We start from the raw sequence: 72,089 nt of genomic DNA on the forward strand, positions 1-72,089 counted from the left end.
TCCCCTAATCCTGGACCCCCGAGAAGGGTCATGCCGAGAGAGCGGGTTGCGCCATAGGTTCCAATGGCGGCGTCAGAAACAGCTCAGGATTTCGACTAAGTGTGAAAAGCTGAAAACCATGAGTCCATATCTCCGGTTCCGGAGGGTACAGAGGGTCAGGGTTTGGGGTACCTGGAGGCACTGCTCCGGCATGGCTGTAGAACAATCCTTGCCTCTCTTGGACCAACCCGACGGAGTATGGACCCCCTTGAAAGTTCGGGACTTTTGCCATTGATTCCAATGGGGGAAAAGCCACGTGGCGGAAAAATGACTAAGTGTAAAATGTTGAAAAGTGTAAGTCCATAGCTCCGGTTCTGGAATGCCCAGAGGGATGGAATTTGGGTGGCATGTAGCCAAGGTTCCGGCTTTACTGCATGCCCCTTCCCAGCCCCCTCAGACCAACCAGACGGAGTGTGGACGAATGTAAAGATTTGTGGATTTTCTCATAGACTTCAATGGCGGCGGTTCGCCATTGAAAGTCTATGGCAGGAAACACCATTGACTACAAGGGCGGAGTTTCTCCATTGAAACCCACGGCGGCGGAGCCCGTTGTTTTCAATGGGGATTTAGTGAAACGCTGAGATTTCTTTTTAGCGGAGATTTTTATAATAAAATATGAAACGGTTTATGTGATATTTGTGTAACTCCGGTTCCCAAGGTCCTAGCGGGCTGAAACTCGGACCATATGGTGTCCCAGTTCCGGCATTAAGGTCTGGAAAGTTTGGACCCGCTGGACCTACCAGAATCGGGTATTTTAATATGTGTATGTATTAAAATGTATATGGGGTTTGGGTCTGTTCTGGAAACTGCAGACTCCATCTGTTATGTTAATAGGCAGGAAGAGCATCCTGCAGGAATTAACATAGCCCGGTGATCAAAGGCTAACTGCCTAATTGTTTATGCTGGGCCCAGGAACCAAGGAACTGAGTGGTTTTTAAGTGTGATACTTCACACTAACAATGGAAGTCAAAAATCTGCTTCAAAGAGCTTCAAAGGGATTTTTTGCTAGACAGCTCGGCGCCATGAGGGTAAGAGAAGGGTTAAAATGGTATATAAACCAGAGTCATCTCTTACACAAATGTCTTCATGTCTTCATGTCTTCATGTGTCTTCATTTATGATCTGCATGTATTGCTGTGATGTCAACTGAATTATGGAAGAAATGGCCCATCCTGTATCCTGATGGCTTTCTTGTCCTAACCTTTAAGTAAGTGTCCATATTTTGCCTGTTATTTGTATATCTCGTGTGTTCACCTTTATCATGGAATAAATTATATTTGATCATATCTAAGTCTCGTACCAGTTCATCCCAGTTATTTGGTGTAAATTACAACCTGTCATAAGTTACCGTGACAGGTGTATTACTCACATTCGAACAAATTCAAAACAGCGTATTCCAAATTGTAACAATTCCAATGTGTCCAATTCCAGGTCTAGTCAATGGTATATCCCAAGGGAATAGAGAGAGGATGCAATAGCACAGATGTTATAGATAATATTTATAGCACATTCAACAGAATGTGCACTTACAAAGTGGATAGTCTTTCAAATCAAACAGCAAATATAGTGTAGCCAGGGCTGGTTTCCGGCTACCAGTCTGCCCTTCTCCTGGCAGTAACCCCTGTTAATAGCAGGCCTGTCAGGACTAATCCTTGGGTTTCCGCACCCCTAGCAGCTTCAGTGAGTCACAGGGGAGGTGGTACAACTAGGCCTGGTGTCCAATCAGGGACTCAGACCTGGTTCCTGCTTTTCCTGTACTTAAGGGGCTTCACTACAAGATTCAGCAGTTGTTGCCTCTACCCTTGAGAGAGGCTGGTCTACCTGAATAACTGTGCAGGACTCTGCTAGTTTGTACTCCCTCCCCTAGGGGAGTGGAGTGGGAGACTTTTCCTCTTACTTCAGCAGGGAGTAAGGGAGGAGCTAGAACTGCTTCAAGTGCCCTTGGCTTGGAGTGAAGGTCCAGGGTACATTCTGAGGGTGAAGGCCCTAAGAACTGTCTGCTGCTGTGTATGCTGTAAGATCTGACGTGTGCAATAAAGTGTGTTCCACTGTTTTACTATACCTTCCGACATGAGACTGCAATCTATCAGGGGAAGGGTTAAGAAGTTATCCTGCAGGGATTGTCCCCCACATCCCTGGGGCCTGCAAGAGATGGAGGCTCTGTCACCATGAGTACGAATCAGTTATTACCCCAGAAGCCTGTTCTGACATCCCCTACCAACCACCATGCGGGAGACTCAGATCTACTCTTAGCCAGCAGGTATGCACCTCCACACCCCATGTAACAGCAAAATTGCCCTGGGGGGGATATGTGTTACATAGTATGTAAACCTGGGTCTCCAAAGCTGTGAGCAAGCTACAGTCTCACCACCTCCTTAGTATAGCAGTGTCCTACGTGATGTTTCTGCCAAAAATTCTGTGAATTCTCACGGAGTAGAGAGGACTTCAGAGCATCTCACTCACGTTTCCCAGACTCAATGTGTTTCACTTTGAACAGCTTCCTCAGGAGTCAATCCTGTACCCTGTGATGTGTTTGATTTCCCACCTGCCTGACTACACTCCTGATTTCTGCCTGCTCTGACCTGCATGACTACTCTACTAATCTCTGCCTGCTCTGACCCCGGCCTGCTTGACTACTCTATTGCTTTTCACCTGCTCTTACTGTAGCCTTCCTGAACTTCTCATCTGTCTTGTTTTTTTGCATTGTGTTTACTTATCCTGCGCTTCAACTACTCTAAGACTCAGCCCGTCTTTACGTCCATGCTCGGGATCAGGCCAGTCTTACCTGCTCCAGCTTTCGGTATCTACCATAGTTCCTTAAGTTCACCGTCTTCAGTGCCTTATCACTATTAACTGTGAGTAGGAATTAATTGAACTCTTTCCTATGGCTATTGTTTACTATAGAGTTCCTATTCTGTAAGAAAACAGTCAGTAGCACGGAGAGTTTGTCTGAGGCAAGAGGTGCTATACTGGAAGACCACATGTTGAGTTGCCATTCCATGGAGTATGAGCAATTCCTGCAAATGTGAGAGAGGGACATACATCTTCCTTGTCAACATCAGTCTCTTCTCCTGCTGCTCCTTCCCCCAGGGTTGTACATGCACACACTAGGGTTGATTGTGGTCATCCCAAGTAAACGTTACATTGTGGCACTGGTATCCATTTGAGCTGTATTAGGCAATCAAACACTGTACCAACAACCCAAACTAAATGTTACATTTGTGGTTGGTAAATGTGAAATCTGACCAGTGGCATAGCTAGACATGAATGGGCCCCTGGGGAAAAAAAAAATTCAGGGCCCCATTAATATTAATACAGACTGCAATTTTTTCTCCCTCCCCATTGTCTCTCTGATCCTCTCTCTCATCGTCCCTTCTCATCTCTCCCCATCATCATCTCTCCCCCTCATCATCTCTCCCCTGTTCCTCCTACTCCTCCTGATCTCTCCCCCTTCTCATCTCTCTCCCTCCTTTTCATCATCTCTTCTCCTCATAATCTCTCCCCCTACTCCTCCTAGTCATCCCTCCCCCTCATCATCCTCATCATCATCTCTTCCACTCCTCCTCCTCATCTCTCCCCTTTCTCCTCCCTCTCATCATCCCTCGCTCTCCTCTTCATCATCATCATCATCATCATCATCTCTCCCCCCCTCCTCCTCATCTCTCCCCCTCCTCCTCCTCTTCTCTCCCCCACCTCATCAACATCTCTCTCCTCCTCATCATCTCTTTCCTTCATCATCAGCTCTCTCCCTTGCTTCATCAGCTCCTCCCCCTCATCATCATCAGCTCTCTCCTCCATCATCATAAGCTCTCTACCCCTCATCTCATTTCCACAAAGCAGGGGAACAGGAGAATGCGACCCAGGGAGAAAGAGAAAAAACGTGCACAGAGCAGTATTGCAGGGAAAACTGAATTCTCAGATTATATGAGACCATCAAATATTACACTCACAAACCAACGAGGTTTAAATTGTACATCCAATACAGTGGCAGGTGTGGATGATGGTGGTGATGTTAATACACACTCAATCCGGTGATCTCATAGAGAAAAAGGCATCATGGTGCAGATAGTACTGAAAGGGCTACTTTATGATGTAATGTGACAACCCATAAAAATCAAGACGTACATCAATAAAAGAAGTTTAAAACATTGTACGAACGTAAGTTGTGACGCCCGCGGGTCGAGCTCTCACTGCACTCCACGGGACTGTCTCTTCCGGTGATGTCACTTCCTGGCTCCGGTCATGGCCGCTAGTAACCTGGAGGACGCTTTCCCCGACACTAGACCTATCCTCTGAGTCCCCGACAGGATGGGCAGTTGACTCTACACATTTCGTTACGGTGCACCACAACGAAACACATTCCAATAAATATTGGGATTTGATGACTGACACCAAAAGAACAAAATATTTAGTTATTTAGGTGCCGTTCCCAATTTTTGTTTGTGTCATTTTTTGCGGTACAATATGATAACTTAAAAATTGTTTGGCTGTCATACCCCATTGTTGGCCTAATGAACTTTGACTCAAGGCTCCTGTGTCCTCAAACTCCTCATCTACACAATCTTCATTAGCTACAGTAGTAGCTTCTCCATCTCTACCTAAATCTCTATCTCAGACATTCCTTCTTCTTGAACCTCCTCAACCTCCTCAGAGGCAGTTTTGAAGGAGAAGAGCCGGGGCCGTAGCATTCAGCTCCCTATCTCTTGCATGCACAGAGGTTGAGGACAAGGAAGCTAGTGGTGACTGTCCACAATCTGGAAAAGAATCCTCCTCTTTCTCCCAGTCCTCTACTCTCTTTCAGAACATGCTAAGTTTGGCATAGATGGTTACTCTCAGTAAGCCACTTCTAATCTTACCAACAACATCTAGTTTTATATTGACAACACCCTGGTGGTGGTTGGTTGTTTGTTCTCCTAACCTAGTGATGAGAAAAATGATGGTGTTTGCAAAACATGCCTTTCTGTTTTATTTCCAGGAGGAGGCTGCTGCTGCTGCTGCTGCTATTGCTATTGCTACACGTACTATTGCTGCATGGGGTCAATTACAACTGCTGCTGATTGCGTTGGACCTACAGTAGATTACTTTTTGTAGGGTTCCACACATTAGTCTTTTTCAGATGTCTGCACCATGGTGGCTGTGGTCACGAAAATTACGCCAGTATCCTTTTTTTTTACCAAAATAACTAATCATTCTTTTAAGCGTGATTCAGCACAGGTCACTGCAGTATATACACAGTATTCACTACCTTTCCCAACCATAGTTCCCTCTCAAATGCCAAAGCACATGGTCTGTGAATTGCAACTTTGCAAAAACTGGAGATTTTGGGCATCTAAAGTTGCTATTGGCTAAAACTATTCACTCTATAAATGAGAAATCAAAAACTGTGTGTAACAGGTGCTCACCACAAACAGGACGCGACCGCGAGGCTGAGGTGGGGATGTTGGTATACACCGACCTACAACCGCGAAACGCGTCCGGAGTGGAGAGTGGTAGTCGTGTAGCTGGGTCCGGGTAGGAAAGGTCAGAATGGTCGTGATACTCGCCATGGTCTGGGATTAGAGAAGTCGGATGTTCATTGTGCGTAGCCGGGGTGCAGGAGTAGAGAAGGTGGGAGTCCAAATACAAGCCGACGTGAAGGGTCAGAGAAGCAGTGGTCCAGGTACAGTTCGACGTCAGGGTACTACGAGAAGGCAACAGGCAAAATGCACAAGACAAAGGAAAGGCAGCTGGGTGCTTGAGGCAAGCACTACGTCACAAGAAGTTTATGTGGAGCCAACATGCAGCAGAGATGGCTGAGCATATAAGGGCTGATAGCCAATGGGAAGGCTGGACTAAAGCTGAGAACAATGCTAATCAGACATATTCTGTCCACTGGTAAGGAGGGGAGGAGTGTACTGCAGGTGTTGGATAATTGGAGATGGCATTAACCCCATGGGTCTCCCTGGTAATGCGACACCGGCGCGTAGTCAGCTGAGCGCTGGGAACTTCCTTCGTGGCATCAAGAGACGTGTCACGGGGCAGGGCCTAAGCCAGATCCTGGTAGGGATAGCGCAGCTCTTGCGCATAGCTTATGTGTGAGGCGCGTTACCTGAGACATCATGTGATGCATCTTGAGGGAGGAGCCTAAGCCCAATCCATGCAGTGTCTTCAGCATGGCAGCAAGGCGCCTGCGAGCAACCTCAGTGTGAAGCGCATCACCCGTCTCATCACGAGACGCGTCACGGAGGTGGGACCGAAGCCCAATCCTCACACTGCGGCTTTTTTTAATTAAGAAAACATCAGATTTAACATTTTTCACAACCTCATGCATCCCCCACCCACATCTCCTTCTCTTTTCCATGTTCTCCTCCTCAGTATGGGTGTCTTACCCGCTGCCCTACATGTTCAATGTTAGATCATCAAAGCCAAATTTCAAACTCAAAAAATCTTTATTTTTGTTACCAATTTGCTGCCTACGCAAAACACGCTGTAATTAATGTTTTCCTTGTTATGGAAAATACACCAAATACAAGGTTCCTGCAAACAGTTTGCTTTATACAGGCAGGACTCTAATCCCCATCTATAGACACCACCACATCATTAGTATAACCCTCCCAGTCACTTCCAACTCTTTACTCTTTATATATCCTAATGATACAAACAAGAAATGTTGCACATTTATATCTTACAATCTTTAATTTCTTTTGTGGACAAAGTCTGGACATGTGCTGCAAGTGATCATTTTATCAAAATGTGTTAGTCAAGGAAAGATTATCATTGGTAATCCTAGATCTAAAGATGCAAACAATGATTCTCAATGTAATAATACATACTGTACGTTTTTGCTGCATTTCATCTCATAACTAAAATTAACCAATTGCAGTAGATTTTTGAGGATTTAAATCTGGTTTATTTATAAATAGAAATGAAATATCCATATCAGTTTTATTGAGGCGCAATTTACCTGTGTATGTAAATTAAGGGGGTACGTGTGATCTTGTAGTGCAGAAGTACGTGAGCTATCATGCAATTTAGTAGGTGAAAAAATAGGTGTACAATCAGCGCTTATGCAAACAACAAAAATAAAGATGACCTTTGATACAATTGTCCAAGTGGTAGTCCTGGAGCTGCCTGAGGAGATTGTTCTGGTATCTTTCACCCAGAATTGGATTCGTGGAGCAAGGCAATCTCTTCTGGCGCTGAGGCAAGGATGTACTGTTCCCCGACGAAGAAAGACACTAATAGAGCTTTCGAAACGCGTTGGAAGGTTTTTTGGCAACGTTGGGACACCGTAGCAGTGGACTAACACTGGTGACGTCATTGCGCGAGCGGATCGAGTGTTTCCAGGAAGAGATTTATGTTGGATCACATAACCTGATCCCCGGCAGCAGCAGACGAATACACCACCAGGCTAGAGGCGATCCCGGCGGCAAAGACCATTAAAACCAGTGCTTATTACCTATTCACATCTGGTGAGTAGGTTTTCAATTTTAACCAGGCAGAGCAAACGAAGATATCTTGGACTAAGCTTCAAGTTCAAAGTTTGGGTAGTGCTTAGGCACTTATCCTTACCACCATCCAGTGCTTATGCACTGATTCATTTAATTCATTTATTAAATTCAATGCATTTTAATCATGTTTGTTTAACCTTGCATATCCATGGTCACATTTAATATTATATTTTATAATAAATTGCTCCTTATAATTACTCTATTGTTATCCCTTGGGTAATACACTATTGCAGGCTTCCTGCATGTTTTTTCTTTTCCTCCTTTTTTCCTGAGGTTCTAGTCTAACAGAAGAAGTTTCAAGCAAATACCTCTACATCCTTGCCTCAGCGCCAGAAGAGATTATCATGCAATTTACTTTGAATATAGAAGTTGTTTTCTGTTCTTATTCTTATTTAGTTTCTTGTTGACTCAGAGGATCATGCCATCAGCTGATGTACTGTATGTGGTGCATGTCACGGGAGACCAGGTTTATTAACACCATTTATACCGGGATCATATGATTGAGCAAAACAAGGGGGTAAAATAAATTGTAATTTATTCCAGGAAAAGACATACAAACAATGGTTCACAATATGAAAACACACATACTGGGGATCTGGGCTAACGAACTAAACTTTCCTAGTCCAAATGGCTACAAAATGATGTCTGCATCAGTCCTTTACAATGACCGGGAGATACTCACATGTATATATATTGGGGGAAAAGGAAAAGAGAAGGGTGAAAAAAAGGAGGGAAAGGGATAAGGGGGGAAGGAGAATAGAGGGAAGAGGAGAATAGGGAAAGGGGGAGGGGGCAGAGGGGGAAGGAATGGGAAAAAAAGAAGGGGAGAGGGGAAGGGAAAGGGGAAGTGAAGGAAGGGGAGGGAAACGGGGGATGGCAAAAAGGGGGGGAAAGGGAAAGGAGAGGGGAGGGAAAGAAAAGGGACAGAAGGGAATGGGGAACTGAAGGGCAGAGGGAAGAACCTCCCTACAGTAGAGCGTGGAGGGTCCAGGAAGGGAAGAAGTCAAACCAGTGTACTGGCATCCAAACACTCATTGAGTCCACCAGGGGTGAGAGACCCCAACTAGTGGTCGTCATTGATTCTATGGTTGACCTAGGTGTCATTTGTATGTCTATTGGTTTATAGAATCATTTACATAATCTATATCAGTAATTCTAATATTATGGTGTTTCTTTGTCATTTTTATGGCTTTATTTTAGTAGTTTGATCAATCCTATAATCTGTTCTTTGTTACACATTTATCTGTATATTTGTGCCAGTGACTATTCCATGTATTTAGTATGGGATTCTCGGTTTTAGCAAGAATCTAACAAGTTAAACATTTCCCTTGTTAATTACGGGTTGCTAGGCAACCCACTGGCTATAAATATACAGATCTTTGTTCATTCATTATCAGCCCTCTGAGAAAGTCGCCCTCTGGTGACGAAACGCGTCAGGGAATTCGATCGCGCCATTACGTCATCACGACGCTGCGCACGCGCATGAGACCGCACTGAGCGCGAGACTACATTGCGGCCATTCAAGTTTGAGAGGCGATCTCTGGGACTTCCATAGACTGATTTCTGTCGGCGTATTACACCTCTAGCCTACTGTGAGCAGCTACTATTTCCACGCAGCCCTGAGGGAGCATCCATGTGCGGACGTTTGCAGCTCAGAGACCGGATGGTGGTGATTTATTCACAAATTGCTTGATTGATTTTTTACTCTTGTGAGTGCATTTCTTCCCCCCTCACCCCTTCCCCCCTCCCTTCCCTTCCTTTTAATATTAAATGTACCATTTTACGCTATGGGGCGTGCGCTCTCTCTTGTTTTTCACCTCTAGGTACCCTTTGGATGTGATTCATCCAATTTGAGAGCAGCCGGAGACCCCTATACCAGCACTAATTATCTAGTATATTCATGGACTGATTCAAAAGGACTGGTTGGACTTTTTACTTCTTCTTTCACATTTTTTGCACATATACACATTTCATTTATTTTTGTGAAGTTCATTGTGTTAAAATTTTATTGTTAATATTGATTGTGTATCATAGATATAGATAAATTTCCTATATTTAACACACTTTAGTTCACTATTAGACTTTAGTCACTATTAGGGTTTATAATAATCAATACCCTGGCGCTACTATATTTGTTCTTTATATATATATATATATATATATATATATATATATATATATATATATATATATAAAAAAACATAAAAAAAGAGAGAGCGCACGCCCCATAGCATAACACTGTATGTTTATTGTAAAAGAAGGGAAGGGGGGTGGGGGGTAGGGGGGATTGGAATCGCACTCACAAGGTTAAAATGAATAAAATGCAGTTTGTGAATTCATATCACCACCATCCGGTTCTGTATATAGGAAAACGTCTCTGTGGACTCCTCCAGGACTGCCGAACGAGATCACCGTGAACCAGGTATCAGGGGCTCCGTTTGCCGTCTGTATGCTGTCCGGAAATCAGCTCTCCACTTGCAATGGCCGCTCGTTGTATTCCCACGCTAGGTTTGGCCTCGTGCGCGTGCGCAGCGTCGTCGTGACGTAATTGCACTGTCAGTTTCCCTGACGCGTTTCGTCACCAACGGGCGACTTTTTCAAAGGGCTGATGATGTATGGAATCTAGTCCTGCCCCTTTATAGCCAGTCCATTGCTAGGCAACCAATAACAGGGTAATTGTTTAACCTATCTCCTGCTGATAAGCTGGTATTAATTAAGGTACCAAATATATACATGACTAGCTATATAAAGGCAGAATAAGGACAAATATAAAAGGGGAATGGACATAAAATACATGAAGGATCTCAAAAACAAGATTTTTGTAATATGAAGAACATACTTAAAGCTCAAATAAACTGTAATTACATATAACAAATAAATACCTATAATTCATTAATACCAAAAATTCATTATATTACAATGTATAACATATACATTGGTTTCTATTTGATTTCCTGATTGGAGGGCTAACATAAAAATTAAAAAAAGGAATACATACACTCCTAATGATTATCAATTATTCTACTATGCCTTGTATCAGAGATTATATATACATTTAATAAAGAAACATTACATAAAAATAAAAATAAAAATAAATGTAAAAATGAAAATAGATATATAATAACAAATACAAATTGCACATAGAATAAGATAACCCCTAAATCCTAATTCAAACATCAATTATATATATATATGTGTATATCATAATACAATGATTAAAATATCACAATTTCATATATTGAGCTGTTAGGGATTAAACATTAGTTCAACCGGAACAAGAAGCTATACCAATGAATGTTGCTCATATGTTAAATGTATATAATATTTCTCTATGTTTATTGAAGCCACAAATAGGCTGAAAAGCTACCTCATAATTCTAAGGGGCTATTTATACTACCCAGATGATGTATCCTAGAATGGCTACTTAAACAACAAAACAGGTAGCGCTAACCGCAATGTGTGTGGTGTAGTAACTATTACCTTATATATTAAATAAAACTATACATAAGGGGCTGCCTAGGACACAAAGCCTGACCCCCTGGTCAGGAAAACAGTATGGACAGGGAATAGTTCCGTGGGCGCCTATAAAATTTTACCACTATAAAGGATATACGAAAACCAAGCCTGTTGGTTGTGAAGATTGTTGATCCTCACGGTGGGCTTGAAAACAAAGAGAAAGCACAACACATAGCATAATACTGTTGAAACATTAAACAAACAACATATAAGACAACATATAACAGCTGAATACTGAAATGGTATTTTTAGGACAATAAAATCATTTAATAACAATTAATATTTAATATAATGCACAATTTGCATGGACATATAGATTTAAGCAATTAAAAATCTGAATAGGTGGTTCAACTGCTCCGTAGCACCAATGTTGATGATAGCAATGCCTACTCACCAGATGGAATAGGTTTGCAGGCAGTGGATATTTTAGAGAGTATCCCCTCTCATCTGTGTGCTGCTCTCTGCTTAGCTGGCGTCTCTGTCGGCTCGTGGGTGCAGCTCATCAGCGGGGACTCCTGCAGCTCCAGGAAGCACGTCTGAGCAGATGGAACTCAGCTGCAGCTGATTCAGCACGATGTCAGCCACGGACCACCGTGAGCTCGTCTATCTGCTGCTCACTGCTAGCTGGCGTCTCTATCCGCTCGTGGACGCAACTTGTCAGCAGGTACTCCTGCAGGGCGCCAAGCAGGGCGCTTGAATAATGGGAAACCGCAACAGCTGGTTCAACTCGTCGGCGGCTATAAGAGATGGTTAGCTGGCAGCTCACGTTGATTCACCGATGTACGGTGGGTACTACACCAATGTGTGCGGGGCTTGAACCTCCACCCTACGCGTTTCAAGAGCGATCTGCTCTCTTCCTCAGGGGTATACCGGCTGACAAGTTGCGTCCACGAGCGGATAGAGACGCCAGCTAGCAGTGAGCAGCAGATAGACGAGCTCACGGTGGTCCGTGGCTGACATCGTGCTGAATCAGCTGCAGCTGAGTTCCATCTGCTCAGACGTGCTTCCTGGAGCTGCAGGAGTCCCCGCTGATGAGCTGCACCCACGAGCCGACAGAGACGCCAGCTAAGCAGAGAGCAGCACACAGATGAGAGGGGATACTCTCTAAAATATCCACTGCCTGCAAACCTATTCCATCTGGTGAGTAGGCATTGCTATCATCAACATTGGTGCTACGGAGCAGTTGAACCACCTATTCAGATTTTTAATTGCTTAAATCTATATGTCCATGCAAATTGTGCATTATATTAAATATTAATTGTTATTAAATGATTTTATTGTCCTAAAAATACCATTTCAGTATTCAGCTGTTATATGTTGTCTTATATGTTGTTTGTTTAATGTTTCAACAGTATTATGCTATGTGTTGTGCTTTCTCTTTGTTTTCAAGCCCACCGTGAGGATCAACAATCTTCACAACCAACAGGCTTGGTTTTCGTATATCCTTTATTGTACCTAGAATGGCTACTTAACACATATCAAACAATGTTTATAAAGTGGTTATTTAAATATAAACTATACTCATTTCTATACAAATAAAAATAAAAATAGAAAAAAAAATAAAATAACAAATAAAGCTGTAGTAAAAAATTCGTAAAAAACAAAATATATTGAAAATATATTAAAAATGTACTTGAAAAGGAGAGAGGAAGGGTTCAAGAATATGCTGAATGTGGATGACTATAGTCATTCCTTTCTAAAATGTATATATGTCTCAATCGTAATATTAAATGGGTAAGAATAGTATAAACCCATTGTAGACACTCTTGTCTATCAGTCAAATGGTGTATTCCTTCAATGGAAAATGATGCGGAAAGAAAAACTAAGGGTGGGATGGGGATTTGGGGGGGGGGGGGTAAAAAAGGGGAAGGGGTGGGGAGGGGAATTACTGCTTATTAGTTTATATTGTAATATTTATATGTTATTCAATTTTGTATTCTGTCACTTTATGCACTTTTAGCACTATATACACAATCTATTCATATTAATAGAACTATAGTTCATTTATCAATAATATATCACAGTACTATCTTGGCGCTACAATTTTTTGCTTTTGTATATGTGTCTTAGACACAAACCGTTTAGTGGCAGCCTAAATAGCACGTTTTATTTAGATTATATTTATTTCATTCCTATTAAAGTCCAGCATCAAGAACTATAGTTAGAATCATGATGCAAACTGCTAAGGAGAGGAATATGAGACGTAGTGGCTTAGTCTCATTTCCAGAGGTAACAAATGATATGATTGTAGATAATGATATCGATATAAAGGAGAATTTTTATAAGTTAGAGAAACTCATGAAGGATGAGATGCGCCACTGGTGGGACGCATACTCCCTTCAGGACTATATAGATAGGAAAATCATTCCCAGGGGACTTAGAATAACAAAAGCTCCCACTTTTGAGACTAATATGGAATTCACTAAGGAATGGAATGACACTATGGATAAATGCTCCTTCTCTTTAATGAGACTCTTAATACAATTTAGAGATACCAAAGTGAAGGAACTCGAACTAGAAATTGATACCATCCAAGAGGTTCTGAAACCATTCTCAGACACGAGGGATTTCAAAGAGTTCAATGAAATCACTGAGAAAAGAGTTCTCACTTTTGAGAAGGAGGTTACAGAAAGGAAGGATCTCAAACTTAGTAGGGATAAAGAAGATTATGCGACTGATAAAATCAGAGTTTGGAAACGTAATTACAGTTATAATAGGCGAGGTGGGCGATTCCACTCTGGGTCCAGACGGGGTGGGGGGGGACATCACCCCTATACCCCTAGAGGAAGGGAGGGGCAACATCATGCCCCCAGGGACAACAGGATAAATTCCCCCCACACCTCAGAAGGATCCAGATTGTCCTCAGCTCCTGGCAGTCGTTTCTCGGCCCTTGAGGTAGAGCCACTGCCATCAGAAGAGGTCATTAGTGGACTACCGAATGGACAGTCCCATTTCCCTCCAAACACTGATACAGCAAAGGCTACTGGACCAAAAGAAGTTAAGGTAACTAACACATCTCCTCATTTTTTAGACAAATCACAGAGACAAGAAAAGAAGCCCAGGGAGAAGGAGAGAGAAAGAGACAAGGAGAAACAGTATCCGTTATGGGACCGCGAGGCTCCCAACAAATCTCAGAGTCTAGGAAAAAGAGGAGCAGAGGAGTTAGAGCGGGGAGAGTCCAACAGGGGAAGAAGGAGAACAGAAGACGATTAATATCCCCCAGTGAGGGTAACAGTTCTATATTCAATTTATCTTCGAAACTATTATCCATTTATGATATATCTCTATTGGAGAGGGGTCTGTCATTTGCTCCGAATACAGGCCCCAATGCCTTTCAACTGTTTGTAGACCTTAACAGTTTCATTTGGAAAATGACTTTAAAAAGACACTTCAGTATTCAAGAAACTAATATTAGATATAATAAGGAGGCTGAGTTAATGAACACACAGGATCATGCCCACTTAGAAGACCTCACTTCATTGAAGAATCATGGGGAGTCTTGAATGCATCACAGGACTGTACTGATTTTTTGGATTTATCTATACATCCCACTCAAAATAATTGTTATCTAGAGGAAGATTTAAACATTGTACACTCACCCTTTAGACCTAAATCAGTTTTTTCCCCTACAAGTCTAAGGGAGGATTTATTGAAACCTTCTATAGTTTGGTATTGCAGGATTTTGAGGCATTATGCTGTAAAAAAACAAAAATCAATAAAAATCTTAGTCAGGGTGAACTGGACGCATTAAAACAATTGAAAGAGAATCCCTCAATCATCATCAGGCAGGCTGACAAGGGGGGTGGTGTGGTCATCCAGGACACTTCTGCGTATCTCCAGGAGGTACGCAGACTCCTGGGTGACCAGGCCTCCTATATTACCCTTGAGTCTGACCCGGTTTTAGGATATCAAAATGAATTGAAAGAGCTTCTTCTTATAGCACTCACTCAGGATATCATCTCCAAAACGGAGTTTAAATTTTTATTTAATCCTCATCCACGAACACCTATTTTTTATCATTTGCCTAAGGTGCACAAGTCTTTGACAAACCCCCCTGGCAGGCCCATTGTGTCTGGGGTGGAGTCGATGATGTCGAGTTTATCCCAATATGTGGATTACCATCTTCAACCGTTTGTGGCAAAGCTCAGGTCACATATTAGGGATACGCTCCATGTCATCGAAACCACCTCAGACATTAAGTGGAAGTCCACCTATTTATGGGCCACATGTGATGTGGCCTCGTTATATACTTGTATTGACCATGCCAGGGGTATTGAAGCATTAAAATACTGGCTTGACAAGGACTTGTGCATCCCAAAGAAACATAAGATATTTATTTTAGATTGTGTTAAATTTATTTTAAATCATAATTATTTTTTGTTTGAGGAGATTTTTCATTTGCAGATCTGTGGAATGGCTATGGGCACGAGGTTCGCTCCCAGCTATGCAAATCTCTTCATGGATTTTTGGGAGGAGAGATTTGTGTGGCAAAATGAACATCTTGGAGCGGGCCTCGTGTACTATGGTCGTTTCATAGATGATATGATTTTCATCTGGGACGGAGAGGAGGCAGAACTATTTGAGATCCTCAAATCATTGGATGAGAATCCTTTAGGATTAAAATTTACATTCAACATAGATGCCACCTCCATAGTCTTTTTGCATTTATTACTTACATTTGATGAAAATCTAAATATTATCACATCTACTCACTTTAAAGAAGTCTCTGTAAATAACTATGTACATGCGTCCAGCAACCATCATAAGCAGTGGTTACAAAATATTCCTGTCGGGCAGTTTCACCGAATCAGGAGAAACTGCTCCAGAGATATTGATTTTGTCCAGCAGTCAGATCAACTTAGCCTAAAATTCATACATAAGGGTTATGATAACCAATTAATTTCTGAATCCTTCAAGAAAGTCAGTTCCTTTGATAGATCCACAATGTTACAGACATCTAAAAATAGGCAGGTCACATCGCATCTGGGATATAACTCACCAGTGATTGTAGACAAAACTGTTAAATCTAGTTTAAGATTTATTACCACCTATAATCAATCTCATAAAGCTATTCAAAAAATTGTGAGCAATCACTAGGGAGTTCTCAGATGTGATCCTCATTTGAAGGTCATTCTTCCGGATCGGGCATCAATTGTCTATAGAAAGGCCAGAAGTATGAAGAGCATTATAGCTCCAACTAAATTGAAATCAGAGAATATCTCCAATAAATTGGCTCTCAATGGCCTTAAAGGAAATCATAAATGTGGACGAGGTAGATGCATTACCTGTAGACATTTGAAGGTCCGGTCCGATTTCAGTTCTCTCAATAGAGATAATATCTATCAGGTTAGGAATTATATAAACTGTCTCAGTTCATTTGTGGTCTACTGCATCCAGTGTGGTTGCGGACTACGCTATATTGGACGCACGACTAGATCCCTCTGCACTCGTTTCCTAGAGCACAGAAGGAGTGTCATAAAGGGATTAATTGTCAATAGTATTTCCCGACACTATAAAGCTATACACAATCAGGACCCTAAATGTATGACAATAATGGGCCTGGAATATATCTCACCCTGTGCTCTGGGAGGCGATCGTTATAAGATCTTGTGCAGACAGGAGACTTATTGGATCCACCAGTTAGGGACTCTTACCCCTGGAGGACTCAATGAGTGTCTGGATGCTAGTACACTTGTCTGATCTCCTGACCTCTTGGATTCTCGTCGCTCTAATCAAGGTAACACAGTCATCAGCTCTCTTCCCTCAGTCCTCTTTTTCCTACACTCCCACATCCAAAGCAGTAATTCCCCTCCCCACCCCTTCCCCTTTTTTACCCCCCCAAATCCCCATCCCACCCTTAGTTTTTCTTTCCGCATCATTTTCCATTGAAGGAATACACCATTTGACTGATAGACAAGAGTGTCTACAATGGGTTTATACTATTCTTACCCATTTAATATTACGATTGATACATATATACATTTTAGAAAGGAATGACTATAGTCATCCACATTCAGCATATTCTTGAACCCTTCCTCTCTCCTTTTCAAGTACATTTTTAATATATTTTCAATATATTTTGTTTTTTACGAATTTTTTACTACAGCTTTATTTGTTATTTTATTTTTTTTCCTATTTTTATTTTTATTTGTATAGAAATGAGTATAGTTTATATTTAAACAACCACTTTATAAACATTGTTTGATATGTGTTAAGTAGCCATTCTAGGATACATCATCTGGGTAGTATAAATAGCCCCTTAGAATTATGAGGTAGCTTTTCAGCCTATTTGTGGCTTCAATAAACATAGAGTAATATTATATACATTTAACATATGAGCAACATTCATTGGTATAGTTTCTTGTTCCGATTGAACTAATGTTTAATCCCTAACAGCTCAATATATGAAATTGTGATATTGTAATCATTGTATTATGATATACACATATATATATATATATATATATATATATATATATATATATATATATATATATATATGGAACACACAATAGATGCCGCAATCAAATCACCCTTGTGTGATTAAATAATCAGTTAACCAGAGGTCAGGGTAAAAGGTAACCCTCTGGTGGTGCTACCGACCCAAAGGAATAATATGACTAAAAAGGAGGGAGAGTAGGGTCAAAAAGGTGCACTCAAATGCTGAATTATGAAAAATAGAAATGGACTTTATTAACAAAGAGTATAAAAAACACAAAAGACAGACCCACACAAATCACATGTCAGATCGCTATGCGACACAACGTAAAAACATCAAAGAGGTACAATTGGTCTGATAAGAGCCAAAGCAGGGTAACAATATATCATTACAAATATAACATAACAGAACTAGGGGAAAAATATTTCTCCCCAAGTAATGTTTACTGAGATCGGCCGATCCAGAACAAGAGTAGCAATGAATATAAATGGTAAGTAGATACAGACCACAAGGAAAAGATTGGATATATATTGTAGTAAATATACATAAACCTCTTAATGATGATGAGAGATAGTTAGGCATATAGCTAGAAATACATAAAGTTGTGACCCTTAAATGTGCTGTAAATCAGCTGAATAAAGTGATGCCCAAATTGAGCTGCACATGTAAGATAAGTAGCAGCAGTGGTAGATCTATAAAGTGCACTGGTAGCGCTCATATAAAGTCCCCTGAGATACAGAACTCAAAAATAATGAGCAGTGGTGGTGTGTGAATAACACAGGGACATAGAGCACTGCTGTGTGTGGTGTGCACAAAGCACTGAGGAAATCCAGTGATAAATACCAGCGTTACTCAGTCAGGCAGCAGGAGAATCAGATGATAAAGACCAAGGTCTTGCAGTGGGACATCAGCAGTAAAACGAAGCAAAGTCTCACGCAGTATGGTAAGGCACACGGGTCACAGGATGGAGGGGTGCTGTCACAGCTCTGCTCCTACGGCCGTTTCGCCAAAAAGGCTTCTTCCGGGAGCATACAGTGTCAGCATAAACAAACACTCTTAAAGGGCTCCGTTTTCCCGCCAAAAGTTCACTCGTGACCAACAGCCAATAAGAAATTCTGAAAAATAGAACCGTGTCAGCTGTTGCTATGTGGAAATGAGCAGAACTTTGGAGGCAGTAATCCTTAAAGAGACAGACATAAAAAGACACAGGAAGTGGCATAATGTGATTAAAAATCAGCATAATTGCTAAGCAGAGTGTTGTAAAGCAAGGAGGCATGAATAAAAATATAAGTAAAGCTAATTTGAAGAGTGATTAAATTGACAGTATCTTGAAGAATGTCCAATGAAATGGCATTATACTAAGTTAGATACCAAGTATTGACAATACTACACAGAGACATAAAATATGGAGGATCAAAGGAGAGATGAACCATAAGCTGTGATTGAGACTTAATAAAAGATTTCTAGGGAAAGCAGGGTAAGTTCCATAAAACAAGACAGAAAACAAGACAGAGTCTCTAAATGAGTGAAAAGCTAAAGGAACATTGCAAAACTGAGGTAATCATTTAATCCAGTTGGAATCATGGTCCCTAATTGAACTATCCATCTGCATTCTTTTTGCAGTAGGAGCTGCTCCACATTACCGCAGCGGATGCCTATGTTGATTTTATCAATGGCAAAGGCCACCAGGGATGAGGGGTCAGAGTTGTGCACATCACGAAAATGGCGTGCCACACTGGTGATTTTTTTGAAGCACGCCAGGTCTTTAGTTGCATTTTTAATGTTACGTGTGTGCTCCAAAACCCTTACACGAAATTCCCTGGTGGTCATGCCAATGTAAATCAGACCGCAGGGACAGTTCAGATGGTAGATGACATTCTTGGATTTACAGTTTAGAAAATAAAAGATTCTGAAGTTTCTGGTGCCTTTAGAGTTATGAAAGACATCAGTCTGATTCATGTGTCTACACGCGGAACAATGTCCACATTTGTAGAAACCTTTTAAGCTTACTTGGTTGAGGAAAGTAACTTTTGGAGGGGTAGTGTAATGACTCCTGACCAGCAGGTTCTTTAGGTTAGGTGCTCTCCTACTAGTGAGGCTAACTCTGTCACCCAGAATAGCCTGGAGATCTTGATCTGCCAAAAGTATGTCCCAGTGTTTTTGAAGGATGTTTTTGAGACTGTTCCATTTATTATTGTAAGTTCCAATGAACCTTATTGTTTTAGTTGGTGTTGGTTTAGGTTTAGGTTGCAGTAGAGTTTGTCTGTTTAGTTTTTGACTGTTGTTAAGACCCCGTTTTATGGCCGATTGGCTATAACCCCTTGCCTTAAATCTTTTGCTCATATCTATGGATTGGGTATTAAATGTCTCCATAGTTGAGCAATTACGGCGAAGTCTGATAAATTCGCCATTGGGGATGCCCCTTATCTGATGAGCAGGATGAAAGATGCTGGCGTGCAGTAAGGTGTTACAAGATGTCGTTTTACGGAAAATGTCAGTCACTACACGACCATCAGAGGCGATGCTAATACTGAGGTCAAGATATTTAACATTAGTAGTACTCGAGGTGTAGGTGAGCCTGATGTTAATGCTGTTGTGATTGAGAACATCGATGAACTGTTGCAACATTAATGCAGTGCCCTGCCATAGAATGAAAATATCATCGATGTATCTCAACCACAACAGCAGATGGGACGTGTACTCACTATTGGCTTCAGAAAAGACCTCTTCACGTTCCCACCACCCCAGGAAAAGATTCGCATAGGAGGGCGCACATGTTGCACCCATAGCCGTTCCTCTGATCTGTAAATAATAAGTATTTTTAAATAAAAAATAATTATGTCTTAGTACAAAATCCAGGAGATGTATTAATGTATTCGTTAAATTTGTACTCAGGTTCAGCATGGATATAAAGAATTTTGTGGCAAAGATGCCATCTTCATGGCGGATACAAGTATATAACGTTTCAACGTCACAGGTGGCTATGAAGATGGCATCTTTGCCACAAAATTCTTTATATCCATGCTGAACCTGAGTACAAATTTAACGAATACATTAATACATCTCCTGGATTTTGTACTAAGACATAATTATTTTTTATTTAAAAATACTTATTATTTACAGATCAGAGGAACGGCTATGGGTGCAACATGTGCGCCCTCCTATGCGAATCTTTTCCTGGGGTGGTGGGAACGTGAAGAGGTCTTTTCTGAAGCCAATAGTGAGTACACGTCCCATCTGCTGTTGTGGTTGAGATACATCGATGATATTTTCATTCTATGGCAGGGCACTGCATTAATGTTGCAACAGTTCATCGATGTTCTCAATCACAACAGCATTAACATCAGGCTCACCTACACCTCGAGTACTACTAATGTTAAATATCTTGACCTCAGTATTAGCATCGCCTCTGATGGTCGTGTAGTGACTGACATTTTCCGTAAAACGACATCTTGTAACACCTTACTGCACGCCAGCATCTTTCATCCTGCTCATCAGATAAGGGGCATCCCCAATGGCGAATTTATCAGACTTCGCCGTAATTGCTCAACTATGGAGACATTTAATACCCAATCCATAGATATGAGCAAAAGATTTAAGGCAAGGGGTTATAGCCAATCGGCCATAAAACGGGGTCTTAACAACAGTCAAAAACTAAACAGACAAACTCTACTGCAACCTAAACCTAAACCAACACCAACTAAAACAATAAGGTTCATTGGAACTTACAATAATAAATGGAACAGTCTCAAAAACATCCTTCAAAAACACTGGGACATACTTTTGGCAGATCAAGATCTCCGGGCTATTCTGGGTGACAGAGTTAGCCTGACTAGTACTGTAGGAGAGCACCTAACCTAAAGAACCTGCTGGTCAGGAGTCATTACACTACCCCTCCAAAAGTTACTTTCCTCAACCAAGTAAGCTTAAAAGGTTTCTACAAATGTGGACATTGTTCCGCGTGTAGACACATGAAGCAGACTGATGTCTTTCATAACTCTAAAGGCACCAGAAACTTCAGAATCTTTTATTTTCTAAACTGTAAATCCAAGAATGTCATCTACCATCTGAACTGTCCCTGCGGTCTGATTTACATTGGCATGACCACCAGGGAATTTCGTGTAAGGGTTTTGGAGCACACACGTAACATTAAAAATGCAACTAAAGACCTGGCGTGCTTCAAAAAAATCACCAGTGTGGCACGCCATTTTCGTGATGTGCACAACTCTGACCCCTCATCCCTGGTGGCCTTTGCCATTGATAAAATCAACATAGGCATCCGCTGCGGTAATGTGGAGCAGCTCCTACTGCAAAAAGAATGCAGATGGATAGTTCAATTAGGGACCATGATTCCAACTGGATTAAATGATTACCTCAGTTTTGCAATGTTCCTTTAGCTTTTCACTCATTTAGAGACTCTGTCTTGTTTTCTGTCTTGTTTTATGGAACTTACCCTGCTTTCCCTAGAAATCTTTTATTAAGTCTCAATCACAGCTTATGGTTCATCTCTCCTTTGATCCTCCATATTTTATGTCTCTGTGTAGTATTGTCAATACTTGGTATCTAACTTAGTATAATGCCATTTCATTGGACATTCTTCAAGATACTGTCAATTTAATCACTCTTCAAATTAGCTTTACTTATATTTTTATTCATGCCTCCTTGCTTTACAACACTCTGCTTAGCAATTATGCTGATTTTTAATCACATTATGCCACTTCCTGTGTCTTTTTATGTCTGTCTCTTTAAGGATTACTGCCTCCAAAGTTCTGCTCATTTCCACATAGCAACAGCTGACACGGTTCTATTTTTCAGAATTTCTTATTGGCTGTTGGTCACGAGTGAACTTTTGGCGGGAAAACGGAGCCCTTTAAGAGTGTTTGTTTATGCTGACACTGTATGCTCCCGGAAGAAGCCTTTTTGGCGAAACGGCCGTAGGAGCAGAGCTGTGACAGCACCCCTCCATCCTGTGACCCGTGTGCCTTACCATACTGCGTGAGACTTTGCTCCATTTTACTGCTGATGTCCCACTGCAAGACTTTGGTCTTTATCATCTGATTCTCCTGCTGCCTGACTGAGTAACGCTGGTATTTATCACTGGATTTCCTCAGTGCTTTGTGCACACCACACACAGCAGTGCTCTATGTCCCTGTGTTATTCACACACCACCACTGCTCATTATTTTTGAGCTCTGTATCTCAGGGGACTTTATATGAGCGCTACCAGTGCACTTTATAGATCTACCACTGCTGCTACTTATCTTACATGTGCAGCTCAATTTGGGCATCACTTTATTCAGCTGATTTACAGCACATTTAAGGGTCACAACTTTATGTATTTCTTGCTATGTGCCTAACTATCTCTCATCATCATTAAGAGGTTTATGTATATTTACTACAATATATATCCAATCTTTTCCTTGTGGTCTGTATCTACGTACCATTTATATTCATTACTACTCTTGTTCTGGATCGGCCGATCTCAGTAAACATTACTTGGGGAGAAATATTTTTCCCCTAGTTCTGTTATGTTATATTTGTAATGATATATTGTTACCCTGCTTTGGCTCTTATCAGACCAATTGTACCTCTTTGATGTTTTTACGTTGTGTCGCATAGCGATCTGACATGTGATTTGTGTGGGTCTGTCTTTTGTGTTTTTTATACTCTTTGTTAATAAAGTCCATTTCTATTTTTCATAATTCAGCATTTGAGTGCACCTTTTTGACCCTACTCTCCCTCCTTTTTAGTCATAATATATATATATATGTTTGAATTAGGATTTAGGGGTTATCTTATTCTATGTGCAATTTGTATTTGTTATTATATACCTATTTTCATTTTTAAATTTATTTTTATTTTTATTTTTATGTAATGTTTTTTTATTAAATGTATATATAATCTCTGATACAAGGCATAGTAGAATAATTGATAATCATTAGGAGTGTATGTATTCCTTTTTTTAATTTTTATGTTAGCCCTCCAATCAGGAAATCAAATAGAAACCAATTTATATGTTATACATTGTAATATAATGAATTTTTGGTATTAATGAATTATAGGTATTTATGTGTTATATGTAATTACAGTTTATTTGAGCTTTAAGTATGTTCTTCATATTACAAGAATCTTGTTTTTGAGATCCTTCATGTATTTTATGTCCATTCCCCTTTTATATTTGTCCTTATTCTGCCTTTATATAGCTAGTCATGTATATATTTGGTGCCTTAATTAATACCAGCTTATCAGCAGGAGATAGGTTAAACAATTACCCTGTTATTGGTTGCCTAGCAATGGACTGGCTATAAATGGGCAGGACTAGATTCCATACATCATCAGCCCTTTGAGAAAGTCGCCCGTTGGTGACGAAACGCGTCAGGGAAACTGACAGCGCAATTACGTCACGACGACGCTGCGCACGCGCACGAGGCCAAACCTAGCGTGGGAATACAACGAGCGGCCATTGCAAGTGGAGAGCTGATTTCCGGACAGCATACAGACGGCAAACGGAGCCCCTGATACCTGGTTCACTGTGATCTCGTTCGGCAGTCCTGGAGGAGTCCACAGAGACGTTTTCCTATATACAGAACCGGATGGTGGTGATATGAATTCACAAACTGCCTTTTATTCATTTTAACCTTGTGAGTGCGATTCCAATCCCCCCTTCCCTTCTTTTACAATAAACAACAGTGTTATGCTATGGGGCGTGCGCTCTCTCTTTTTTTCTGTTTTTAGATATCCGTGGAGGTGGTTTACCCCGTGTGAGAGCAGCCGAAGACCCCTTTATCTACATCCAATACCTACCATTATGGACTAAACTGTTGAAGGACTGGTTGGACTTTATATATATTTTTTTCTTTTTCTTCAGCACTTTTTGCACTTTTTTTCATATTAACTTGGTTGTGTTTTAGTATAGCTTATTAGTTTCTATTGTAATATTTATATGTTATTCAATTTTGTATTCTGTCACTTTATGCACTTTTAGCACTATATACACAATCCATTCATATTAATAGAACCATAGTTCATTTATCAATAATATATCACAGGTTCCTGTTCAGGACAAGTCCACTGAGGCCATTCTCCCTCCTGCAGAGGTAAGTGAGAATTTTCACAGGTAGTGCTAGGACCTGCATACTGGTCATGATGTGAAGTGGCTGCAGGCTTATGACGCCTTGGCCAAAGGGTTAAACTAAATGACCCTTACTCATGAGAATACTAACATTGAAGTATGTAACTACTGTATGTATTTTGACACATTGGATGTAGCATTGGGTATTTATGTATTTTGTTGTATACATTTGGCCACGCTCAGGAGCACTCCTTTTGACACACACACGCACACGCACACGCACACGCACACGCACACACACGCACACAGCCACACACACACACACACACACACAGGACCCCTGGATTATACAGTCACGTAACTATGCTACCGAACATTGCTGAGATCATTTTTCTGGACATTGAATGCTTTTGATATTTATGTGTGAAATATACAGGCTATTTAACTCTGCACTCGTTTGAGAGCACGTATTTTTCATGTTACATGCGTGTTATTCTTTGTATAGACTGATCCTCAGAGCTCAACAACCAGTTTTCCACAGAGACATAAATAGCTGTGGATCTGGATTTTATATCTGCTTTTAAGAGGCAGAATTTATGCTTGATGAGGAAGTATTTTAGATACTGGCTAATCACTCCATGTCCTTGGGGACCTATTCCATCAGATGCATGTCTCATTAATTTGGAATTTGAAATAGCCTGTCAAAGAGTTTTTTGCATATCAAAGTGATTCTTACCTTCTTGTCTACACTAGGCATTGGGGTTCACACTAATAGTTTACCCCTTCTTAATGCAACAGTGTTTCTTTTGGGTAGTATTCGTGTCAGGGGTCCTAGCCTATTTTAAAAATATTTTTGTACTGTTACCTATTTCTCTTTGTGTCAATTAATAAATTGTTATTTCTTATACGGTATACCTGAGTGCTCCCAAGCGGGTTTCTTTCCTCTTCTTGCCATTTAACTATGACTGACCCGTGAGCAGCGCCTGTTATGGAAACTTTTCCATTATACACTGGCTTATGGTGACCAATATATTGTTGGAGTGGATGCGAGGTTATATCCTTTTTCTTTGTGTATATATGTGTATGTGTGTGTGTGTGTGTGTGTGTATATATATATATATATGATGTGGTGGGTTCTGGGGTTAGAGCTTGCTGGGATTGTGTGTTTATTGAATTTGAAGCATGTAGCCAGCCATCTTGATGAAAGATATCAGAGGCGTGCTTCAGGTTTAGGAATAGATTAGCTAAATAGTAAAATGTAATATTTGCATACTGTATGTAAGGGACATTTCCGATTTATTGCATCGATAGTTCCCTCAAACCATGAGGGAAATCTAGTTACATTAAATGTCAGTGTTATTGCATATCATTGTGACTAGAGATTTGAAAAACTGTCCAAAATGCATTCACAACATTTGTCCACAAATTCAATTCCGTGTGAAATGAGCTAATAGTTTTGCCAAATTAGTGAGCTTTCATATCAGACAGAACTTTGACTGAGCCACGGCTTTATAAAAAATGAATAAAAAGTACATTTCTCGTAGTTTGCGACCTCCTGTAAAAAGATTTGCATGTCTCTTCTGGTTAGCGTCACAAAGTAGTGGAAATATCTGGCATGGATTTTGAGCATTAGGCTGCGCTTATAGCGCTGTCGCCGCGACAGTGACACACTGCGGTCGCTGCAAAAATCAAATTGACGTGACTTCCAGCAATTGCAGCCAAGCCGTCGCTCCGTCGCGTCACTTATACAATAAGCGCAGCCTTAGAATCTCATTCCTGAAGCTCTGTTAATATGCTCTCTCATATTGTAAATATCTACTGTATACTGATAAATAAAATATGGGTGGCATGCAGCACGGTGAATGGTTAACGAACACATTTACTTTTGTTACTTGTGACCAAAATGTTTACTGGAGGCATCTCTTTAGCAAACAGCAGTCATCATGCCCTTACTTTAATAACTATTTGAAAAAGCAAATAGACGCTCAGCAGACTTAAATTAGCTCATATCTGTACATATACCAGCTCAGCTGATAACTAAACTATTTCAGAAAGGCTACAGCTTCTACTCAGCAAGACAACATGGACCCCAGTGGCCATAAAGACTACCATGATGAAGAATATGATCCAGGATTGGTAACAGAAACATATTTTTCAGAAACAAGTGTTAAAGCAGAGGACATGCAAGACTTTGTTGTAAGAACATTTTATAAAATATTCAGTTCAGGTATGTACAGTATATTCCATTTTTATTAAGGGTATACAAAATACAAAGGGACATACCTAGGATCTTCTTAAGTGACATTAATATGTGGTGTTGCTTATAAAACATAGAACTAAAATGTGCTGACAAATGCCAGTTATTTTGTGTCTGTCTTCTCCTGATGATGTTCACCCGGTCCACGTTGGCTTAGTGGATAGGAGCAGTGAAGGGGAAGCATAGTGAGGAGACTCTCTGGGGAACCACCTTTGTTGTGACTTGGGTGTTATCATCTCCAAGGGAGTCTAAGTAGAGTAAGTAAAGTACCTTATATCAATGTATCAAGTAGTTTGCTCCAGTTTAGTGCCCCCTGGCTATCAGCATGCGGCTAGAGAATGTGTCCAAGTTTGGTTCGTCAACATTTCGCCAAGATGTTCACCTGTTTGTGAAACTTTTTGTATGCATTAACATACCTAAGGAATTCTACTCTTTACTTGCAAAATGTATATATATGACATTTCCAAAAATAACTTAAACATTTTTTTTTGGTGAATTCTTGGGAATGTTGCCTTTGTTGCATAATGTTTTGTTGGACTTTGAAATGCGGATAATATTATATTTTCTGCAGGTGAAGTGACAGGAAAAACATTAATGGATATCACCAATAGTCCATGTGTACTTCAACTCTTGCCGGCCTGTGAGATCTTTAAGGAGATCATTGTGGTAGAATCCAATGAAAATGCCAAGAAAGATTTTGAAAAGTGGCTGAATAAGGAGCCAGGCGCCTTTGATTGGTCTCACACTTCCAAATTACTTTGTGAGTTGGAAGGTAAAAGGTAAGGTGAATAACAGCAATTGCTACAAGAACCCAACAGACAGGGATTTTTTTTTCATTGTTTTTATTACACCAGCCATCTTCTTCTGTGCTAAAGTTAAATCCAACAGACTATAGCACAACATACAGTAGCTTCTTTTTCTACAACCTATTGATTTGGTGCCAAAATTTAATGTGTTTATTTATAAAAAATGTTTTACCAGGAAGTAATACATTGAGTAACCTCTCGTTTCCAAGAATGTTTTGGGCACCGATTTAGAATAATACATGGTTGCATTAAATTAACATGGCCAGTTAAAGATAATATATGAATATTTATTTATAAAATATTTTACCAGGAAGTAATACATTGAGAGTTACCGCTCGTTTTCAAGTATGTCCTGGGCAATATGTATGTAATAGTTACAGGGTCTACCTTGACGTGTCTGCAGACTTGACACTTTTAGGCCATAAGATTAAGCTAAATGACCCATATGTTTGATAAGAAAAAACATAAAATTGAACTAAATAATTTGCCATATTGGATGTGCATTGGGTCTTTTTTTTTACTGTGGTATATTTGAGGTTTCTTTCGCAGTAGCTCCAGTTGACACAATGAATTATATAATATGGTGGGTCTGGGTTTTGAGCTTGCTAAGATTGTGTATGTCTAACTGTAAATATGATGTACAGTATGTTTGGCAAGTTACTTAACATAGTACTCAGTGCATGACCTTCCAAAACATTGATCAAAAAATGGTGAAAGTATCTGTCACGGGAGACCAGGTCTTATTAAAACCTCAAAACCGGGATTCTGGATTGAGCACAACAATGAGGGTAAAATAAATTGTAATTTATTTCCTTTTAAGACAAACACACAATTCTTCACAATTACAGTCAATATACACTTACTGGGATGGGGAAACTAAATATAATGTCCACAGAATGAATAACCGGAAAACCAATTCTCTGGGCACCACTGCACAGGAGCGGGGTGATGCGTGAATAGAGCTGTGCGACAGTCCTTGGCGGGGGGCGCGGAATGCAGCCCCTTTATCTCTGCCGAAGGAAAACTTTTCGTTGAGTCCTTATAGGATTCGTTCGGGAATCCTTAGTTCAAACGAAATCTGGAAGAGGGGTGCAATCCTTGGTTACAATGTTTTAACCCCTCACACTCCGGAACTCCACTGAAGCTGGAATGGACCTTGGTTGAATCTTAAGATGTTTCTTAGCTGAATCTTAGGTGAATCTGAATCATTCTTATAGGCCTATATTTAACCCGTACAGCCAATCCCCCCGTGGGAATAACTTTTCCCACCTATCCCAGACTTGCCAGTAGCTCATAAACCTGGCAGAGGTGGCTTCCCAGTCTGCTAATTGCATGCGCTAACCTAGCACCTATGCCGCTTAGCATACGGGACCCAACCCCTTACCTGGCGACAGTAAGTCTGGGCTTCGGCTACCATTTGTTGCTGGCCAGGATTTTACACCGGTACAGGGTACTTTACTGGATCCTGCCCTCCCTGACACTTTAGGGTCTCTTAGGCTTTCAACTCCGGACCTCTCTAGACATTGGGGCGGCAGCCCAGCAGAGTCCCCTTTGAAGTACGGAGTTGGAAATCCCTCAGTTCATTTATCCCAAACATATGCGCATGTTAATGGATTCACTGCCGGGCTCACAGGAAAGGGTTCCTGTCTTCATTTTTTAAAATACCTAAAACAACGCTTATTCTCATATGTGGTTTCTATATGAGTTGGTGGTATTATAACAACATGTATGTGTATGATTGTTTCTTAGCCATCTGCATTTCAAAAATTAGAGTGCTAGCTCACTCTTAACGCAAGTTAGCCCCTTAATAGAATGGGCTCTGTCATGTGGTCTGCGTTTGACTTATAATCGTTCTGCGGTGTGAGAAGCCGGCATAGAATGTTGCATTGCTTTTCGGGCTCAATAACCGCAGAGAACTTTAGCAATTGACCTTAATTGGTTAACGAGCCCGCAGGATACATTGTTGCAATCTGCCACTTCAACAAGACCGCAAGCCACTTATCAACTTGAGTTTGTGGTTAAGGCATTCCCTGAGCGGTTTGCGGTTTAGGAAGTGATTCAGGGCTACAATGCAGCCTGTCACCGCAGGCACACTTATTCAATTAACTCTTTCCACAGCGCTAGAAGCGCCCTCTGCTTAGCGGGCACATTCTACACCATACGGTATATATTACCAAGACTGCAGCTAGGTTCTGAGCTGCAGAACTGACACCCCATTTCTACGGTATGACTCAGGGGACATCACAGGTGATATACAGAGAATACATGGCATTACGGTGACCATATAGTTAACCCCCTTTATCCCCAACAAGGCTTAGGGGCATCCAGCCGGGCATATTACCTTTATTATTGGTCTGGTTACCCCTTCACCGTCACAGTATCACATCAGCAACAAATACAAATCCTAACATAGATCTCCAGTGCATTGTGTTCACATAGGTACCCTCTCTGACCTTGGCTCTGCTCAACAGTTCAGAAAACCCTATATATTTAGAAACTTAGGCTCAATCCACAAATGAATGGGAATTAAGGTGTGCTAAAGCTTAGCACCTTTTTGTGGATCTTGGCCTTAGAATACAGAAATATGTTAGGAGACCAAGTAGAGACTAAAGAGTCTGACTGTTAAAAATATGGATGATTATAGAAGCTTTGTTGGTTATTCATTAAACTGCAATAGTGCAACTTGAGGCAATATCAATGTTTAACAAATAACCATTATAGACCCCTATATACTAAGCAGTTCTATTCCATGGGGCATCTTCCCATTAAAGCCCATTCCAGTGCTGAAAGGTGATTAATGCAATAACACTGCTTAATAAGTAAATGTCAACGTGTTTTATTATCTCTAATATATGGAAATATCCTTCTTGAATATATTTTAACATTACCCATACATTCCTAGTGATTTAGGCAAATGCACATTGAGGTTACCCAGCAAATTATTTGTAGTGGACTATATTACTAAGCGGGTCCATGCAATAAAGCACCTTCCTGGACTGGAAGAAACCTTATAGCCCATTCACTTATCTGGGAAATAAAGTTTCTGAAATGTGTCTTATGGCATTGCTGCTTATTAAGTATTTGCCTGTATCTATTAACAAGAACAGTAATACACATTACTCCAAAAACAGTAAAAAAAAAAATTGACCACGGTTTTAGTAAATATGACTTTAACTGTAGTTAGATATATAAACCAAGTATCATCTGCAGATTATAGTATTGGCAGATATACCCTGCTCAAGCGAATGAAGAGGGATTAATACCCCAAACAGTATAAGGGAAGGGTGGTGCTCACAGGGAATAAATAATAGACTAAGTGAGAGGAAAGAAAGAATCCCTATATTGTGGCACTTAGAGAGTGCACCCAAACTAAAACTTAATATTTATTGATTAATCTTAAAATGATAACTGTTTGGAATAACCATAGATGCAGGACAAATTATTAAAATTAATAAAAACCGGAGAGGTGGGGTAGTACATAGGGGGATTATATATAAACCCTATTGTTAGTCTATTAACCCTTGAAAGGTTTGTAAGTGTTTAGAGAAGTATCGCACAGGTAAGTAAGGTGAGGATAGTATTATATCCCTGATCCCTTGTGGGAGCAACCATAAGCTTACACAGGAGAGAATGAATATAGCTATACAGATAGATACATATGTTCAGGGAAGCTATAGAAATAGCCCCAAGTCTATCTAAGTAGCTGATCTCTAACTCAATGTATTCAGACACAAACTCTTTATTAAACATTGACTGACACTAAAGTCTGGGTGCTGTTGCTGCCCACGAGTGCAGTCTACGAAGCACCCAGATGGTACACAGGCCCTCACCACGCCGACAAGCCGACGTCATCTGATGGTGACGTCAGACGTATCCTACGTACGTTTCACCGTGACGGGCTTCATCGGGGGCGGATTCCAAGTGAAAACGGTAGGTTTTTATACCATAATTTTGCCATGGTGATCGATCGATGCCAGCATACTATTGGTAGTGGCTCACGGCCAATCCTGGCTCACTACAGCTAGATACTCCCTCTGAGAGGGAGGGAAGTAGAAGGAGTACATTCCTCTATTGGAACGGCTCATATTACCATGATAACTGATGCCATCTTCCTATTGGTGGTTGCCGGCAGCCAATCATAGCCTCTAACATGCAGACGCTCCCTCTAGAGGGGAGGAAGGTGGGAGGAACTAGTTCCTCTGAATCGGCTGCAATTGTCAGCCTGAGTTACACTGATAGAGTGAATACTTATTGCAGCATCGCTTATGTGGATATAATAGTCGGACAGGCAAACAATATATCGCATAAAACACTGGAGATGTATGTATATAATGGAGATATAATGATTTAGAGGTATAGGTGATCGTGTTATTTATGTATAACGACATAGGGGCCTATGCAGAGAGCAGCGAATTTTAAAATTGGCGAATTTATTAAAAAGTAGTTTTTTTGGAGAGTTTTATTCTCCATATGCAGAAAAGTGCGAATTCTGCTATGTTTAACATGGATGCGTGTGGCGAGTTTAAATTGGCGAGATGCGCGCTTCAGAAACGTGTAAAAACAAATTCGCGCCTTTTTTTTCCCTTTGCAATGGCCGCGAGCGGCAGCTTCTTGCCAATTTTTTCTGGCGAGGCAAAAAGGAGACAATCGCGCCATTTTATTGGCGCGAACAGCCGCTAGATGCCGTTCGCGCCTCTCTGCATTAGGATATTTTTAAAACTGGCGAGATTGAGGTTCTCGCCAGCCGCGAGGCGAGTTTTACAAATAGAAAAGAAAAATTGGCGCGTTTTTCGGAACTCGCCATTTTCTGCTGCTTTCTGCGCGATTTTCTCCAAAAAATGGCGAATTTCGAAATAGCGCTGCTCTCTGCATAGGCCCCATAGTCTATGCACTTATTTAATGTAAACACTCATTAGTACAGCCACATATCAGTAATAAAGGGTTATGAGTTATTCCCCAAATGAGTTCTTGGGGGGGGCACTGGAAACAACATCTGAGGTTTATAAGAAGGGTGTGTAAAGAAAACCCTCATTAACACCACAAACGGCGACCTTTAATACACTTCCCAAGGTACACAAAAATAGGTCTACTCCTCCCGGACGACCTATCGTATCCGGAATAGGTAATATAACAGAAGGACCTAGTGTGTACCTTGATAAGGTCTTACGCCCATTTGTTCTGACTTTGCCATCTTACGTCAGGGATACTCAAGATGTGCTGCGTAGATTAGAGGGGATAACGGTTGAAAAAGGCACCCTCCTATGTAGTCTAGACGTAGAATCTTTATATACCAGCATACAACATCCGGTTGGTATACAGGCAACATCATATTTTCTACGTACTAGACGGAGCTTACATTCAAAACACAACGAGTTTGTATGTGATCTCTTGAATTTTGTTCTTACACATAATAATTTTTTGTTTAATGATAAAATCTACCTCCAGGTACAGGGTACCGCCATGGGGACAACTTGTGCCCCCACTTATGCGAACCTGTACCTGGGGTGGTGGGAGAAACAAACTATCTTGAGTGATGTTTTACAGGAGTACACGGAGAACATCATTTTATGGCTGCATTACATTGATGACGTGTGTATTCTCTGGAAAGGAAGTCAGACCCAATTAAATGTGTTCGTAGACATCCTTAATACCAATACACACAATTTGAGACAAAAAAAGTGACAAAAGCATAATTTTCCTGGATTTACACATCAGCATTAATGCAGATGGATCAATCACGACAAGTACCCACACTAAGAAAACAGCTACGAATAGCTATAACAGACAGTCATCATCCTGTGTCCCTCATTAAAGGGATACCCACAGGACAGTTCCTACGTATTAGGAGAAACTGCTCAGACATTAATGATTTTAAAACACATGCAGAATTGATGCGTCAGAAATTTCTCCAAAGGGGGTATAGCCATAAGACCATAAAAAGGCATATCATAGAGCCCTAATTACACCAAGAGAATCACTTCTGCAATGTAAGACAAAATCTGAGGATAAAAAACTTGTACGCTTCATAGGTACTTATAGTGCACAATGGAGGAATATTAAAGACATCTACTCCAAACATTGGCACATTTTACCTTAAGATCCTGACCTGAATGAAGTTTTGAATAGTGAGCCATCCATGGTGAGCAGACGGTCACGTAACCTCAAAGACACGTTGGTTCACAGCCATTTCGCCAAGAAAAAAATCAATCCCCCACACACATGGCTTCCACCAAAACCACAGGGTACCTATGCATGTGGCTCATGCAAGGCATGTCAGTATATCAAGGTCAGTAAGAAACACACTATCAATGGCAAGGAATACACTACAAGGGGTTTCTTTAATTGTAAATCCACCAAAATTGTCTACTTGATCACATGTTGTTGCAATTTACAATATGTTGGAAAAACCGGTAGGGAATTTCATCGCCGCATCTTTTTTTTTATAACTTAAATTTTATTGAATCAAGACAGCATAAAATACATTACAGAATACTTTTGTCTTGTATGCAAACAATATTTTAACAATTATATAAGTAACAACGAGGCCCTGCTGTGCTTCGGGACCCGGTCTTCTGGGTACTTTGGTGTGGACTATATAGTCCAAGCCGACTCTACTTAAATGGACAAACAGACACATATAACTCAACTTAAAAGGGGAGACAATACATACTCACAGAAAAAGAAAAAAAAAAAAAAAAGGAAGGTTGAGGCGGGATGGGGAGGGGAAAGGGGTAGGTTGGGGGTGAGGTAGGGGGAGTGCGTTGGTAGTAGGTGCGACACGTGACTCCGTGCTAAGCATCACATATGTTTGCAAGCTGAGTCGTCTCTCTTATTACTTATGTTATAATGCTGCTATAAGGGGTCCTGGGTGAATAGAATACTTCCTGTAAGCCCCTCCCAAGGAGAACGCACCTACTGTTATTAGAGCCATATTGAGGACCTCTCAATCCCCGGGATATCTGTCTGTGCCAGCCAAGGCGTCCAGACTTTTAGAAAATTGTCACCAGTATCATTAACTAAACTCGTTAATTTTTCCATCTGGCAAATGAACCAAATTCGATTCCGAATCTTTGGGATGGTTGGAATATCAGATTGTTTCCATAATGCTGCGATCTCGCACCGCGTTGCAATTGCAAAATGGGCAATTAGTTTGTTATTTGTTTTGGAAAGGCCCGTCAATGGCCTGTTCAGTAGGAACAACCACGGGTCTGGGGGAATGGTGAGATCGAACAGTCTCATTATCCAATGTCTAATCGCCTCCCACAGTGGAGAGATCCGTGGACAAGACCACAGCATATGTAACAGGTCGGCTGTTCCTCCGCACTGGCGGGGGCACAGGGGAGAGGAACCCGGCACAAACCTTGATAATTTCAGTGGGGTGAGGTACCATCGCATTAGGACTTTATATGCGTTCTCCTTGAGCGTGGTGCATATGGAGCTCTTCGCTGTGGCCATATATATGGCGCTCCATTCTTCATCTTCTAAGTTTTCTCCCAGATCTGTTTCCCATTGAGAACGGAATGAGGGTATCTGCTGCTCATGTTCACCAGAACTGATCACTTCTCCGTATAGCTGAGATGTAAGTCCCTTCGTGTCGGTCTCAGCCAGACAGAGCTTTTCGAAAGATGTTAATAGGGGGTATGGGGCAAGTTTGTTATAAAATGCCCTGATCTGGAGGTATCTAAAGAATTCTGAGTGAGGGATCTCTTTTTCTTCCCTGATATGGTCGAATGTTTTGATTTTTCTGTCGTGACCCTCCAGATCTCTAATCCGATTGTAGCCCCTCTGTCTCCAGATTGAGATATTACTGACTGATAGACCTGGAGCGAAATCAGGGTTATTCCAAATGGGTGTTGCCATAGAATTTTTTGTCGTAAGGGAATGCCGAAATTTCGTAGACTCCCAAATTGACACTGAGTTGGTCATCGAGGAGAGCGGCATGGCGGTAAATTTTCGCGCCGTTTTAGGTAACCAAATTAAGCTGCTCAGTTCCAGAGGTGCACATGCAGCATTTTCTAATTCCACCCATCTCTTTAATTTTGGGTTAGAATGCCATTGTACAATCTGACTTAATTGTGCCGCCTTGTAATATGATACCAGGCAGGGTACAGCCAGGCCGCCCGCCGCCACAGATCTTTTCATATTTAATTTACTTACTCTCGGTTTTTTACCTCCCCAGATGAATTTGGATATTTCAGATTGAAGTGAGTGCAAGTCCCTCCAACTGAGTGGCACTGGGAGAGTTTGGAAGAGGTATAATAAACGGGGGAGTAAATTCATTTTGACACTATGGATACGTCCAATCCAGGATATCCTTTTGGATGTCCACTTCCGTAAATCAGATTTTAAGGTCCGAATCAGGTTGGGGTAATTTGCATTGTACACGTCTTTTACAGTTTTGGTGATGTGGACACCCAGGTATTTTATGTGGTTTTGTTGCCAGTTAAATTTGAAATTCAATTTTAGTAATTTCTCCATGTGTCTAGGGAGGTTGATGTTGAGGGCTTCCGATTTGGAATGATTGATTTTGAAGCCGGAGACCTTAGAAAATCGATCTAGTAGGTCGAAGAGGTTTGGTAGGGATGTAAGGGGTTTTGTGATAATCAAGAGGATGTCATCCGCATACAGGGCCGCTTTATGGGTCTGGGAGTATGCGTTTAACCCTGAGATGTCTGGGTTTCCTCTGATTTGTGCCGCCAGTGGTTCGATACATAGGGCAAATAAAAGCGGGGATAATGGGCAGCCCTGTCTCGTGCCACTCTTTATTTGGAATGGCAGAGAGGGGTAGCCTTGGTGTATGACCCTGGCGGTGGGGCCAGAGTACAGCGATAGAATCGCCTCACTCACCCGATCTCCAAAGCCAAATGTCGCAAGCGTCTCTTTTAAATATGGCCAGTCTATCCTATCGAAAGCTTTTTCTGCATCCAGACTTAACAACATGCTTTGAGTTGCCTTACTATTTGCCAAATCCAACAGATCAATAAATCGTCGTGTATTATCCGCTGCTTGCCGGCCCTTGATAAATCCGACTTGATCTGGGTGTATAAGTCTGGGTAGGATGAGACTAAGTCTATTGGCCAATAATTTAGCGTATAATTTAACATCAGTGTTAATTAATGATATAGGCCGGTAACTTTTGCAGTCTAGCGGGTCTTTCCCAGTTTTATGAATTAGTGATATTGACGCCTTTAACATCTCCTTGGGGATGGGGGCTCCCGCTAAAATAGCGTTAAACATGCGGAGCAACCTTGGGGCGAGCAGCTTTATAAATTTCTTATAGTAAAGCCCTGAGAATCCATCAGGCCCAGGGGCCTTTGATGGCTTCAGTTCTTTAATGGCCTGAGATAGTTCTTCCATAGTGAAGTCAGCATTCAGAACTGCTCTATCAGTGTCCGTCAATCTCCCTAGTTCCGAGCTGGCTAAGAAATCTCTTAGGGCACCGCTCGTTGTAGAGTTATGTGCCACTTTTTCACCGTTATACAGTGTTTCATAGAAGGAGCCAAATTCGTTTACAATTTTCTGAGGATTAGACGTGGGGGTACCAGATTTTAAGCGTATAGCTTGGATGTTATACTTAGCTTGCCTGTCCTTTAGCATGCGGGCCAGCATTGTATCCGGCCTGTTCGCTTTCTCGTAAAATTTTCTCTTTGACCAACTCAGTGAATTATCAGCTCTGGAAGCTAGTAGCATGTTAAGTTCAATTTTGACATCTTTTACCTCTTGTAAGGTTTTGGGGTCTAAATTCTTTTTATGGTTAGAGGAGAAAGTCTGTAATTTGTTTTGGAGATTGATAATTTTGGACTCTCTTTCTCTCTTTCGTCTGGCTGTGATGTTTATTAACGTGCCGCGTAACGTTGCTTTATGGGCTTCCCATAGGACAAGCTGTGAGTCAACAGAGCCCGTATTGATATTAAAGAATTGGTCAATCTCGTTGCCAATAACATCACATATTTCCGGTATTTTTAAGATTGATTCATTAAGTTTCCAGTTCGTCCCAGGTCTATCAGTTCGGATATTATTGCACCTTAGCTCTATTGGTGCATGGTCTGACCATGAAATATCATGGATCCCTGCTCGGGTAACCTTAGGAACCAGTTGACAGGACACAAAAAAGTAATCAATTCTGCTGTACGAGCCATGGGGGTGAGAGAAGAAAGTGTAATCCCTGTCTGCCGGATGTAGTTCCCTCCATATATCTGACAACTGGTTGGTCTTGAGGCCCCGGCGCAAAGATACACCCGCTCCTTTGTTGTACTGACCCACGACCCCTGACCTATCCATGTGCGGTTGCATGACTATGTTAAAGTCACCCGCGAGCACGACGCTCCCTTGGGCTACTGAGTTCAGGGTTCTGAAAAACGTATCGAAAAAGATCGTGTTCTTCTCGCTGGGAGCGTATAAGCAGGCCAACGTGACTCTCTGCCCCCTAATTGTTCCTACAACAATGATGTATCTACCATCCGTATCACGTTTAGTTAACTGCACCTCGAACGGAATGCTGTTCCGGAATAGTATAGCTACCCCCCGTTTTTTGACTGCTGCTGCTGATGTGAAAACCTGGGTGAAATCTTTGTCAAGATATTTAGGGGTACTTGATTTACTAAAGTGTGTCTCCTGTAAAAAAAGGATTTCAGCATGTTTCCTTTTATAGTCTGTAAAGGCCAACTTCCGTTTGGTTAGGTTGTTAAAGCCCTGTACGTTATGGGAAATAAGTATCAACGCCATTTATTAAAGTGTGTGTGTGATAGCTTCGTGAAATCTTTGGACTCACCTAAGAATCCATCCCTGGAGCATGTCCGGTCCGTAGTGCTGAGACGCATCTGTACCATCTGTTGTGTGTTTTGACGGTGTGGACGATGTTCCCCTGAGAGGTGAAGGGAGGGAGATGTGGGAGGGTGGGAGGTGGGAGGGGGAGGGGGGGAAGGGAGGGTGGGAGGGCGGGGGATGGGGGACCACATGTAGGTAGAAACATTAGGGAGGAAACAAAAAATAACATGCATATATAACGTCAATATGGCAGAGACATCAAATAATAAAAAAACAAGAATCCACCTCGGGAGCCCCCGAGTGTGTCTCTTGCGCCCATGGGGTTGGTCTCCTGGTCCAGTCTTATAGAGGAATCTCTCCGTCTTGCTGGGACCCGACCTCCCTGGGACTTGTGTGCGATCCCTCTTTCTCAGGGATCGAAAGTGGAAATGCATGCACGCCAATACGGGGGATCCCGCCGGCGTGTTTTTCATAATCAGCTACTATATGTAACTCCGTTAAACTCTTCAACGATGGAAACTGGAACAGAAACTGCATATCAATAAACACCTCCCAAACATAACGAAAAACTTTGCCCTGTGTCTAACCTTCTGTCACCCTCCCTGAACCACGTTACCAATTTGGAGCTCATCTACTTAGTTCCTTGGAGACTGTTAACTCATATAACTCCAGTCTGAAATGATCATGTCCATAGCAGCCCTTTTCTTCTGGGTAACTCTACCATGTATGAGGATATCTACACTGATGAACAGATGTACCCTGCCCTCCGTGAGTCCGAGCCAAACCTATCAAGTGATTAATCCTCGTCAGTCTGTCTATACCCTCCAAAGAGCCTATCCCCTCTTAGATTGTGAGTTGCATGTCTTCTAGTAGCCCTATGCAGAGATCCCTCTGTGCATGTGCCACAGACGTAGCGGAAATAACCTGTCTCCCTGCCCACTTATGTCTGCGCTATCTATATACCTCCAGAGGCTACGTTGTTCAGCATCTTAGCGGCTCCTGTACTCATCACCAAGGTATCTCAGGTCGGGAGTCTAGCTTCCCAGATAGCGCTTTATAGGGAGTGATAGGGTTTAGTCTCTCTAGACCGTGGTCGAGGGATTTAAGTAATTTAATTTTTTTTTTTTAAACCTTATATTATGAACCCTGTGGTGGGATTGGCTTGTTTTTTGTTTACCCAACCAGTTGCCCTTTTTCTTCCTCCCCCCCTTCTTCCTCCCCTCTCCTCCTCTTTCTTCCACCTCTTCTCTCTCCCCCCTCACTCCACCTCTTCCTCCCATCTCTCTCTCTTCCTCTCTCCCACTCCCCTTCTTCTCCTCCTCCTCCATCCCCCTCTCCTTCTTCCTCCCCCACCCCCCTTTCCCTTAGATCCTTTTTATTGTGTGTACATCTGCATCCCCTCTCCTCCTTCCTCCCCCATCCCCCCCTTCTCCTCTCCCCCCTCTCCTCCTTTGCCCCCCCTCTCTTCCTTCCCCCCCCCCTCTCTTCCTTCCCCCCCCCTCCCTCCCTCCCTTAGATCCTTTTTATTGTTTGAATATGTTTTATATGCGTGTATATGGATATGTGCATATGGGAGACCACAGTTCTGGGGCACAGGCGGAGGCTGCTATGTACACTTCCCTGCAGCGCGCCTAGAGCTCCTCTATGCCTGTGTCCCCGTCAGCCTCCTCATTCTGTGTAGCAGCGCTCCTCGACGGCCATCTTGGTGAGTGCAGCAAGCCACTCTGCCTCCTCTCTCCTCTGCGCAGGCGACGGGATCCCGCGTGTGGCAGCGCTCCTCGGCGGCCATCTTGGTAGGGGCAGTAAGCGCCCCTGCCTCCTCCCTCTTCTGCGCAGGCGCCGGAGGTCCCGTTCGTTGCAGCACTCCTCGGCGGCCATCTTGGAGAAGGCAGCAGGTGCCTCCGCTTCCTCCCTCTACTGCGCAGGCGCCCGGGATCCAGCTCTCGCGGGAAGACGGTGCGGGGTGATGACGTCACTGGACAAGCCCGCGAAGATCAGTGAAGTTCCCGCGCGCCTCGGGGAAGGAGCAAGGGAAGAAGCAGGGGAAGATGGCTGCCGGCAAAAAATGTGAGTAGGACCTGCTGCGTTGTAGGGCGCTGATTCTCTTCTCCAGGGACTGGTGAGAGCTGCGGAAGGGGTCACAAACGGTCCCGAGGGCATGAGGGGCAGTGTTGGGGTTGGTCCATACCGTAGATTCTGGCGGTTGTGGCTAGTGGAGGGTCTTTCATGCAGGGCTCAGTGTATCCGTCGTGGGTTAGCTCATGGCTGCGCGGGGGCGCCATCTTTAGCCGCCGCATGGCGAGGGGAACTCTGAGTTGATCCTAGGACCCTCCTAAGGAATCCCTCAGTGTCTTCCATATTTTTGAGGATATGTGCCACTCCGTTTTTAAAGACCATGAGGGCACATGGGAACAGCCAGCGATATCTAATCTCTTGATCTCTTAGCGTTCTGGTAACTGGGGTCATTGCTCTCCTTTTTGCTAGTGTGGCAGGTGACAGATCCTGATACACTTGGAATTTTATTTTCTCAAACTCCACTACCTTCAGTTCCCTTGCTATTCGGCAAGTTTTTTCTTTGGTGCGGTAACAGTGGAATCTAAGCACCACATCCCTTGGGGGGTCTCCTTGCTGAGGTCGTCCCCTCAGTGCCCGGTGGCATCTGTCAAGAACTAGGTCTCTGGCAGCCATGTCTGGAAATATATGTTCCAGCCACCTCGAGGTAAATTCCTCTGGGTCAGTTATAGCTTCTGGGACCCCTCTCAGCCGAATGTTACAGCGCCGGTCGCGGTTCTCTGCGTCCTCAATTTTATCCTCTAGGGAAGTGACCTGTGCCTTTAAGGCGGATATTTGAGCCTGTGTTTCTGCTGTGGATGTAGCTGTCTCATCTGCTCTGAGTTCCAAAGCGGCCGTACGCTCCCCTATTGCGTCCACATCCTTCCGAAGTGCCCAAAGCTCAGACTTAAAGAATTGTTGCATATTGGTGCAAAACTCCTTCATGTCTTTACGTCTCATTATATCCATATCGTCTGGTTCTTCAGGTGCGGAGTCCAATTCTGGGTCTGCTGATGCTGATGCTGATGCTGTCTGCACTGGAGATTCAGGTACGTCAGCCCTGGCAGCCTCTTTGCTCTTAAAATAAGTAGACACCGGCTGTGTTTTTTTTCTTAAAGTCTTAGTTGATGCCATGTCTGTATATTTAGACACGTTCTGCAGATACTGGATTATGCAGATGCAGTGTTTTTGCTGGAGTTAGATCGATTTGAAACGCCGGAGGGGATGGAGCTCACACTCTAAGCTGCCATTCACCTCCTTGTCGCCGCATCTTGGAGCATATTGGCTCCATAAAAAACTGTGCGGACACCCCGGTCTCCAGACACGTGAGAGAGCATCATCAAGGCAATACGAAATCCCTCGTTTTCCAGGGAATTGATAGGGTTGTTCTTAGCAACAGAGGGGGCAACTGGGATAAAATCCTTCTGCAAAAGGAGTCAAGGTGGATTTTCACTTTGTCCACTTTGACTCCTAATGGCATTAATGAGGGTTTTCTTTACACCCCCTTCTTATAAACCTCAGATGTTGTTTCCAGTGCCCCCCCCAAGAACTCATTTGGGGAATAACTCATAACCCTTTATTACTGATATGTGGCTGTACTAATGAGTGTTTACATTAAATGAGTGCATAGACTATAAGTCGTTATACATATATAACACGATCACCTATACCTCTAAATCGTTATATCTCCATTATATACATACATCTCCAGTGTTTTATGCGATATATTGTTTGCCTGTCCGACTATTATATCCACATAAGCGATGCTGCAATAAGTATTCACTCTATCAGTGTAACTCAGGCTGACAATTGCAGCCGATTCAGAGGAACTAGTTCCTCCCACCTTCCTCCCCTCTAGAGGGAGCGTCTGCATGCTAGAGGCTATGATTGGCTGCCGGCAACCACCAATAGGAAGATGGCATCAGTTATCATGGTAATATGAGCCGTTCCAATAGAGGAATGTACTCCTTCTACTTCCCTCCCTCTCAGAGGGAGTATCTAGCTGTAGTGAGCCAGGATTGGCCGTGAGCCACTACCAATAGTATGCTGGCATCGATCAATCACCATGACAACATTATGGTATATAAACCTACCGTTTTCACTTGGACTCCGCCCCCGATGAAGCCCGTCACGGTGAAACGTACGTAGGATACGTCTGACGTCACCATCACGTGACGTCGGCTTGTCGGAGTGGTGAGGGCCTGTGTACCGTCTGGGTGCTTCTTAGACTGCATTCGTGGGCAGCAACAGAACCCAGACTTTAGTGTCAGTCAATGTTTAATAAAGAGTTTGTGTCTGAATACATTGAGTTAGAGATCAGCTACATAGATAGACTTGGGGCTATTTCTATAGCTTCCCTGAACATATGTATCTATCTGTATAGCTATATTCATTCTCTCCTGTGTAAGCTTATGGTTGCTCCCACAAGGGATCAGGGATATAATACTATCCTCATCTTACTTACCTGTGTGATACTTCTCTAAACACTTACAAACCTTTCAAGGGTTAATAGACTGACAATAGGGTTTATATATAATCCCCCTATGTACTACCCCACCTCTCCATTTTTTTATTCATTTTAATAACAATTTGTCCTGCATCTATGGTTATTCCAAACAGTTATCATTTTAAGATTAATCAATAAATATTAAGTTTTAGTTTGGGTGCACTCTCTAAGTGCCACAATATAGGGATTCTTTCTTTCCTCTCGCTTAGTTTAACTGTAGTTAAACTGACAAATGCATGAACATGAATGTAAGCACCAGTATATAAATATGTTAAGGCGTAATAAGATTTTTTTTTTCCCAAGTGCGATGTGGCAGGAAAAGGAAGAACAATTAAGAAAAGCAATCAAGAGTATTCTAATATGTGACTTCACCAAAGAAAACCCTCTACACCCAGTGATTCTACCAAAGGTGGATTGTCTCCTCACCGGCGCCTACTTGGAGGCTGTGAGCAAAGATTTTGATGCTTATCGCAGTAACCTTAAGAAAGTTTCTTCCCTGATAAAAGTTGGAGGGCATCTGGTACTATATGTGTTCATTTCTATGTCTTATTACATGATTGGTGAGCACAAGTTTTATTATTTGAAATGTGATGAAGAATTTGTCAGAAAAGCACTTACTGATGCAGGGTTTGTTATTAAAAGTGTTTACCTTCAGAACTGTAACAATAACCCAGATTTGATGGATTATGAGAAGGTAGGAATTTTTTGGGCTCAAAATGTTGGTGAGGTTTAATAAAAAGTTTTTGTAATAAGAGGGGGAAAAAAACCCTCAAATCCCCTACAGATAGAGTAGAATCCCAGGATTTCATCCTTATACTTTAGAGTGGATAAATTAACTTAGAATTTTTTATGGGGATGGATGGGCGACAAAAACAACTAAACCCCATCCACAAATCTTCCAAAATACATACCCGAATTCCTCGATTCTAAGACGCAGCTTTTTTCCGATTTTCACTTGTCTGAAATCGTGTTGCATCTTAGACTCGATGTATTAAAAAATATTTTTGTGTTTACAGTACTAACCCCCTCTTTTCACTTACCCAGTTTCAGGAGAGATCCCATGTCAGCGGAGGACGAGGAGGGCGGCAGTAGCGGCAGGAGAGGTCCCACGTCTGCAGATGGTTGAAGATGGACAGCGGGTGGGAATGTGTTGCGGGATTGCGGAGGGAATACAGGTCCCAAGTCTGCAGGTGAATGAAGATAAGAAGACAGCGGGTGGTGTGCAGTGGCAGCGGCAGCAGGAGATCATAATAGCAAGAGAGCTGAACAGGAGCAGAGCGGCATAGGGGAACGGCTTGGGAAGTGCACACTGTAACACCGGAAGTTGACCGGTGTCTGACTTCCAGTTACAGTGTGAACCTCTCAAGCCGTTCCCCTATGCCGCTTTGTTCATGCTCAACTCTCCTGCCATTATGATCTCCTTCCGCCGCCGCATACCCGCCTGCCCGCCTGCTCGCTGTCTTCTTATCATCATTCACCTGCAGACTAGGGACCTGTCCTGCCGCCGCCGACCACACTCCCGCCCGCTGTCCATCTTCAACCATCTGCAGATGTGGGACCTCTCCTGCCGCCGCCGCCCGCTTCATTCTCCGCTGACATGGGATCTCTCCTGAAACATGGTAAGTGAAAAAGTAATTTTCCTCGATTGTAAGGGCCAACTCGATGGTGTGTCTTACAATCGATGGTGTGTCTTACAATCGAGGAAATATGGTATATAAAATAAGAGCCACAGCGTCATCAAAGAATTCTGGGCTTTCTGGCTATATGGTCATCGGGTGTTTGGCAGTATTCATCAGAGAACCAACACTCCTTGGTAAATAGATCAGTGTAAGTAATTTTCTAATGATAAGTTCAGAATAATTTCTATTCAATAGATTATGAAACACGGTCAAAAAGGGTGGTTCAAGCGCACATACCGTTTCAATATTAAACCCAGTGAACACTAGTGATAAATGAAAACATTTATATTACGGCTGGAAGTAGTGCAGCTCCAGAAAAGGACTCAATCCAAGTCCAGCGAGGTATACAGAAGCAAAAACTAGGAGCGCAAATACATGTATTTGCGCTCCTGATTTTTGTTCCGAATTATGAAACTCGTGTTATCTGATTACTATAAAGAAGCAGTTTTGTTTCTCACATTTTTTTGTTAGCATAACTTTGATTTAAAAATGTTGGCCATATTTACTAGGAAGTTATTATCTATAAGAGACCTTAGGGAATATGTATCAGAGCAAGAGGAGTGCAATTCTAGGGTGCACACCCGGCACCACCTATATCAAAGAACAAATAATAATTTTGCAATATAATTTTTTTTTCTTTGATAAATCTGGTGCAATCTTTTTGCTCCAAAATTGCAGCACATTTGCCTTAATACATAAACCCCATTCTGTGCGGAAAGACACCTTAGCTCAGTAATTACTGTATATTAATAGACAGCTTAGTAAATGGATATATTTATTAGGCGTGTTACTCCACACGACTCCACCCATGCCGGAAGACACCTTACAGGTCATTCACTTGAATGGGCTCTGAGAGATCACATATACTAAGCTGTGCTGAAGGTGTCCAAAGGAGGAGCAAAGTAAATATGGCCTTTGTGCTTTCCATAACCCCCAATATTACTATTAGGTTTAAATGTATTTTAGGGGTATGCTTATCTTTACATGTTTGTCTTTTACCTAGTACTTTGTTCTGATCTTATTACAGATATTATTATCTATGTTATTATTATATATTATTCTTCAATTCATTCAATAAAAACTATTAGCAAAAGTTTCCCTTTGTTATCTGCTTGCCAGCCTGGACAAACGTACATTATCACCTATTTCCATGTTGACAACTGAGCGCAAAAACAGCTTATTGTACAAACACACCAGGCTATGAAGTAGTACTACAATCAGCAATTAGAGAAGTCAGACGAGAGCACTTCTTGCAGCATCAGAGACATATTTATATATATATTTTTTAAAATCTTGGATGTGAGTGTCTGGAGATCATTTGATTGGTCCGTCGGTTCGTCCGACCTCCCACAGCTCTCATTGGCCGGTGTGTCTGCCCCCCCCTGGGTCCCGCCCCCCATGGCTCTCATTGGCCCCCCAGAGCACACTCTCTCCTGCTCTCACCTCCCACAGGCCGCTCCCTTCCCCTGGCTCTCACCATTCCCCCGGCTCTCACATCCCCGACTCTCACCCTTCATCGGCTCTCACATCCCCCCGACTCTCACCCTTCTCCGGCTCTCACATCCCCCCAACTCTCACCCTTCCCTGGCTCTCACATCCCCCCGACTCTCACCCTTTCCCGGCTCTCACCCTTCTCCGGTACTCTCCCTCACACACACCGCTTCCACTTCAAATCCCCCCCCACACAGAGGATGCTCTCTGCGGCACTCACCTCACACAGGCCGCTCCCCCAGCTCCCCATCCCCGAGAGCGCTCCTCCAGCTCTCTCCGCCTCACCCGTGAAGGGCATGTTCAACGGCGGGGAAAAGCACCTACTCACCGGAGTGTCTCATCCTCGCCGGGGTCACGGACACCGCTGAGGAGCCCGAGGTGGAGGAGGAGGGCGTCCGGTACCTGGAGGAAAAGGAGGAGCGTGGCCGGGTGCAAGGTGAGGAAATGCAGGGGAATGGGTTCTTTCATGCGTTCCTGACTCCCCTCCCTGCCCTTTGCCCCCCCCCCAATGCCCTTTGCCCCCCTGCCCTTTGCCCGCCCAATGCCCTTTGCCCCCCTGCCCTTTGCCCGCCCCTGCCCTTTTCCCCCCCTGCCCTTTGCTCCCCCTGCCCTTTGCCCGCCCCTGCCCTTTGCCCCCCCTGCCCTTTGCTCCCTCCCTGCCATTTGCCCCTCACCCTTCCCTGCCCTTTGCCCCACTCCTCCCTGCCCTTTGCCCCCCCCGCCCCTCCGTGCCCTTTGCCCCCCCTTCCTCCCTGCCCCTCCCTTCCCTTTGCCCCCCCGCCCTTCACCCTCCATGCCCTTCTCCCTCCCTGCACTCCGCCCTCTGCCCTCCCTGCCCTCCGCCCTCCCTGCCCTTTGCCCTCCCTGCCCTCTGCAATCCCCTGTCCTTCCCACCCTTCCACGCCCCTTGCCCCCCCGCCCTTCCACGTCATTAGACTATTTTTTTCTATTTTCTATACTGCAAATTATATGATACGTCTATAATCACAATACACCAGATTAATGATGCTGACTTTTGTCTCTTTATATATCACTGGGGATTATTATTATTACATGTAACACTAGAGATGTGTTTCACAGTTCTCTTGGCAAACATCAATAACCTTTACATATTCGGGAAAGTGCTTGCGATGATTAAAATGCAAAAATGTTATCCTAGGAGGAACCAGGGAAAAGCTGATCTCAGGGGAAAACTACTTTTTGGCTACTACCCATATACTTTCTAGATGTGCTCCACAGGAGCACAGTGGAATTCACCCAGTAAGGCTGTAGGCACCAGTGCATGGTGCTTGAGGCACAACCTATTGTTCCACCACTGTGGACTGGAGAAATTGGTAGAATCAGTCAGGACATGACTGGAGGCAGCTGGCCTTGGCGACTCACAGTGTGATTGAGACTTGTTGTTCAGGATCTTCTCTGTCACTTTGCCAGGGATTGCTTGAATCCCAAAGGTTCAAACAGTGATACTTAATGTAATAAAGTACACTTTCTGCTATCAGTGATGTCATTGATCTTGTATGTCAGTATTATATTAACTTTTTAGTTGGTGATAGTGTGATTGTATTTGTATTATTGATATTTGAGCATTAGTGTTTGTCTGGGAGACTAGTGAGTGAGAGCGGAAGAGGGATTGAGTGAGTGAGAATTTTTTTATAAAACATATAAACAAAATTGTTGATTTTTGTTTTAGTTTTTGTTAATGTAGTAGGCCACAGAGAGCTCACCACCGTCACAACAATCACCAAAACTGCTCGAGCCGTAGGCTTAGGGTTGCTCAGAAAAGTAGTTGTCCCTGTCGTTCTGAACCAGTGCTCTCCACATTCCCTATGACACAACCAACTACTATCCACCAGTAGTACTACCATCACCATCACACAAGAGACTGGGGTTTAGAGTAGAAGCAAGACCAGTGTCAGGCCAGTCAGGTCTAGCACTCACAACCTATGCTGTTCAGGGCTGAAGCTCTGGTGGTGAGCTCCTGTAGATTAGCTGCTACATGGTTTCATTGCCTCAGTGGGCCTTTGAGCTCTGCTGCTACTGCTCCAAACACCTTCTACAGATCAGCCTCGTGGAAAAACCCCTGCCTTCCTATATAAACTAGAAGCTTCCACTTACTGGTTGCCAGATCAATGTGTTTCTCCAACATATAAGGGAGCTCAGTGGAACACCAAAAAAAAGTAACAATGGACAGAAAATAATGTTATATGTTCAATCTGTAATGGGGGCTAGGGTACAGTGAGGTGTATTACTCACATTCGAACAAATTCAAAACAGCGTATTCCAAATTGTAACAATTCCAATGGATATATCTCAAGGGAATAGAGAGAGGATGCAATAGCGCAAATGTTATAGATAATATTTATAGCACATTCAACAGAATGTGCACTTACAAAGTGGATTTCCGGCTACCAGTCTTCCCTTCTCCTGGCAGTAAGCCCTGGTAATATCAGGCCTGCCAGGACTAATCCTGGGGTTTCCGCACCCCCAGCAGCTTCAGTGAGTCACAGGGTAGGCGGTGCAACTAGGCCTTGTGTCCAATCAAGGACACAGACCTGGTTCCTGCTTTTCCTGTACTTAAGGGGCTGAATTACCAGCAGTTGTTGCCTCTACCCTTGAGAGAGGCTGTCTACCTGAATAACTGTGCAGGACTCTGCTAGATTGTACTCCCTCCCCCAGTGGAGTGGGAGACTGTTCCTCTTACTTCAGCAGGGAGTAAGGGAAGAGCTAGAACTGCTTCAAGTGCCCTTGGCTTGGAGTGAAGGTCCAGGGTACATTCTGAGGGTGAAGGCCCTAAGAACTGTCTGCTGCTGTGTATGCTGTAAGATCTGACGTGTGCAATAAAGTGTGTTCCAGTGTTTTACTATACCTTCCGACATGAGACTGCAATCTATCAGGGGAAGGGTTAAGAAGTTCTCCTGCAGGGATTGTCCCCACATCCCTGGGGCCTGCAAGAGATGGAGGCTCTGTCACCATGAGTACGAATCAGTTATTACCCCAGAAGCCTGTTCTGACATCCACTACCAACCACCATGCGGGAGACTCAGATCTACTGTGAGCCAGCAGATATGCACCACCACACCCCATGTAGCAGCAAAATCGCCCAGGGGGGGGGATATGTGTTACATAGTTCAGTATGTAAACCTGGGTCTCCAAAGCTGTGAGCAAGCTACAGTCTCACCACCTCCTTAGTTTTGCAGCTTCCTACGTGATGTTTCTGCCAAAAATTCTGGGAATTCTCATGGAGTAGAGAGGACTTCAGAGCATCTCACTCACGTTTCCCAGACTCAATGTGTTTCACTTTGAACAGCTTCCTCAGGACTCAATCCTGTGCCCTGTGATGTGTTTGATTTCCCACCTGCCTGACTACATTCCTGATTTCTGCCTGCTCTGACCTGCATGACTACTCTACTAATCTCTGCCTGCTCTGACCCCGGCCTGCTTGACTACTCTATTGCCTGTCACCTGCTCTTACTGTAGCCGTACTGAACTTCTCATCTGTCTTGTTTTTTTGCATTGTGTTTACTTATCCTGCGCTTCAACTACTCTAACACTCAGCCTGTCTTTACGTCCATGCTCGGGGATCAGGCCAGTCTTACCTGCTCCAGCTGTCGGTATCTACCATAGGTCCTTGAGTTCACCGTCTTCAGTGCCTTATCACTATGAACTGTGAGTAGGAATTAATTGAAGTCTTTCCTATGGCCATTGTTTACTATAGAGTTCCTATTCTGTAAGAAAACAGTCAGTAGCACGGAGAGTTTGTCTGAGGCAAGACGTGCTATACTGGAAGACCACATGTTGAGTTGCCATTCCATGGAGTATGAGCAATTCCTGCAAATGTGAGAGAGGGACATACATCTTCCTTGTCAACATCAGTCTCTTCTCCTGCTGCTCCTTCCCCCAGGGTTGGACATGCACATACTGTACAAGAGTTGATTGTGGTCATCCTAAGAAAACATTACATTGTGGCAGTGGTCATGGTATCCATTTGAGCTGTGTTAGGCAACCAAACACTGTACCAGCAACCCAAACTAAATGTTACATTTGTGGCTGGTAAATGTGAAATCTGACCAGTGGCATAGCTAGACATGAGTGGGCCCCTGGGGAAAAAAAAAAATTCAGGGCCCCATTAATATTAATACCGACTACAATTTTTTCTCCCTCCCCATCCTCTCTCTGATCCTCTCTCTCTCATCGTCCCCTCTCATCTCTCCTCATCATCATCTCTCCACCTCCCCATCATCATCTCTCCCCCTCATCATCTCTCCTTATCATCATCTCTCCCCTCTTCCTCCTCCTCCTCCTCCTCATCTCTCCCTTCTCATCTCTCAACCTCCCCCTTATCATCTCTCTCCCTCTTCATCATCATCTCTTCTCATAATCTCTCCGCCTACTCCTCCTAGTCATCCCTCGCCCTCATCATCCTCTTCATCATCTCTCCCCCTCCTCTTCATCATCATCCCTCGCTCTCCTCTTCATCATCATCTCTCCCCCCCTCCTTCTCATCTCTCCCCCTCCTCCTCATCTCTCCCCCACCTCATCAACATCTCTCTCCTCCTCATCATCTCTTTCCCTCATCATCAGCTCTCTCCCCTGCATCATCATCAGCTCTCTACCCCTCATCTCATTTCCACAAAGCAGGGGAACAGGAGAATGCGACCCAGGGAGAAAGAGAAAAAACGTGCACAGAGCAGTATTGCAGGGAAAACTGAATTCTCAGATTATATGAGACCATCAAATATTACACTCACAAACCAACGAGGTTTAAAGGGTACATCCAATACAGTGGCAGGTGTGGATGATGATGGTGGTGATGTTAATACACATTCAATCCGGCGATCTCATAGAGAAAAAGGCATCATGGTGCAGATAGTACTGAAATGGCTACTTTATGATGTAATGTGACAACCCATAAAAATCAAAACTTACATCAATAAAAGAAGTTTAAAACATTGTACGAATGTAAGTTGTGACGCCCGCGGGTCGGGTGAGTCACGCTCTCACTGCACTCCACGGGACTATCTCTTCCGGTGACGTCACTTCCTGGCACCACAACGAAATACATTCCAATAAATATTGGGATTTGATGACTGACACCAAAAGAACAAAATATTTTGTTATTTAGGTGCCGTTCCCAATTTTTGTTTGTGTCATTTTTTGTGGTACAATATGATAAGTTAAAAATTGTTTAGCTGTCATACCCCATTGTTGGCCTAATGAACTTTGACTCAAGGCTCCTGTGTCCTCAAACTCCTCATCTACACAGTCTTTATTAGCCAAAGTAGTAGCTTCTCCATCTCTACCTAAATCCCTATCTCAGACATTCCTTCTTCTTGAACCTCCTCAACCTCCTCAGGGGCAGTTTTGAAGGAGAAGAGCCGGGGCCGTAGCATTCAGCTCTCTATCTCTTGCATGCACAGAGGTTGAGGACAAGGAAGCTAGTGGTGACTGTCCACAATCTGAAAAAGAATCCTCCTCTTTCCTGATCACCCTGGCAGTGGGCACCATTGGGTTAATCCCTTCTCACTCTAGGTAGGACAGGAAGTAGACTTTTGCAGGTAGGCCATATAAGGCCCCTCCCTCTACCTGCACACCAGTCTTTTTCCTGTCCTCACAGCTAGGTGTAGGATTTGTTATTTTTTAACAGGGCTCACCTACTGCACTTTGTGCAGATAGCCAGGGTCTCACCCTCTCTGCCCTGAAGCTCCGCGGTGCGCCCTACGGGGGGCAAGACGGAGACCCCTTAGAGTCGGGGGTGCCCCTGTTGGGGGGGAAACAGCTGCAGCCGCGAGGGAAGCTTAAGTGCAAAACCCAGGCTGATCGTAGGCGCACAGCAGCTGCAGCTGGGAGCCGTGGAGGCCCAGACTCACCGCATAAGCGTATGGTACGCTGCGGTAAAGTACCCAGCAGCCCGCTAGAAGCGGAGGGGGGAGCAGCCATACCTGCGAGCAGAGGAGGCTCAATTGACCGCACTAGCGTATGGAACGCGGCGGTGAACTACCCCAGTAATTCTGCTGCGAACCAAAGGAGGTTCATATTGACCGCATGTGTATCTGAGATACTGCGGTAAAAGGGTACAGTGCAGGCGGCCGCTAGGGAGCGTGCGCGTCACGGCACGCCGGCAAATGCGTGCACAGACACGCGAGCCGTGCAGGAGCACTGGGTGACGACCACACGGTGTATGTGTGAGTGAAAGCTGCAGCATGGAACGCTCAGCAAGGAGAAGCCAAGTGCTGGATATGGATTCAAAAATGGAAACACCCAAACTTCAGTTCCCAAGACTAGGTGAGTCCTTAGTTTTAGTTCTGCATGGGAAAGAGAGATGGTATATATACATTAGGGTGTATGTTTAGTATTTATTTTGTTTTTATAAATTAGTTCAGTGGTTACCCTCCCAGAAGCAGGATCTTCAAAAGGGACGGGGGAATCCCTGCAACATAAATGAAGGTTGCTAAGAAACTAAATGGTGTTCAGCTTGTGAGAAACCAGCTCTAATAGGGAAGTAATTATGTGAAGATTGTCTTAAGACACCTGCAGGTGATACCAGTGAACAAATGAGCATTTTCTTTATTGATGAAGGAGGCTGTTAAACGGAGAGTTGATGCGGCAGTGCAGCAAGCTGTTAACCCTGCGCAGGAAAGATCTATATCCCAGACCAGTCTGGATAAGGGGAAAGGTTTTTCATCATATGGGTCTGAAAGTGATTGTTTTCATGTCAGAGAATGAAATGGATTCATCAGATCAAGATATTCAGGAATAATCTGAAATTGATGTAGAAAGGGTGGATCCACTCATCAAAGCCATGATACAAGTTTTGGAACTGAAAGACATTTAGGAATTAACACACACAAAAAAAAAAAAAAAAAAAAATATTTTTTTGGGCGAGACAAAAAGTGTCCTGGCTGCTTCAAGAGTTTCTGTACTGGCCTGCTTTGACAGGCTAGGCGTGCTGCTGCTGCTGCTGCTGCTACGACTGCTACTGCTGCTACTGCTGCTACTGCTGCTACTATTGCTACTATTGCTACTAGTGCTACTAGTGCTACTACTGCTACTACTGCTGCTGCTTTAAAAAGGTAGAGTCTTTACTATCCATCAAGTAATTAAGCACCTCATTCAGGTGGAGTTGGCGCAACCAGACGCCAGAGTATTACGCCTAAAAGGTTTGGGAAGATGTATCCATTCCCACAAGAAGAGGTGAGAAATGGGGAGGTTAGCCCAAAGGTGGATATTGCTATTTCTAGAATAGTAAAAAAAAAAAAAAAAAAAAAAAGACCACAATCCCCTTAGAGGAAGCAGCGTCATTAAAGGACGCTATGGATAAAAGGATGGATTATGCATTAAAAAAAGCATATGTTACGGCAGGAACAGCCTACAAACCAGCCATAGCAACTACATCAACTGCTAGGGCTATGCGAGTGTGGATTGCCAACATTGAAGAGGCAATAGACAAAGGTGTAAAAGAAGTACTATTCTTAAGGCGTTGTCAGTGGTGAAATGGGCAACTGATTACATAGCAGAAGCCTCATTGGATGCAGTAAAAATAGCAGCCAAGTCTATGGCACTAGCGGTATCAGCAAGAAGAGCTTTATGGCTCAGACAGTGGATGGCTGACACAGCATCAAAGAACACCTTATGTACATTACCATTTGAAGGTGAATTCCTATTCGGCAGCAAACTAGATGCAATAATAACAAAGGCATCAGGACAGAGCCAGGAGATTCAGTCTCCAACAGATGAATAAAATCAATATAAAGAGGTGTTCAGCTTGTGAGAATCCAGCTGTTATAGGAATACGCTTTAAGGAAATTACTACAGGCAGAAGTAATAGAAAAGGTAAGAGGAAGCGGAATTTTTTCCAGAATATTTTGGTAAAGATGCCTACAGGGGATTACAGAGCAATCCTAGACCTAAGAAAGGTAAATTCATTCTTGAAGATAAGAAAGTTCAAGATGGTGTCTGTAAATCTGATTATACAAGAGGTACAACCAGGAGACTGGATGGTGGCGATAGACTTAAAAGACGCTTATTTACATGTACCAATAGCAAAAGGGCATCAAAGATTCCTAAGGTTTGCAGTAAATCAGGAGCATTATCAATACACAGCACTACCATTTGGTCTGGCAACTTCCCCAAGGTCGTTTACAAAGGTTCTAGCCCCTCTAGTGGCAGAGATGAGAAAAAGGGGGTTGAGATATACCCTTACCTGGACGACATCCTGGTAAAATCAAAGGATCGGGGGAAACTCCAACAAGACCAGAAAATGGTAATAACCTTCCTAGAACATCACGGTTGGTTAATAAACAGAGACAAGAGCCATTTGGTACCTACTCAGCTCTTAAGATTTCTGGGAGTAGAATTCGATACAGAAAAGGAGAAGTGAGATTGCCAGAGGCAAAGAGGCAAGACATAGCCATACGAACAAGGAGGCTCAGAAAAGCTACCAGGACTTCTGCAGAAGAATGCATGACACTCCTGGGGAAATTCGCTTCAACATTAAGCGTCACAAAGTGGGCAGCGTTGCATATGAGACCTCTGCAAAACCATTTTCTGCAGCAATAGAACGGGAATCACAAAGACACAAGACAAAGAATCTTGTTGCACCCACAAACAAAACAAGAGTTAAAATGGTGGGAAGATACCCGAAACCTGGTCAAAGGGAAAACGCTACAACCTGTGCACTGGTTAAAAATTACAACAGATGCGAGCAAGACAGATTGGGGGGCTCAGATGGGAGAAGAAGTGGTGCAAGGAACCTGGGGAAATCAGGTAAACCACTTACCATCAAATCTGCTGGAATTAAAAGCAGTACAAAAGGCCCTAGATGTTTTCCAGGACAAAATGGCTAGAATCAGACAGCAGGTCTGGGGTCAAATATATAGCCAAACAAGGAGGAACCAGGAGCAGAAAGCTGATGAAGCTCACAGCAGAAATACTCGGTTGGGCAGAGTGCCACTTGTCGGATATTACAGCCATGCATATCCCAGGACTAGAAAATGTCATAGCAGACTTTCTAAGTCGCAATATCATTCACCCAGGAGAATGGGCTTTAAATCCAGGAGTATTTCAAGAACTGGTAGTGCGATGGGGTCAACCAGACATCGATCGGAGGGCGACACACCAGAATCGCAAAGTAAGGAACTACTGTTCCAGACAGTTTCACCCAAGCGCACAAGCTACAGATGCTCTCAGTCTCAAATGGGACTTCAAATTGGGATACCTGTTCCCTCCAATTCCTCTGATTCCAAAAACAATCAGGAAAATCAGGGAAGACAGAGCAGAGGTGATATTCATAGCACCATACTGGCCAAGAAGGCTTTGGTTTACACACCTGGTAAATCTGGCAGTGGATACACCATGCACATACCAGATCGCAAAGGCCTGATGCAACAGGGGCCAATATGTCATCCGAATACCAAACAATGGGCTTTGACGGCATGGCGATTGAGCGGGAGACATTGAGACTGAAGGGTTGTTCAGAGAAAACAATTCAAACCCTGTTACAAGCAAGGAAAAGTTCCACATCAAGAGTATACCATAGAATTGGCTTTGCTTTTGTGATTGGTGTGAAAAAGAGAGAGAAAATTCCTTTCACCAAGAATTGTTTCTATAGTGGAGTTCCTGCATAAAGGATTTGAGAAAGGTCTCAGTCTCAGCTCATTGAAAGTACAAGTGTCTGCACTATCAGATTTGTTGGAAAGAAATCTGGCAATGGAAAGATTGATAATCAGGTTCTTTCAAGCAGTTAAAAGGTTAAAACCTCAAATTAGGAACAGGGTACCTACATGGGACTTGTCTTTAGTCTAGGATGTATTAACAGCAGCTCCGTTTGAACCAATACAGGAGATAGGCCTAAAATGGTTGTCATGGAAAGGGTGTTTCTGATAGCAATCACCTCGGCAAGGAGAGTGGGAGAACTACAGGCTCTATCTGCCAAGGAACCATTCCTAATCATACATCAAGACAAGGCAGTTCTTAGACCGGTACATCAATCCTGCCAAAGGTGGTATCACAGTTCCACATGAATCAGGAGATTGTGATTCCATCATTTTATCCAGAACCAAAAAAATAAGAAAGAAGAAAGGCTACACAAATTGGACGTGGTAAGATGTCTTAAAGTGTACCTAGAAAGGATGAGAGATATCAGAAAGTCAGACAAATTATTTGTCATTCCAGAGGGACCAAAGAAGGACAAGCAGCATCAAAGACTACAATTGCACAGTGGATTGTATCTTGTATCAAAAAAGCTTATGAAAACAAAGGACAAGATAAACCTTTGAAGGTGAAAGCCCATTCTACAAGGGCCATGGCTACTTCATGGGCATTCAAGGCCCAGGCTACACCAGGGCAAATATGCAAAGCAGCTGTCTGGTCCTCATTCAATACATTTTGAAATACTACAGACTAGACGTACAATCATCAGCTGACGCAAGCTTTGGGCGTAGAGTCTTGGAAACTGTAGTGAAATAAGTGTAAAGTGTATTAATAAAGGTTGAACTGATAAGACATTAAACGGGTGTTGTCTATTCTGATGTATCCCTCCCTAAAATTTGCACTGCTTGGGTATGTCCCAATGGTGCCCACTGCCAGGGTGATCAGGAAAGGAGAAAATTTAAACAACTTACCGTAATTTTCTTTTCCTGGAACCATGGCAGTGGGCACATAGGCATTAGACCTACATAGGGAGGGTAACTATGTGCCCACTGCCATGGTTCCAGGAAAAGAAAATTACGGTAAGTTGTTTAAATTTTCTCCTTTCTCCCAGTCCTCTACTCTCTTTCAGAACATGCTAAGTTTGGCATAGATGGTTACTCTCAGTAAGCTACTTTTAATCTTACCAACAACATCTAGTTTTATATTGACAACACCCTGGTGGTGGTTGGTTGTTTGTTCTCCTAACCTAGTGATGAGAAAAATGATGGTGTTTGCAAAACATGCCTTTCTGTTTTATTTCCAGGAGGAGGCTGCTGCTGCTGCTATTGCTATTGCTACAAGTACTATTGCTGCATGGGGTCAATTACAACTGCTGCTGATTGCGTTGGACCTACAGTAGATTACTTTTTGTAGGGTTCCACACATTAGTCTTTTTCAGATGTCTGCACCATGGTGGCTGTGGTCACGAAAATCACGCCAGTATCCTTTTTTTACCAATATAACTAATCATTCTTTTAAGCGTGATTCAGCACAGGTCACTGCAGTATATACACAGTATTCACTACCTTTCCCAACCATAGTTCCCTCACAAATGCCAAAGCACATGGTCTGTGAATTGCAACTTCGCAAAAACTTTAGATTTTGGGCGTCTAAAGTTGCTTTTGGCTAAAACTATTCACTCTATAAATGAGAAATCAAAAACTGTGTGTAACAGGTGCTCACCACAAACAGGACGGAACCGCGAGGCTGAGGTGGGGATGTTGGTATACACCGACCTACAACCGCGAAACTCGTCTGGAGTGGAGAGTGGTAGTCGTGTAGCTGGGTCCGGGTAGGAAAGGTCAGAATGGTCGTGATACTCGTCATTGTCTGGATTAGAGAAGTCGGATGGTCATTGTGCGTAGCCGGGGTCCAGGAGTAGAGAAGGTGGGAGTCCAAATACAAGCGAAGGGTCAGGGTTAGTGAAGGGTCAGAGAAGGCAATGGTCCAGGTATAATTCGACATCAAGGCACTACGAGAAAGCAATAGGCAAAAAGCACAAGACAAAGGAAAGGCAGCAGAGTGCTTGAGGCAAGCACTACTGTACGTCACAAGAAGTTTATGTGGAGCCAACTTGCAGCAGGGATGGCTGAGCATATAAGGGGCTGATAGCCAATGGGAAGGCTGGACTAAAGCTGAGAGCAATGCTAATTAGACATATTCTGTCCACTGGTAAGGAGGGGAGGAGTGTACCGCAGGTGTTGGATAATTGGAGATGGCATTAACCCCATGGGTCTCCCTGGTAACGCGACACCGTCGCGTAGTCAGCTGAGCGCTGGGAACATCCTCCGTGGCATCAAGATTTGTGTCACAGGGCAGGGCCTAAGCCAGATCCTGGTAGGGATAGCGCAGCGCTTGCGCATAGCTTATGTGTGAGACGCGTCACCTGAGACATCATGTGATGCGTCATGAGGGAGGAGCTTAAGCCCAATCCATGTAGGGTCTTCAGCATGGCAGCAAGGCGCCTGCGAGCAACTTAAGTGTGAAGTGCATCACCCGTCTCATCATGAGACGCGTCACGGAGGTGGGACCGAAGCCCAATCCTCACACTGTGACTTTTTTTAATTAAGAAAACATCAGATTTTAACATTTTCTCAACCTCATGCATCCCCCACGCACATCTCCTTCTCTTTTTCATGTTCTCCTCCTCAGTATGGGTGTCTTACCCGCTGCCCTACATGTTCAATGTTAGATCATCAAAGCCAAATTTCAAACTCCAAAAATCTTTACTATTGTTACCAATTTGCTGCCTACGCAAAACACGCTGTAATTAATGTTTTCCTTGTTATGGAAAATACACCAAATACAAGGTTGCTGCAAACAGTTTGCTTTATACAGGCAAGACTCTAATCCCCATCTATAGACACCACCACATCATTAGTATAACCCACCCAGTCATTTCCAACTCTTTACTCTTTATATATCCTAATGATACAAACAAGAAATGTTGCACATTTATATCTAACAATTTTTAATTTTGTAGCCCCGGTTTTATTTTGCCCTTCTTGTCCCTCTCTGTAGCGTGCCGAGCGATCGCGGGTGCTGCCGGAGCCAGCGACGGACCCGCCGGCATAACGCGAGGGTGGGGGCTAGTGCAGGGAGCCGTGCGCTGTTCCCTGATGCGGCCGGTTGTCGGGTACGCGAGCGGACTGTTGTTAGGGCCGTGATCGCGTTGCCGAGGTTCCGGCGGCTCGGGGAACAGGGCGCCGCCATTGCGCGATAGTTCGCGCATGCGCAGTAACAAGCAGGCGCAGGGAAGGCCCCAGACAGATTGCGCTTGCGCAGTACAGTGCCCAGAAAGCCCGCGAAGCCCTAGCCTACCAGGGAAGGCTCTAGGCAGGGACTACGAGTCCCAGGAGCCTCTGCGCGCCCCACGTGATGCCAGGGAGCCAATAGGGCTTAGGATCTCCCTGCAGGCAAGGAGATACTTTTCGCTCTCTGAGCCCACGTTGGCAGTTGGAGCTGGGAGCAGGAAGGGGAAGGAAGGGTGTAGGGAGCAAGTGGCTCCTGCACCAGGTAAGGATCCCCAAGTCCCAGACAGGCCCCAATCCCCACCAGGGTAGTGGGTAGTTTCTGAGGGAAAGCCCCTAGGTTAGGGACTCTGCCCTTAGGTGTGTGAGTGTGCAGGCTTGTCAGTGTCACGGCTGGTAGTGCTGTGAGTGCTAACAAGTAGGCACAGTGTGTGCAGTGCAGTGTGTTATTGCTGCAGGTTCCGTGTGCAGTGTGTTGTTGCTGCATGTTGACTGTGTGTGTGTGCAGTGTGTCTGCTGCAGAGGTTAGGGAGAAGTTAGCCAGAGGGGACCCGGGTGGGTACGGGAGAGGTAGTGTGGGTGCAGGGGGTCAGTGACCCACCTGCATAGGATAGGCTACCCGTAGGCCCTAGGAGTTTTCCCTAAAGCCATTCAAGGTTGCTGTGCTGTAGGGACAGGCCCTAGGTTAGGGACCGTGTCACGTAGTGCCAGTGATAGATAGGGACACAGCGGATGCTGCGGTTCCTGTGAAGAGGTTCAGGCTCAACTCGGGGCCCACAGAGACTATATCCAGGGTGAGATCGCCCTTGGCGGTCCTCATGCAAAGAACCAGTTTGGGATCAGATGGAATCACCGAGCGACGGATCCTTTGTGAAGCAGTTGCTAATCCGAGTACTGGAGTGCTCGGCAGGTACTTTACATCCACAAGTGCACCAACGGGCCCTTAGCTTAATAGTGACTGCGCAGTCACCCATATCCTCTCTCTGCAAGAGTGCGGGACATTGGGTGGGGAATTATTGGACACGGGGTGGGATCACCTGGTGTTGTGGGAAGCGTTCAGTGAGACGCCTCTGTAGAGGGACACCTGTTATTCTGCGGATGATATATGTGTTATATGCTGTTCCTAAGTAAAAGGTATTGGTTATCATACCCACGGTGTGCTAGTTATTTGTATGTTTCTTGCCCAGAGGAATCTCACATCACGGGGATCCTGGGTAAGTGGAGGCGCTGCGCTATGTAAATGTATAAGTGTTACCCCAGGCTCCCAGCTAGCGGAGGCTCATATCTCCTGGAGCCGCAGGTGTTGTGCAGCGACCAGTAGTTCCTTTGGGAGGGTTCAGAAAAAGGGCTACATTTGGAGGCGCTGCTGAGAGATCATACCTGGGGTGCCCTGTAATTTTTTTTCTAAATTGTGCTATTTTTGTTTCGCCATGGGGAAGCCCTCAAGGCGGAAAAGGCCACGTGCTGACTTCCCGCCCGCGTGGGAAAATGTTGCAAACAGTTATCCGGGACTGGCGGGAAAACCAGAGCCCCGCCCCCACACTGTGAGTGACCCAGGGCAGAGCCAGGACCATTCCTTCATAGAATGTGCCCCATTTCCGCTTTACCCCAAGTGCAGAGTGTATGAAGAACTGCAGTCGGCCGATTCTGTTCTTCATAATAAGAGCAATAGAACCGTAAGGTGCTGTCAAGCACATCCTCAAGGGTTTGGAGCCTGGTTATCAGAGACTAGGAAGCTACCCTTTCTTTTGTGTCCGTGTATACAAAACCTATTGAGACTGCCTGTTAGTATGATCTATGACCCCAACCTGCTGCTACTAGACTACAAGGAGGTGTTCATAGAAGGGATAAGGTGTATGCACAACACTTGTGTTACTTGTGACTTTCCAGGTGGTGAATTAGCGTGGGTACCCGAGTGTGCCTACTGCGGAGTACAGTTTCCAGAGCCAGTGTTGCTGGAGGCTCCGGAACCCGCCAAGGAAGAAGTGGTCGAGTTCAAGCCTGGATCAGTCAATGCAGGTAATCCAGCTACCTACCTCCCAGAGGAAGAGGAGGACACTGTTGAGGAGACGGTTTATTCTTCCCCCAAGAATGAGAGAGACTGCCAGGGGATAAACCCTAATGTGTATGTGCCGTGGCAAGCGCCAGGAATAGATGATGTTGTGTTAGTGTGCCCCTGCCTGCAAGAAGCCCATGCCCAGGGAGCCGTCCTGTCTCAGTTACCGCTCGACTTCGAGGTGGACGAAGAACTGGGAATACAGTGTTTTAGCCCCACTTGTGACTGTTCCAGAGATGCACTGGCGTGGGAGCCCCAATGTGATTGTTGCGGTGCCTGGTTCTTAAAGCCTATCATACCCCTGCCTCCGGAACCAACCGAAGAAGAGAAGGCGCCTGATGGCCCTTCCGAGGTGGGTGAAGCCGCTACCAGTCCACCTACCTCAGCTATGGAGGTTGTGGAGGACTGTGTGCCCAAATGGACATTCTAGACTCAGGTCCAGACCCGGAGCCGCCGAAGGCAGAGTCACAGATGTTGGAACCTCAGATGTCGGTTCCAGTCACGGTTCCCGAGCAGGATCACAGTGCCCAGAACCGCCGATTCCGGAATCACAGGGTAAGGTGTCTATACCCCCGTCTTCTTTTAGTGATTCCAGCTACCAACCACTCGTGGTGATGCTGTACTTTGAATATAGAAGTTGTTTTCTGTTCTTATGCTTATTTAATTTCTTGTTGACTCAGAGGATCATGCCATCAGTTGATGTACTGTAAGTGGTGCATGTCACGGGAGACCAGGTTTATTATCACCGTTTATACTGGGATCATATGATTGAGCAAAACAAGGGGGTAAAATAAATTGTAATTTATTCCAGGAAAAGACATACACACAATGGTTCACAATATGCAATAGGAAACCCACTTACTGGGGGTCTGGGCTAACGAACGAAACTTTCCTAGTCCAAATGGCTACAAAATGATGTCTGCATGAGTTCTTTCCAATGACCGGGAGATACTCACAAAAGTCCTGGAACTCAATTCGGCATGCAGTTTCAGCTGCGACCGCTACGTTCCTTTTTCAGAACTTGACCCCTGAAAAGCGGGACTTAGAAAATTCCTTACGTTGAATTCTCTGAAGCCGGCTTGCGTCTATTTCTTCCAGAGCATCTTTGAATTTGCCACTGATGGGTTGGCACTTATAATCTGCTGTCCTGATTGGCTGCAAGGTTTCTTATAGGTTTCGGAGTCCCATTCACAAACTACTACAGCAAATCAGCGCGTGTGAATTTCTCTGCTAGCCTATCACTGATTTGCCGGTATTCCGAAGCCGGGCGGGCACCAATTTCAATTCTGCTAAGGGGCATGCACCAACCTGGCACCTTTGCCTCTTAGTATATTGAGACCCCTACTGTTCCAGGGTCTGCAAATTCTGGAGCTGGGCAAATGGTGACCAGATAGCTTTTTGTGCTACCAGGACATGGGTACTTGAGTGTAACTCCAGTACTCCACCTGTTCTAACACCTTTGCATCCCTGAGGCTTTCAAGTCCGGGACCTGAGTAGACACAGTGGCACCAAGCCTGGTGGCCATCCGATCTCTTGGTACCCGGGACTTGGAAATCCCACAGTTCATATACAGGTTACAAGCATATATACCTACTAAACATAACCCTAAATAAAATATACTTTTACACTGCATATTGTGCTAAAATGTCTAAGTCCCCTTTTCTGGTTTCAGGGATAGAATAAGGAGACATACCCTCTACTCTTACTAGCCTTAACCCTGCCACACGGTTGAAACCTGACTTTACATTTGGTACACAAAATAAAAACCTCACAGCTTTATCACATAACTGGGGCACCCCCTGAACCCCTATGCCAGGGTCAGTGTGACTTGGGCATGAACTGGGCATCCCCCTTATACTAGGGACCCCTGTACCGTTCTGGGGATACCTTGATCCCCTATGCCCATTTTACTTTTCTGGTCTGTGCCGAAGCAGGGAATCCTTCCGGTGAGTCACAAGAACATTTCCAGGGTAGGATTTTGACCTGAGCACTGTGCTTCAATGTATCCATGAATCTTACCTGATTCTTGGGTACATCTTTGGGGTATCCTGTAACTCGAGGACCCCACTATATAGCCACCATCTGAAAAGACTTTCTCCGCAGAACCCTGAAACTCCTAGCCTAGCAATCTCTGCTTGCTGGCACTCCAGGACAACAGCCAGGTCGGGCTGACACTCTGGGACCCCAAAACGGATCAGGGGTAACCAAGTGGGCTTAACCTTTATTATTGAGCCTGGTTACACCCTCGACGTCACCGTGTAGTCAATAAAGGTGTTCAAATACATGTGCAGTATGCTTTCAGAATGTAATACAATAAGGGGAAATGTGCGATGTAATCAGACTTTTTTTTAAACATTTATTCTCAGAAATATAGATTCAATTTTTGTCCATTCAACTTCTACATTAATGTAAATTAAAAAAAACTCCATAATTTCAGTTTTTGCTTTAATTTTCTAATTTAATTAATTATAATAATTAGTTCTATAGATAATACAAGTAACAGGCACATTTTGATGCCTGTTGAAGTGGCGTTTTTGGGCTACGAAACGCGTAGGATTTTATTTTTGCTATTTTATGCTGATCCACCGACTTCAGGAACCAAATTCTATTGCCATGCAGTTACATACTACGGGTTTGTGGTGGTCTCTGATAAGGGCACTTTACTAATGGTGTCAGTTCAGTGACGTCACTTCCCGTCGATGGATACTGCCGGCACTTTGGGCTGAAGTTCAGTGTAGCGTGACTGCTTATCCATGTTGGGACATTTACCTCCGCTGTTTGTGTTTGCCTTCTTCTTAACAAGCACTCCCCCGGGTCACACTGGTAGTGACGCCGCTTAGGTGGAGTGCTGTTAATTATTGAAGCAGTTGAAGCATATCTGTGGTTCCGGGGAGGGGGGATTACCTACAGTTCGGAGTACCTGCAAATTTGGATGCTTCCTAATACAACATCACTCCAAGGAGGATTCCTTGTGCCCACTGGCATGGAGCCGCCTACCTTGGAGAGAGAGACCGGACCGGTTTCAGTGTTAGTAAAACATGTATTGTAGAACAGAAGGGAAGCTTCTTCAGGGATGCGTGTTTGTACACCAAAACGTCGGATGGTTTGTGATTGTAATCAGTCAATAAAATGAACTTTTTATAATTCATTGCTTTTTGGTGTGCTCAGCTTCCCTTCTGTTCTACATGCAGTTACCTTGACCAGGTTTTTTCTGCTTGCAGCACCCACTACTATTCCTGTTTGTTGCATTTGTTCCCATAGAGTTGGGGCATCCCAAGTTGCATCTATCTTGACTCTTGCATGTTTAAAACATGTGTAACCCTTTCCCCCATCCCCCACCCCCAATTTCACATAGGGTCTCCTAGGGGAAATACTGCTCTGGCTACATGTCTTTGTGTGGTGCATACCTGCTGGCAACAGGGGGCCCTGAGTCTCCTGCATGATGGTATTGGGGACGAACAGGACAGGCTTTGGGGGTCTTGCCCAAATCCTTCTTACAGGTGCAGCACCTCCATCTCTTGCAACCCCCAGTTGTATGGGGTGAAGTACCTGCAAGAAAACTCTCCTCGTCCTCCCAATATACTTCAATCTCAGGCAGGAGGTGTAGGTAAAATACAGCAGCTTCTTTATTTGGTAGTACAATCTCAGCCGTTCTTCTCAGGGTGCTCACCCTTAGGATGTCCGCGAACTCACTCCCAGCCAAGGGCACCAAGAGTGGTTCTTGCTCTTTCCCTATCCCTTGGTGGGATAGGAGGTATGGGTCTCCTCACTGCACCCCTGAGGGAGGGCCTCAAACCTGTCAGATCCCTGACAGCTTGTTTGGAATACCCTTGTCACTCTCATGGTAGGGACTGACTAACTAAATAGGAAGTTGCAGTACATTAAGTAAGCTCAAACAGGCACCACCCCATAGTCTCTAATTGGACAAAGAGCCTGATGACACTGCATTCACTTACTCACTGCACTGCATGAAGTGGGGAAAATCCATGATTACTCCTGGCAAACCTGCCCTTACCAGGTATTACTCGGGTGGTTCCCATGGGGGTCTGGGGGCCCTCGGGTGGTCCCTGCAGGTCCACGGGGCCCCCACAGATTTGGGGCCCCGGTTCTTCCCCACAGGTGTCCCCCGTGGGTCCGCAGGTGGTACCCGTGGGCGTTCGGGGGTTCCTCAGGTGATCTCCATAGGTCCCCACAGATCTAAGGTACCCACCCTGTATGTCAACAAAGAAACATGGCCTACATTTCAATCAACCACCCCCCTCCCCCACCCAAACACATACAGTACAGTAATGGGCAAAATAACTATTATCCAGATATGTATAATAGATTATTTGCCCATTATTAAACACAACATTAGCATGCATCAAGTGAATAAATACAGTTCTACTTACCACAGCAATATGCTGGCCGTCCTCCTCACGATACAGCAGGTCCCTCTGTCCTCCGTTGCCAGAAAGCATACATACATAATAAAGACATTCTAATGGCCCCTAACCCCTTAATCACCTTAGCGGTTAATTATCGCTATAGTAATTAAGGTGTTAACCCACCCTTCCCCTCTACCCACCCGGGAGGTTTAAGCACCCACCCTGTACCCATTGAGTAGTATAGTGGTACATCATACCCATATAATAATATGTGCATGATAAGCCTCTATAGCACTCAATGGGCACCCTATTCACAATACATGAATGCACAAAACACACAGTAATAAAACATTTAAAAACTCCATACAAATACAAAGTAAAAATTCCCGCCGCTAAAAATGTCCAAGATACCGTAATCCAAATGAAAGTCTCAGATGAAGGTTTCTGATGGGTGGTATGAGAAATATAGACAGAGTCCCAGGGTGCTGGTTAGTCCCTTAGCGATGTCCACAGTGATTATGGGGAGACAGAAAGGAAACACACCAATTGCGCCGTATGCAACCACTCTTAACCCCCACCGGAACCAATGGACATAGAAACCCCACTTACAAGATGTTAGCTTGTATATTCATGGGAGAGAATCTGTGACTGTGTCTTTACTCCGCCTCGGTAGTTCAATTGGTGTAATACGTACACACTTTATTAAAAACTTTTAAAACACAAATCACCTTCACTTACAATGGAAGGGGGATGATAATATGACTCACGAATGCCGTCCGCAACTTGTCAACAGCCTGATGCACGCTTGAGAGCCCTCCTGAATGGCGATCTCTGCAACTCCCAAACCGATGACGTCAGCTGTAGGATCGTGCAGGGCGCTCTCACAGCATCAGTTGGACTATGGTGGCTGGACCGGCTCAAACACTAGGCTCCTCCTCCCTACGCGTTTCGTGACTCTACGTCACTTCCTCAGGGGATTGGGGAGCTTAGTGGGAGCAGTGTTTATATACCCAATCTGATACAAAGACCAACCCTCAATGGGGAGGTCCTGAACATAATACTAATGAATATAATGCTTGGCAATTAGCAGCGATCTGGACCCACTACAGAAGGCTGCTGGGATCAATTGCATTACGATTTACAAGCTATGTGACACAAAATAAATGCATATTAACAGACACACAAAGTTAAAACACATCCACATGCCATGACACAGCACAAAATTATCAAAAGTGATTTGAACATCCCTTTAAAAAAGCTGCCAATATGGGGAGGTCCTGAACATGATACTACTGAATATAGTGCTTGGCTATTAGCAGCGATCTGGACCCACTACAGATGGCTGCTGGGATTAATTACATTACAACTTGTAAGCTATGTGACATATAATAAATGCGTATTAATAGATACATACAGTAAAACACATCTACATGTTATGACACAGCACAAAATGATTAAAAATAATTAAATATCCTTTTGGTCTTTGTATCAGATTGGGTATATAAACACTGCTCCCACTAAGCTCCCCAATCCCCTGAGGAAGTGACGTAGAGTCACGAAACGCATAGGGAGGAGGAGCTTAGTGTTTGAGCCGGTCCAGCCACCATAGTCCAACTGATGCTGTGAGAGCGCCCTGCACGATCCTACAGCTGACGTCATCGGTTTGGGAGTTGCAGAGATCGCCATTCAGGAGGGCTTTCAAGCGTGCATCAGGCTGTTGACAAGTTGCGGACGGCATTCGTGAGTCATATTATCATCCCCTTCCATTGTAAGTGAGGATGATTTGTGTTTTAAAAGTTTTTAATAAAGTGTGTACGTATTACACCAATTGTGTCATTTTTTCCTGTTCCTGCATGGACATGCCTCGCCTGCGTCCCCTGTGAGTGCCATTTGCTGTATGGAAAAGAAAACACTGCTGCCGGTCACGTGGATCCGTGAACTACCGAGGCGCAGTAAAGACACAGTCACAGATTCTCTCCCATGAATATACAAGCTAACATCTTGTAAGTGGGGTTTCTATGTCCATTGGTTCCGGTTGGGGTTAAGAGTGGTTGCATACTGCGCAATTGGTGTGTTTCCTTTCTGTCTCCCCAGAATCACTGTGGACATCGCTAAGGGACTAACCAGCACCCTGGGACTCTGTCTATATTTCTCATACCACCCATCAGAAACCTTCATCTGAGACTTTCATTTGGATTACGGTATCTTGGACATTTTTAGCGCCGGGAATTTTTATTTTGTATTTGTATGTATTTTTACAGGTTTTAGAATAATCTGTTTATTAGTTCCCCTGGCAGTTTCCACCACCACTTACTAGTGGTGATCATTTTCACTTTTATTGTATGTGTCACCATAGTATGTGTATCACTTGCACTTTGTAGATTAGCGCTTGTAGAGGGTATAATATTGTTGTTGTTTGTTTAGTTTTTGTTCCATTACCCCCACAGCAGCAGATCACATTATCATATTTCACAACATATCACTTTTCACGAGTAGATCACTACGAGGGCTTAATATAGATGGCCTTTTCAATGACACTAATGACCCTATGGATCCTGAGCAAGATAGCCTTGATTCGCAGTTTTCCAAACTAGAAAAACTACTAACACAGGAGATGAGGCAAACATGGGAAACTACTGTATAGCACTCTGAAAATATCTAGAACATAAGAGGATACCGAGAGGTCTTAGAGTCCAAAAACCTCCAACTTCAGACTCTGAGGATGAAGGTTTTTTAAAAGAATGGAATTTTATATTAGACACCTGTTCAGTAGAACTCATACAACTACTACTAAAACGTAGAGCTGTCACATTAGATATTTTAGACAAGGAAATCAACCTAATTAAAGAACAATTGGAACCATTTATTGAATTAGCTGAGTACAAAATCTTGGAGGAAAAAGTGTCCCTAAGAATAGACAAAACAGAAAAGGAGGTCAAATTGAATAAACATAAAAAGTTTATGAGAGACAAAAGGGATTATGATGAAAATAAACAAAGAAACTGGAAAACAGATAAAACTATCACGATTAGCAAAATAGATAGGGACAAACAGCAGACATCACAACCGTCAGGTCCCTTTAGAGATAGAATTGATTCTACCAAAAGTGATAAATCTGAAGGTCAAATAGTTGAAACTAAGGGGGAGATATTGCCTAAACAGGATATCAATCCCTTTATCCATCAGAATAAAACTAAAAAGAAAACCAACAGACGCGATAGAATCAATTCAAGGGAGACTAGGGGCCAATTAGATGAACCCCAACCTATAGAACAGCATTATCGTGACAGGTCACCAGTAGATAGACCGCATGGGGGGTATGATGAGTCTAATCAAAAACAGACTTCCATTTTAGATTATCGCTCAGGCCGGGCACCACTGCAAGAAAGGTGGAGAGGTCCCAGGATACAACCAGGCAGACAAAATCTAGAAGGGAAAAGGTCCAGAATAGAAGATTCAGAGGGAAGAGAGGAGGGACAAAGAAGAGACAGAGAAAGAAAAAGGCCAGACCACGGGAGAAAGTGGTAAAGAGCAATGTTTTTAACATTAGCAGCACTCCCCTTAAACAAATTGAACTAGATGTCCTATCACGAGGTCTTAATTTTGCTCCAGTAAATGGACCAAATATGTTTAATACGTTTGTAGATGTTCACAGATTCTTGAGAAAGATTAGTCTAAAGAAATATTATATGAGAGATGCGGTAAGTAGAGGAGTTGTGACGCCAAGTCTGGCCACTACGGCGAAAAAATCTCCACTCACACCCTTTAAAAATGTGTCTACCTTTTACCCTAAAGGAATGAAAGGCAGTTTTGTGGACACTTTCGCAGAGATGGTCATCTCTGATCTGGAGAAAGCCAGTACAGACTTTAAATGTCGTAGGCAAAATTTAAGTCAGGAGGAGAAAAAAGCTGTAAAATCCCTTGAATGCAACAAAAACATAGTCATCAAGGCGGCCGATAAAGGGGGATGGGTGGTAGTAATGAACTCTTCATACTACAAAGAAGAGTCACTTAGAATATTAGGTGATACCACTACCTATCTAAAATTAGACAGTAACCCCACCAACCCCTTTAAAGAAGAAATGGAGGTTCTCTTGAGTCTTGGTCTTCGGGATGGAATCATAACAACACAAGAACTAGAGTTCTTAACTATAGGACAATCAAGAATACCAGTGTTCTATTTCATCCCGAAGATCCAGAAGAATCTCGAGAGACCCCCCGGCCATCCTATAATATCAGGGATACGCTCGCTAATATCCAATCTCTCTCAGTTTTTAGATTATCTCCTCCAACCATATGTGGTCCAGGTCCCATCTTACCTGAGAGACACCTCGCATGTGTTAACCCTGATACAAGATCTCCCCTGGAGTAGTGATCTTTGTTGGGTCACATGCGATGTAGTCTCATTATATACGGTGATTGATCATCAGATGGGACTGGATGCTATTGGAAGAGTTTTGGAGAAAGATGTGGAGGTAGATGAAAATCTGAGACAGTTTATCATAGATGGGATCAAATTCATTCTGACCCACAACTATTTTAGTTATGACCGTGAGTTCTACCTCCAGACATGCGGCACCGCAATGGGCACCAGGTTTGCACCTAGTTATGCTAACTTATTCATGTCCATCTGGGAAGAGGATCATATATGGTCCTCTAACCCATTCAGTGCAAACCTATATAGATATATCGACGATGTGCTGTGTGTCTGGAGGGGGTCATTGGATGAACTAGAAAAGTTTCAGGATTATCTAAATACCAACACATGGAACCTAAGGTTCACTTTTAATCAACACAAGTCCACTATCAATTTCCTTGACCTTTCCTTGTACATAGTAGAAAACATCATTCATACAAGAACCTATCATAAAGAAGTTGATGCCAACACTTATCAATTGGCATCAAGCCATCATCACCCCAGGTGGCTTCAAAATATCCCTAAGGGCCAAGCACGACGAATTAAGAGAAATTGTTCGGAAGATTCTGTATACCAACAACAGGTTAAGGATCTCAATGAGAAATTCCTAGATAGGGAGTACAGGAGCAGTGAATTAGATTTGGCCATCACAGAGGTCAGCAAAATAGATAGAGCCACTCTAATATCAAAGAAAGCTATTGCACCAGGGCATGTGAAAGAACACAAATTTCCCTTTTTCATTACCCAATATAGTGGGTTGGCCCCTGTTATATCTAAAACATTAAACATGTATTGGAGTATTCTCCAAAGAGATCCCATTTTAAAAACCTGCCTTCCAGACCGACCAAAAATAGTGTACAGAAGGGCAAAAAATCTCAAGTCCTCCCTTTCTCCAAGTTGTTCAATTGATAATCTCAGGGATCGCCATGTTACATGGCTTAATGGTCTCAAGGGGTATAATACATGTCAAAATTGCATTGGGTGTAAGTATAGTATAAAAACCAAATCATTTACATCCAGTGTTACGGGAACTAAATTTGACATTGAGACATTTATTAATTGTTAAACCAACTTCTGTGTGTATCTTTTACAATGCCCATGTGGGTTGCAGTACGTGGGACGCACTGGAAGGCCCCTCAAGCGACGATTCGCTGAACATGTGTACAACATAAAGAGGGGCCTGGAGACCCATAGCGTCTCAAATCATTTCAGATTAAAACATAATCAGGATCCACAGGGATTGATCTGCATGGGCATTGACAATCCAAAAGGTACTTGGCGCGGGGGAGACAGATTGAATTTAGTATCCAGACGCGAAAGCTACTGGATTTATGTACTCAAAACTCTGTCTCCCCTAGGTTTAAATATTGATTTTGATTTGGCAGCCTTTTTAAAGGATATTTAATTATTTTTAATTATTTTTAATCATTTTGTGCTGTGTCATAACATGTAGATGTGTTTTACTGTATGTATCTATTAATACGCATTTATTATATGTCACATAGCTTACAAGTTGTAATGTAATTAATCCCAGCAGCCATCTGTAGTGGGTCCAGATCGCTGCTAATAGCCAAGCACTATATTCAGTAGTATCATGTTCAGGACCTCCCCATATTGGCAGCTTTTTTAAAGGGATGTTCAAATCACTTTTGATAATTTTGTGCTGTGTCATGGCATGTGGATGTGTTTTAACTTTGTGTGTCTGTTAATATGCATTTATTTTGTGTCACATAGCTTGTAAATCGTAATGCAATTGATCCCAGCAGCCTTCTGTAGTGGGTCCAGATCGCTGCTAATTGCCAAGCATTATATTCATTAGTATCATGTTCAGGACCTCCCCATTGAGGGTTGGTCTTTGTATCAGATTGGGTATATAAACACTGCTCCCACTAAGCTCCCCAGTCCCCTGAGGAAGTGACGTAGAGTCACGAAACACGTAGGGAGGAGGAGCTTAGTGTTTGAGCCGGTCCAGCCACCATAGTCCAACTGATGCTGTGAGAGCGCCCTGCACGATCCTACCGCTGACGTCATCGGTTTGGGAGTTGCAGAGATCGCCATTCAGGAGGGCTCTCAAGCGTGCATCAGGCTGTTGACAAGTTGCGGACGGCATTCGTGAGTCATATTATCATCCCCCTTCCATTGTAAGTGAGGGTGATTTGTGTTTTAAAAGTTTTTAATAAAGTGTGTACGTATTACACC

General features: G+C 43.5%; 1 protein-coding gene across 1 annotated transcript; it reads left to right on the top strand.

Moving 5' to 3' along the window:
- The first annotated feature begins 22,279 nt into the window (after positions 1 to 22,279).
- LOC142490871 (indolethylamine N-methyltransferase-like) lies at positions 22,280 to 44,032 on the top strand. The gene is made up of 4 exons (XM_075593286.1): positions 22,280 to 22,570; positions 26,606 to 26,781; positions 27,383 to 27,590; positions 43,246 to 44,032. The coding sequence occupies exons 2-4, from the start codon at positions 26,637 to 26,639 to the stop codon at positions 43,673 to 43,675; spliced, it is 783 nt and encodes a 260-aa protein (XP_075449401.1). The 5' UTR covers positions 22,280 to 22,570; positions 26,606 to 26,636; the 3' UTR covers positions 43,676 to 44,032.
- The last annotated feature ends 28,057 nt before the right edge of the window (positions 44,033 to 72,089 follow it).

The sequence above is a fragment of the Ascaphus truei genome, chromosome 3, assembly GCF_040206685.1.
Source record: "Ascaphus truei isolate aAscTru1 chromosome 3, aAscTru1.hap1, whole genome shotgun sequence".
NCBI classification, from domain to species: Eukaryota; Metazoa; Chordata; class Amphibia; order Anura; family Ascaphidae; genus Ascaphus; species Ascaphus truei.

Coding starts and splice junctions, on each gene's coding strand:
- LOC142490871 (XM_075593286.1), top strand. CDS start 26,637: ATGGACCCCAGTGGCCATAAAGACTACCATGATGAAGAATATGATCCA. Junction 26,782..27,382: donor TTATAAAATATTCAGTTCAG/GTATGTACAGTA, acceptor TATTTTCTGCAG/GTGAAGTGACAGGAAAAACA. Junction 27,591..43,245: donor TGTGAGTTGGAAGGTAAAAG/GTAAGGTGAATA, acceptor TTTTTTCCCAAG/TGCGATGTGGCAGGAAAAGG.